This window comes from Dipodomys spectabilis, unplaced genomic scaffold (assembly GCF_019054845.1).
Source record: "Dipodomys spectabilis isolate Male_0828 unplaced genomic scaffold, ASM1905484v1 ptg000001l, whole genome shotgun sequence".
Classification (NCBI taxonomy): domain Eukaryota; kingdom Metazoa; phylum Chordata; class Mammalia; order Rodentia; family Heteromyidae; genus Dipodomys; species Dipodomys spectabilis.
Genome location: NW_024870678.1, coordinates 23713565 through 23785653, shown reverse-complemented (window position 1 = coordinate 23785653; position 72089 = coordinate 23713565). Strand labels below are relative to the sequence as shown.

General features: G+C 41.5%; 1 non-coding gene and 1 pseudogene across 1 annotated transcript; one reads left to right on the top strand and one right to left on the bottom strand.

Moving 5' to 3' along the window:
* Window positions 1-30980: 30980 nt before the first annotated feature.
* LOC122094916 lies at window positions 30981-63370 on the bottom strand (annotated as a pseudogene).
* Window positions 33595-33680, top strand: LOC122103502. Its single transcript, XR_006146768.1, has one exon. It is a non-coding gene; the product is annotated as a small nucleolar RNA SNORD35 (small nucleolar RNA).
* Window positions 63371-72089: the final 8719 nt, after the last annotated feature.

The window sequence follows — 72089 nt, the reverse complement described above, 5'->3', positions numbered from 1 at the left end:
ACTGTCTTCTTTTTCACCACCAGTCTCAGTATCCTTTTCCACATCACACAGATTCTTCCAGCTGCAGCACATGGCCACAGGAAACCCAGAGTGGTGCCTCAGATACAGCTATGTGTCCCCTTCCTGAGGTACCACTCATTGTCTCCTTGAGTTATAGTGACTGGATGGCTCTTGGGGAACATGATCTATAGAGATGGAAAATGAAAATCGCTTTAAAGTAAAAGTTGTGATACATTATTACTATTATCTGAAATTTCAGTGGCCTTGAAACTAGAAATGATCAAGCCAGACACTGCTGGTTCACGCCTGTAATCCTAGCTACTCAGGAGGCTGAGATCTAAGGATTGCCATTTGAAGCCAGCCTGGACAGGAAAGTCTGTGAGAATCTTATCTCCATTAAACATCAGTAAATTGGAAGTGGTGCTGTGGCTCAGTAGTAGAGTGCTAGCCTTGAGTGAAAGAGCTCAGGGACAGGTCCTGAGTTCAAGCCCCATGACTGACAAAAGCAAAACATAACAAAACAAAAAACAGAATGATCACTCAGAGACTTAGAGCCAGTGGAAGAGAAAGAAGCTGGAAACCAGATGAAAAAAATAGATTGAGAAAGTTGCTTGGTAAAGAACAACAGAGAACCCCTGAAGATACCCTTTTGTGAGTCTGAATGGGACAGAAACTTTATGAATACATCTCTTGCAAAAAAAAAAGACAACCAGTTTTGGAAAAAAAAAAGCCTATTATGTTATTTTGGGATTTTTGTATTTCTAAAATTCCATGCTGGCCCCTAGGGATAACTGCAGTTTTAAAGATTTGTTTCCCAAGTCATATGATTAATAATAAATTAAGGAGTTTGCCAAGAATAAACATTAGCTCACTATTCTGTAAAACTTAGTCTCGAGATTTTTCCTTCATTTAAAAAAAAACGTATTTAAAAAGACAAAAAGATATTTTACTATTTTTTCTTTAGCTTCTGTTACCAAAATGAGAGAGAGAGAGAAGAAAAATATGATGACATCATATAGATTCTCAAAAGTCAGACAATATTCTCAGAAGATATGGGGTTCCATCAAATTTAGGCTGTTTGGATAAAGTATGGTTTTGAAGGAATTGTGTTGGGAAAGCTTTCTTTGGTATCTGGAATTTTTTTTTCCTTTTTTAATCTCAAAGAAGATTGGCAATGTGCCTCCCTGTTAGGTTCTTTTGGATCTGATGACAAGCTAGAACAATGTTTCATTAGCCAACTTTGTCATAAGGTGGAGTTTAAACAGCTCCTTATAGAATTTTACAGTAAGAAATTCTGATGAAAATGACATTGTATAATCAGAACAATAAAAGATTCTTCAAAGTCATTTAATCACTACTGACTCAGATGTGATTTCTTACCAAGTACCTGACATTATAAAATCAACTTTTACACACACACACACACACACACACACACACACACACACACACACACACACACACACAAAGTTGCTGAGTCATCCTGGAAATAAATGCTTGGCTTCTTCATGTTTAATATAGGTTTTGGACTCAGTGTTAAAGGAAGTCAGTAGCTAATGATTTTGAATATTAATGGTAAAACAAAAAAAGATCCAAGAGTAATAACCAGATCTCAGTAATTTCTGCTGAGCCAAGAAGTTCAGTTCTTGTTCTGTGAAGTAAATGTAAATTTCTACCTTATTGACTACAGCCATACATACACAGAGACATCCCCCCTCTGGTTGTCCATAGACACAGATCTCCATATAACACTGATTCTGAAATCTTTTTTATTTCAAATCATGGAATACCCATCACCATCACTGAATAGTTCTAAGAGCCGATTCTGAGCTAAACACTAAAACCATAAAGATGGAAAAGAGAGGGTCTGCATTCCAGAGAATGGGTTCCAGGTAGAAATGGTCTATTCGTCCCACTAGTACAGTACAGTGCTTCTGCTCCTCATTCTGAGAAGCCATTACTCTTCAAGTTGCTATTTCACTCTGCCAGAAAAATCCCATCTCAGCTTGGATGGAGTCTGCCTTTTGGAAGCTCTGATGGGATTTTGTTTTACAGACATCGCAAAATTGTCTTTCTTTCAACATATGCTAGGTTTTGTTGAGCTTTTGTCCTTATAGCTTACTGCTTGGTGAAGTTAAGGGAGCTGCCCTGGTTATTGGCTGCTTGCGCAATGACTTGAATAGACCTTAAAGATATAAAGAAGTCAGAAGATCCACTCATATGAAGACTCTAAAACCCGCTTTCCTTGTTTTCATAAACACTAAGCTTGCGTAAAGATCACCTTTACCACCACAGAACCACGGTGACTCTGGGAATGAGTGCTGGTGCTGCTGGTGACAATTATTCATCATGTGGGTGTTGGTGAGCCTCTCTTGTGAAGTAAATGTAACCCTCTCCACATACAAACCTAAATTCCTATGTTGAATCATCAATGGGATATAATTGGAAGTATTTAGAGGTGAGGGCCTTTGGAAGGAAATTAGGTCATGAGGGTGGAGATTGATGTGGCCTTATAACAGAGCCACAAGAGGACACAGCAGGTGGAAGGACTATGCAGCTCCCCGTCATTGCTCAAAGCTATAGGTAATCCAGATGACCAGTCATCCCAGGGAAAGCAAACACAGTGAGACGTGTGTCTAGTATCCTATGTTGCCCACCAGGAGCTTGAACTCTAGTTTGAAAAGGGGGCCAAAAGTTTCTATAAAGAACTTCGCTATCATGATGAGGAGTCACATGGGCTAGTAGACAGGGGGCTGGTTCAGGAATTCATCTCAATTACTGCTTGCTGGGGGCCAAGGCCTGTACTGAGGACATACATTAGGCTATTTACACTCCTAGTATCCCATAATGGAGGCACTGAACACAATCATTTTTATAGATGAGACTCTTGGAGAGCAAGCAGATGCACGGGTCTGCAGTGCAGAGTTGGTACACAGTGTTGGGACTAGCACCCAGGCAGTCATGCTTACAACCTCCATTCTTTCACTAATTGAAACTCACACACTTAGTCCTCAAGGAAGCATCATGCAATAGGATGACTACTGCCCACCTTTTACATTCCAGGAAATGTGAGAAAAGATGCTTCATATTCCAAGAAAACACAGAGACCATGGGGGAGCCTTTGCATGGGGATACATCGACTGTTCTCTATCGGTGCTCCCTTGTTTCCAGCTTCCATCCTGCACACAGTCCTTAGCCTCCCATTCCAGGCTCCTAGCAGGGCTAGGCCCAAAGTATGTACTTGGTACACAATTGTGTTATAATAAGGAATGATAAAGGGCCACTTGTGATATAATAAGGATGTATTGCTAGCACAGATACTTTGGATCAACAGTAGATAAAGGCAATGATCTTGAAGAGAAGTTGAAGGGGAGACTTCCAGGCACAACTTTGGACCCGGGGGTATCAGGATCCTTCCTTACCTTAGTGAATGGCTCTGAAGGTCAGGAACCCTTACAAGGACATCCAAGAAAAATGTGCCTGTGCAGACAGAGGTGACCTAATAGATGTACGAAGTCCTCAAGGTGACTCACTAGGCAGAGCTGTTGGCTGCATTCTCCTGCTCTCTGTGTTCCCCAGCACACTTCTAGCTTTTGTGAAGTCAGATCATAGGATTAGAAGTTAAGAGAGCAAAGTCTGCCCCTTCCTCCACTCACTGGCTGGGTGACTTTGCTTCTCTAAGCATTCATTTTGTCACCTGTAAAACAAAACTGACAATAATGGACCTGATTACCTCATAGAGTTCTGTAGATCACAAAAGATTGAAAAATAAAAATCAAGGTTCTTTGTGATCCAAAGCGCATTGCTTGTCCATAGTATTATCTTCATCCACACTCAGACTTCCCTGCGTTATAGACCTCATTGATGTGTCTCAGGGGATTGCTGGGTCTTCTAACACTTAGATAATTTATTCTGGGGCTGAGAGATTCTTCTTATATGATTTTCTGTCTTTCTGTGGCTCCATTTTTTTCAGTATCTGTAAAGTAAATGAATAATGTTCCTTACGGCCAGTAAGTAAAAACCACATCCCTTTATCTCTTTGTTCTGAGAAGAAGGTCAAATTGTAGGTTCATTGAGAAAGGAACATCTTGGTTCCTTTTCTTGCTGAGGCTAAACTGAGAATGCTAAATCATTCCCAGAGAGGTACAGTGGGGCTAACCTAGGGGTCACTTCAGTAGTTAAGTGCAAAGATGAGTAAGTCCATTGCCGTTCAGTGGCTTATGAGTAGAAACAGAGTTCCTTCATGAAAATAAGAGGAGAAGGATTGAAAGAGGAAAAGGCTAGAATATCCCAGAGACCAAAAAAGAGGGCAAGGAGAATTTGATGGAATAAAGAAGGAATTTTGGCCATGGCTGTGACCTTATGACCACTAAATGGTTGAGAAACAAGGTCAGCAGTTTGAGTCTTGCTCTTACTTCTCCTTTTTCCCCTTAGTTAAAAGGTATTTTGTTTGCGACAGTTAGTGAAAGCAAGAAGCACATTCAGTGCTTGAGATCTGCAAATTAAACTGATAAAAAAAAATAGGAGAAAATGTTTATTTTATATGTATGCTGTCATTTCACAGGAAAGAAATGGTAAGGTCTAAAGGAATTATATACCATTGTAACAAAGAATAATAGTTTGTGGAGAAGTAATCAGACAAGGAAAACATATCTGGGCTTCCAGGGGTGGTAAATTGTGGGAAGATAAATATATGGGGGAAAAAATTGCAGATAAGAATAATTCCAGAAAGTGTATTAATGCAGACTTGTGTTGGTCTCCAGTAAGAGGAGTTGTTCTCCATGATTCAGTCATTTCTACTTTTCCTAGTACTAGAGTGAAAGACCTTCCCCTATAGACTTGTGTTTGCTTTTAGAAAAATGTGTATGCCCTGCTTTTTCTTGGTCCCCTCCACAAGCAAAGGAATCTAGTTTTAATTCACATCTCTGTGATTCCCTTGAGCACAGGGGACAATCATAGGAAAGATCCATGCCATTCCTGTTAGCTATGAGGTCTGTGTGTGGAAAGGCAGTGAGGCGAGTACTAACTTGGCCCTAAAATCTGAGCCAGCCTCACCAGAGGTATGCTTGAAATCTGCCCTAGCCCCCAGACACATGAGATTATACTGTGCTCTGAGAGCCCTAGAGTAAGGATGAAGTGTTGCTCCCTGAAGGTAATCTAAACACCTAAAAGAAAAAAAAAGTCACAAAATCACACACACACACACACACACACACACACACACATACACACACACACCTGCCATATCCCTCCTTCTAGCCCATGCAAAGACACTGAGTTCCAGGGACAGGACCACCATGTAAGGCTGAAAGCTTGGAAAACAGCTGCACTGTTGTCATAGAGACTTTTTTCCACTAAGGGTGACAAATGTCTTGGCCATGGTACCTTTTCTTAGTGCACATAAGGGTACTGTATAGATTAGGAAGTGATAGTGTGGGATGGGTTGAAAAGAGATAATGACTCATGCAAGAGTCCCAAGAAGGGAAAACTTCTGATCCACTGCCATTGTTCCTGTCAGATTGAGGTCAAACTAGGATTTGATAACATTTACAGAGCACTGTACACTTATCATCTCTAGCTCACGTGGAGGGAAAAAGAGACACAAAGAAGTCAAGCAATTTCCTAGAGAGTATGCAGTTAGTATGAGACAATCCAGAATGTAAACTCAGATAAACTGGCTCAGATGGCCATGGTTATTCAAGATTGTATGCAGTTAGTATGAGACAATCCAGAATGTAAACTCAGATAAACTGGCTCAGATGGCCATGGTTATTCAAGATTGTACTTCATTTAGTAAGGATATTACTAAGCCAGGGAAATGTGTGAGGGAAGGTGGATAATGAGTTATGACCATTGCCTTATTTTAGGTTATTCCACAAAGAATAATGAGATATATTGTAGTGGAGTCCCTAATCAAAACTTTAGCCCCTACTTGGAGCTTTACTTTCATCTCTAACCATTAGCCTCACACTTTGACTTGATTCACATGTATCTCTCTCTCTCTCTCTCTGTCTCTCTCTCTCTCTCTTGTCTTTTCTTTTTTTGGTACTGGGTTTGAACCCAGGACGTTGTACTTGCTAGGCAAGCACTTTGCCACTGAGCTACATCCCAGCCCTACATGTATCTCTTGAGGGTGGATAGAACATCAAGCACTGTAGACTGTGCTTATTAATGATTGATATAATCATCTTGCATTTGATTTATAATTTTTAAATAAATTTATAAAATTTATTCACATTTATTTCTCCATTTGAGGTTGATAACATCTTAGTTAAGGAGAGCATTATGACCCTATTTTACAAGCAAGAAACTGGAGCTCAGAGAATTCATTAAGGGAGAAAGGTTGAGATAGTTCGACCCAAATGTTCTGGTTATTAATTCTATGTCCTTCTATATGGATATCATTAGAAATTTATGCATGTATGTCAAATGGTTTTCACTTATTTTTGATGAAAAATATTATTTGGAAACCTTGCCGGGCACTGTGGCTTTCTACCTTCTTTTGACATGCTTTGTAGAGTAAAATAGATGGTCTCTGGGAATTTGTTGATGGCATGGGTTTTGGAGAGCCAGCATTGCTCTGTGGGAAATAAATTTTCCCATCTGTTTATGTGCTTTTATGATCAGTTCCCTAAACTTTAAGGCTCATTTTTTTCACCTCTGCTGGGGCCTTTGTGAAATTTCCCTATTGAGGAATTTCAAGTTAGTCAGTACCCTTTGCTCAGGCTTTGGAGTTGTTCTCAATGGCACACAAAGAAATTCCCACAGAGAAAACCCATGGTCCTAGAGCAAACCCTGGTAATTCCCAGCCCTGCAGTGACCAAACCCCTCAAGGTATGTTCAAAGTATAAGCCTTGGACAGAATCTTGGAATTTCCTGTAGACTTCCATGGCTCTCACTTTCTGCCATTTTCATAATGAAGCTGGAGGACTCAATGCCAGAAAGCACACAGATTAGATATGGAAAAGCAAATGTGTTGCTTCTCTGAATCATCTGGGCCACCAATCTATCTCTTTGCTCATTCCCCTGGCTTTTTTTTTTTTTTTTTTTTTTGTCAGTCATGGGGCTTGAACTCTGGGCCTGGGTGCTGTCCCTCAGTTCTTCAGCTCAAGGCGAGCACTCTACCACTAAAGCCACAGTGCTACTTCCAGTTTTCTGGTGGTTTATTGGAGATAAGAGTTGCATGGACTTTCCTGCCTGGGCTAGCTTTGAACCACGATCTTCAGCTCTCAGCTTTCTGAGTAGCTAGGATTACAAGTGTGAGCCACCAGCGCTCAGCTTCCCCTCAATCTTATGGAATGCTCTCATTTACTTTTCCCCTTATGTCCACTGATATATCACTATAGAAAAAAATATTCCAAAGGCCATGAAATTCTCTATCTTAATTACTTCTCAAAGGCAGAACTGAGATGGGGTCTTTTCAATTCTAGTAGAAAGTATCCAAGGAAATCCCCAAAGCAAATATAGGAGAAGCTTTTTTTAGTGACTCAGATTAGCCTCATGTTATTCAAGTGTTTCTGATTTAAAGTGATATATGCCTTATCTAGTTATCATAAAGAGCATATTTCTCTGACACGTGGGCCTCTATGTGACCCCGTGTAAGTTACTTATGTTCTCTTCTTCCAGTTTCCCCAGTTACAAAAAAGGAGGCCAGGCACGTTGAACTGATTCCCTGTGAAGAAGGTAACTGAGTTCTTATTTAGAACATATCTTGACGATCAAAGCCACAGATGTATAGCATAATTAGTAATATTCTGAAGAGCTTGCTGTAAACTATGTTAATGGCCATGAATGATGGTTATTCATCCTGGACATTGTATTCAATAGTCATTCTCAAAAAGGAAAGCAGCAAAATATACAGGGTTAATCCAACACTGTGACCACATAGCAAATTGATAAAAAGGCCAAAGGAAAAATCTTATTTGGTGGTGGATGTGGTTTTGGTAGACAGAAAATAACCAAAAAGGCCACATACTGGGGAGACGGAAGCATCCTCAGTACCTCTGAGACTCCTTGTTCCAGCACTGCTGTTTTCTGCATAGAGCAATCCATGAAAATCCTATGAGGTCAGCTATCTTTGATGGGATAAAGTAACAATGGTCAGAAAAGGAATTACCTTAGGAAAGAAAAATGCTGAGAGGAAGCGTAGATGGCTTTGGGAAAAATTTGTTTTGTGAACTTTCTTGTTCTACTGAACACTGATGAGAAATCCCTGCATTCAGTCTTGTGCCTCATTTATTGAAAAAAAATCATCTTTGCCAATGTCCCTCTTCAAAGAATAGTTTTGAAACCTCAGGCACAGGGTCAGGGAAAATAAACAAAGCATTCTGCCACAGTCCTATGACCTATTACTGAAGGAATCAACATCCATAAGCACGAGATACAAGAGTCTCTGTGAGCAGAAAAGTTAGCTGGTGAGCTCTGAAAGTCCCTGAAGGGCTCTTCTCTCATGGCTACAGTGAGACTGTAGATGCTGAGCATGCTGAGTGTCTGCTTGAATAGTTCTCACCCTTGCTTCTACCTGTACTTGGCTATGTAGGTAAGATACTCAGCTAAGTTTTCTTTTTACAGGGTCCAAGCCCCTCCTTACTTAAAAAATATTGTTATTATAAAGGTGATAGACAGATGGGTTAGAGTTACGTAAGTCAGGTCATGAGTACAATATCACCTCTTTGGACAATATTACACCTTCCCTTACTCTCTCCCAGGTTTTCCCTCCCAACACCACCCACAAGTTGTACAGTTCATTTTCAACAGATATATCTAGTGAGTACCATACCTGCATTTGTTCACCATTTGTCTCTCTATTTCTGTGCCACCTCACCCTCCCAAAGTCAGACAGACAAACAATACAAGAAGAAAAGAAAACAAAAACAACAACAAAGAAAAAAATCTCATTTCCATTTCCCAGAGTTCACTTCAACAAATATTATTTTATATGATCAGAGGCACATAGGCATTGATTCTTTGTGTTGTTCCTCTCCTAAGAATATCCTCCTTTACTTTCACTGTATGTGAATGCATAGACCTCCTTACTTTGTAAGGTAAGAATGAGAACCATTATACTTCGGCTCACTAAAATGCACACAGATACACACACACACACACACACACACACACACAAATGAAAAAAATTAAGTGAAAACTACTAAAGGTTTGTATAAGTTTGAGATATTTTATGAGGTTTTTTCAATGCCTTTTCCACTGACCTCTTGTTTTTCAGATGGTGTCATTAAGTTCATTTGACCTACAACTGCACTATAGTGCCATAGTCAATAGGATACTTATAGACAACATGCAGGGACTATATCACAATATGTAATGGAATCTAGAAGATTCATTTTCTTGAGTGAGCAATTCACTTTTTCCTTGTCCCAAAGTACCCCTGATGAGATTGTGTGTGAACTATTTATCATTGAGTCCATCAGAAGGGAAGGGTCTACCAACTATTTACACAACTCCACAATGCCCTGTGCTTAGCCAGTTTTGTGCTCATGGTTCTGATGACACAGAATTTTAGGAAACATTTCTTAAAGTCACTAAAGGTCTAAACATGTTCTACTATGAACATGCCACACGCAAAGGTGTGGCACTTTATCCTTGTCTGACCTTTGTTCCCCCTCTGCATCCTCAGTGTGGTGACTCTACTTCTTGCTTTGTGCATTAAAGATGACTGTGGAAGCTCCAAGAAGGGAAAGTGAGTAGCTCTCCCTCTATCGACCATTTCATCAGCAGAAAAAAAGCTTTCCCAATATGCCCTCTCCAAACAAAGCGAATGTCTCATACCTCTCATTGACCAAATATATTCTTATGAACTCCTGACATTAGGGACCCTGGTGAAGGTACTTAGAGCTTTTAATCTCTGCTCTAGTGAGGCAATCAAAGGAGAATGGCTGAGAAAGGATGATTGATTAACCTATCTCCTTCTGCCAGACAACTTTTTTCTGAGAGTTTGCCTTGGACCTCTGTCTCTAGGACTCTTGCTTCCCCATTCATATGAAAAATGATAATCTTAGCTTGGAAGCTTCACGGTGCAGAGAATGGTTTGCAATTTGTAATTTGGCCTTTTTTTGTTTGGATTAGATAAGATATTGAGTCTTTGACTTCAAAACCTGCTGTACTAGACACATGTGAAGATCAAAGATCTTTCAGCTCCAGTCTTGAAGATATGGTGATGTAGCTTAGGAATTTCAACTTGACAATCTAGAACTGGAGGGCCTAGGTCTCAATTCTAAATTTCCAGGAAAGGGCAGCTGAAGGGATTGTCTTGATCTTGTATGCAGGACATTCTCAGTCCATTTGAGTGAAGGTGATGATGGTGGTTTGGGGTCCCAGGATGTATACTTCAGGAGTCTATTCTCTAAGGAGAATCTGCAGGTCAGGGCAGGACATGTGCATTTACTTTTCTGTTATGTGCTTCTAATTCCCAGCAGGTTAATTCATAATTCCCAGCTACACTCTGAGGGTTTTTCCCTGTGGGTTTCTACTCGTACAAAATAGTCACTGCTCCTAGACCAGACCCTATCCCTCCGTCTGGGGCCCAACCTGCCTGGGAGGCTCCTCCTTCTACTCCTTCCCAAGCCAGTTATTACTCACCTCACTCTCATTGGAATTCCCTTCCTATAATGTCATTCCCTACAGTGTAATGGTATTAGGAAGTAAAGTCTTTGAGAGATAAGTAGGACTGTATAAGGTCATAAGCATAGAGTCCTCATGGATAGGATCAGTATCCATGAAAGAATCCTAAGAGAGTTCTCTTCATGTCTCTACCCAGTGAGAGCATAGAAGTTATCATCTCTGACTCAGAGAAAGCTCCCCATATTCACTGGCCTTGAGAGTGCTTGATCTGGACATTGTAGCCTTGATAATGATGAAAAATAAAATCTTTGTTATGACATTATAGTAGCCTGAGCTTTCCTCTTGAGGTTTACCCTCAAAACACTGAGTTTACAGTGGTGGGAGTGGTGGGTCTTTCCTGCAAGCCTAGCTCCTTGGAGATTGAGATCAGGAGGATTTCTATTTAAAGCTATCCCAGGCCAAAAAGTACATGAGAACCCATTTCAACCAGTAGCTAAACATGGTAGTTAATGCCTGTCATCTCAGCTACCTGTGCAGCTGAGATCAATAAAATTGTGGTTCTAAGAGGCACCAAGACAAGTTCACAAGACCTCATCTCAATGGAAGAAGCTAGACATGGTGACATGTACCTGTCAATCCAGCTATGATAAGAAGCTAAAAATAAGAGACTTCAAGTCCAGACATGGTCCCAGGCAAAAATCAAAACCCTATGTTAAAGTAACCAGTACATAATAAGGCTGGAGACAATACAGTGCTTGCCTAATAAGCACAAGGCCCAGAGTTCAAACCCCAGCACACACACACACACACACACACACACACACACACACACACACACACACACACACACACACACACACACACACACACACACACACACACACACACACACACACACACACACCCTAAATAAGAGTTACAGAATATATTTGAGTATATTTCCCATGTTCCACCTAAATTTTCATCACAGAAAGGATCACACATCTACCAACTGTCCTTTTCCTAAGCACTCATCTAAATTATCTCCTATGAAAATTATGAGGACCAAAATGGAGTCATTTTTATTAAGTCCTAAGGAAAATACAAGATAACACAAAGCTGAAAGATTATAAAGGAGACAATCTCATGCACATAAGCTTGATAACAAGACTTAGCCAGAGCCAAGTCCTACACAAAGATCTCACCTTACACAATAATACTTCTACAAGATCACCTGACCAATTACCATATGTTCAACCTAAGACTGGTGCCATCCTTATTACTACTCCTTCAACATTGTTGTTATTAATCCTTGTGGGCAAAGATTCTTGTTTCAAAATACCTTTAATAGTTTCCCTCTACCACATTTTTTTCAGGTATGCTCATGAGTTATGGGACATGCACATTCTACATTGCAATGTTGTAAGCTCATTTCTAAGTAAATGTTCTTTTTTAAATTAATTTACTTTATCGTTGTTATAAAGGTGATGTACAGAGGGATTACAATTACGTAAGTCAGGTAATGAGTACATTTCATCCAATATCTTCTGTTCCTCATTCTCTCCCATTTCCTCCCTCCCATCTCTGCCTGCAAGTTTTATAGTTTACTTTCATCAGTGTCCAGTGAGCTCCATTGCTGCACATTTTTTACCCTTTTCCCCCTCAAGTTCTAAGTAAATGTTCTTTTGCATACACTCCTAGCTATTCTAGGGGCTAGATCTGAAGAATCATGTTGTTAATTCAGCAAACAAGCCTGGCAAGTATGAAACACTGAGTACTGTAAACTCTTGTACTGGCAAGCAAAAGTAATGTTCTTTGTCTCTTCTGCCTAGTTTTAGTTTAAAAACTATTATCAGATATAAGTATAACTACTCCTGCATGCTTCCAGAGTCCATTTGCTTAGAATTTTTCCACCCTTTAATTCTAAGCCTATAATTTGTCTTTATTAGTGAGATGTGTTTGTGTAGACAATAAGTGGTTGGGTTCTTTCTTAAGTCCAATTTTCCATTTTATGTCTTATGATTATAGAGTTGAGACTATTAATATTCAATGCTATTGAAAGATATGTCACATTGCCTGTAAATTTTTTTGTGATGTGTACTTCTTACCTTTTCCTTCTTGCTACTTATTTTTCTCATCTAGTAGAGCATGTTCTTTCCTGTCATTTTCTTTCTCATGTGTAAGAACTCCTTTAACCCTTTTCTTCAGTGCTGGTTTGTGGTTATAAATTCCTTTAGCTTTTGTTTATCATGGAAAGTTATTACTTTTTCCTCAGTAATGGAGGATAGCTTTGCTGGGAATACTAAACTAGATTGACAATAGTTATATTTCAAGGTGATGATATCCTCTCCTTTTTTGCAGACTCTGTCTTGAGAAATTTGATGTTTTTCTTTTTTTGGAGGGGGAGGAGATCCGGTCATGGGGTCTGAACTCTGGGCCTGGGCGCTGTCCCTCAGCTCTTCAGCTCAAGGCTAGCGCTCTACCACTTGAGCCACAGCGCCACTTCCGGCTTTTTTCTTTTTGCTTATGTGGTGCTGAGGAATCGAACCCAGGGCCACAGGCATGCAAGGCAAGCGCTCTACCACTGAGCCACCTTCCCAGCCCATGAGAAATTTGATGTTTTTCTAATGGTTCTTCTAACCAGTACATAACAAAGCTGGAGGCATAGCTCTGCAATACAGTGCCTGCTTAGTAAGCGTAAGGCCCAGAGTTCAAACTTCAGTACTACAACACACACACACACACACACACACACACTAGCCAAGGGTTTACAGAATATATCTGAGTATACTTCCCACCTAAGTTTTCATCACAGAAAGGAATACACTTCCACCAACTGTCCTTTACTTAAGCATTTGTATGTTGCATATTGGTTTTCTTTTGCAGACTTTTATATTTTTGATTGTCTGTATATTTATTGTTTTAACTGAAATATGTGTAGAGATACTTCTTCTCTAGTCTGTTTCATATTCTCTAAGCTATCTTCTTTTGGATGATCCTTTCTTGAGGTTTATTGAATAGGTTTTCTTTGTCTTTAGTTTATATCTCTTGCCCCACTGATATTTCTATGATTTGTAGGTTTTGTCTTTTGATAATGTTCATAATTCTTGTAAATTTCATTCATATATTTTTTAGTGGTATTCTTTTTCTATGTCTTTTACCTGTTGCCTTGCTTATTCATGAATTTTGTGATTTTCCCTCACTGGGATTTATGTATCTAGGGCCTTGTTTTTGGGTGGAGAGTCTAATCTCCTGTGTCCTTTTAGTGAATTTTCAGATTACTTGAGGCTGGGTATTTCTCTATTACTGGATTGGAGAGTTGTGGGTCAGTAGTCAATCAGTTCCAGGACTGGAGACACTGTGGGTTGACCTCTTCTCCACTCAAAAAAGTGGAAATGAAGCTTGGGTGAAAAAGCTATTGCACTTTGTGTGTGTGTGGGTGGGGGGCTGTGGGGCCTGAACTCTGGGCCTGGGCACTGTCCCTCAGCTCTTCAGCTCAAGGCTAGCACTCTACCACTTGAGCCACAGTGCCATTTGCAGCTTTTTCTGCTTATGTGGTGCTGAGGGACTTATGCATGCAAGGCAAGCACTCTACCACTGAGCCACCTTCCCAGCCCAAAAAGCAATATTGCACTTGATAAATCATGACCATATATTTTCAGAAATCCCTAGACTTTTCCTGAAGCTAGAATTGTCAGTCTGAAGATAGGCCATCTACCATGTAATGGAGTCTTCGCTTTTCCTCCCATCCATCTGAAAAGTGATCTGGAAACTTCTTATTGTTTTCCGTCTGTTGGGTTGATTTGTCTGTGTTTTTTGTTGTTGTTGTTGTTGTTTTTTGGGTTTTTTTGCCTTCCTGTCACCTCTTTCAGTTGCTGATTCTCTTCCTCTATTTCTCTCATCTGAATTCAGTCTCTTTTTTATGATCACAATCAACTCCTTCACCAATATTATTCTTTTAAGAACTGGTCTCCCTATTTGTTATTTGGTAGTTGATTTTAAATCACCTCTACTATGTTGACTGGGTAGGAAGAGAGAGAGAGAGAGAGAGAGAGAGAGAGAGAGAGATCCACTTCTTTACTGTACTTTGCAGGTTGATGCAAATAGTGCTCCACCCACCAAACTTACTGCTTTATCTCTGAAGCACAGATTTTAGAATTCCATGGAACCCACTTAGTTCACTGATCAAAAGCTGATTCTTATAAATTAAAAGTTTTGAATTATAGCTTTAAAGTTAGCAACAAATAGTTTTTAAATTGTAGCTTCTCAGTTTTCAAGAATTCCTGTCATAATTTTAATGGACTTCTTTGTTTCAGGCCAGTCTGTTCTCCTCTTGAAAGAAGTTCAGATATTATTAATGCTTGGAAATTCAGAATTATGGTAGGACACAAGCAATGGAGAACAGATAGTTCAGTAGGCAATTTTGTTCTCACCCATTCACCAACTTAATTCCATCATTGTGTGGTTTCGTTGTGTTTATTGTCTCTCCTAATAGACTAGAAACTCTGATGGATGGAATCATTCATTTTGTATCTTCCCACCAACTCACATCTAATTCAATAATGCCCTTTTCACGGGTTATTGGATGTCAGGTTTTTTGAAATATCTTTTCTGTTGGCGATTTCACTGAAGTGTTGTCCTCTGCTGTTATACCCAAGAAGGCATTGATGTGCCTAACAGAAAAAAGGATATATTGTGGTAACTTTTATTTAGATATACATTATGATGGTGTTGGGCCTAAGTTCATTATTAATGAATTAAATATATTAAGGAGTTTCCCAACAGAAACATATATAAAGCAAGAATATCTTTTGATTGTGTAACAGAAATGCCATGACTAAAGGCCTATATATTTCTCCTAGGACAAAGGAGTGGCTCAGTATTTGTTAATTTAGTGTTAATGGAGACTTCACTGAATGTACCTACCACTAATAAGAATTAACCATATAGGTTTGTAGTGAAAGTAAGCTGCAGTCATTGTGGCCATTCATTCCTACATCTTCAGCTCTCTGGATCATCATTTTCAATTCTCCATGATGTTTATCTTACATGGGCACACAGTAATAAACTGGAAAAAGAGCTACCTCTTTATAACTGTATAACTATGTACCTCTGTATGGCTATGGATCTCTGTATAGCTGTGTACAAACCCACATTCCACCTCTGGCCTTTTGAGTGTCAGTTTTCTTATTGCTAACATAGAAAGCATATAAATTTGTTGTAACAATTAAAGTGAGACCATGCATAAGCCTGGCACAGAGCAGACATTTAATGAACAGGGATTTCTGTAATTGGTCCCCAAATAAATCCTTGACTTCTTGAGATGCATTAGACCAGAGCCACCAAAAACTTGAGGTTTCAATGTATCTTTGTAATGGCTGCAGCCAGTGACATTTAATTTTATGCACAAAGTACTTGCACAAGGCCTTTCTAATACAAAACATGAGATTATGAGTGTTTGCCTGCTTCATGGTTCCAAAGACACACACACACACACACACACACACACACACACACACACACACAAACACTTACAATAGTAGGGTTTGAATTTAAGGACTCGCATTCTCACTTGACTCTCTTGCTTACAGCTGGTACTCTACCACTTGAGCCATACTTCAGGTTCACTATTTTGCTAGTTAGTTGGAAATAGAATCTTGGAGACTTTTCTGCCTGGTCTGGTTTCAAACCAGGGTCCCAGTCTCCTAAATAGCTAGCATTACAGGTGTATAATTCCAACAACTGAAAGAAAAATTAGTAACTTTAAAATTACCTGTACTAAGGGAAACTTTGACTACTTAGAACTATGTAAAACACATTATGCTCAAGGATGTACTTCTTTTTTCCTCTTGTCATTACTTAGATAAAAGCCTAACAAAAATAATTAACTACCTTTGCTCATAGCAATTAGAAATAAAGATCCATATGTGTTAACTTGTTATGTGAAAATTTTACATGAATAATTTGTTTCTTTGTGGTAATTTTAAATTTTATGATTTTTACTCAGTTCCAAAAGAAGAATAAACGAAGTTACTAAAATGCCAATGAAAACTAATAATAATAAAAAATAACAATTAATAATAATGTAAAAGTTACCATTATTGCTGGGTGCTGGTTGCTCATTCCTGTAATCAGGAGGATGAGATTTGAGGATTGAGCTTTGAAGCCAGCCTGAGCAGGAAAGTCCATGAGACTTTTAGCTCCAATTAACTACCAGGAAACCAAAATTGGAGCTGTGGCTCAAAATGATAGAGTGTTAGCCTTAAACAAAAGAGCTCAGGGACAGAACCCAGGCCCTGAGTTTAAGCTTCACAACTGACACATCTACATACAAAAGTTACCATGGTCATGATTAAGTCATTTTCCAGATTTTTATTCATATGAAAATCAAGCTTTAAAAAAATACCTGGCAAATATTATGAACTTGTAGTTCATGAATCCTGTCTGTTCTTAGTTTATAAGTATCCTAAATATTGTATTAATAGAGGCAATGAATTCATTATGTAAAATAAGACTACATTTTTGGGTATAATTTCTTTATTGTATTAAGACACAATTTCCTTCAGAAAATCCAGAAGACATCCTGGCATGTTAGCCTGCTTCTTGTCATATCCTTAGATTATGTGCATTTCCTTATGTGTATAAATATAACTTGGGGGAGGGGCATAGCCCAGCAGTAGACTGAGTGTCTAAAACGTATGTACAAAGCCCTGGGTTCCATCTGTAATATTACAAAACAAACACACACACACACACACACACACACATACACACACACACACAAATAGCAAGAACAACCAACAAATAAGTATTCACTGAAAAATGTAATTCATGATGACTATGAAATTTTGGTTATTTCTCTAAAAAATTAAGCATTAATATTTCTTGAGCTTAACTGTTTTCCCCTATCCTAAAGGAACAGTGACCAGTGCCAAGTTAAGACCAAACTTCTATGCTGGTATTAATTGTTTGAGTCCTGCTCACATTTGTCATGTTGATGGGCTGGGGAGTTTTTAGGTTTCCTGTAATCTATGGCCAGTGTGTCTTCCCTTCCTGGCCTATACTTGGGTCATCTGACCATGGCTGGGCCAGCCGAGTATTAACAGTACAGTTGGAATCCAATTGCAGAGCCAGACTGGAGATGAGATTTGACTTGTGTCCTTGGCTATTCTTCCATTTTTGCCTCCTATTTTCATAGTAAACTGGTCTCCGCTTTCCTCTACACCAGTTCTCATCTCATAATATAGATTGGATGGCTCCATTTCTTTTGGTTCTAGTTCCCAATTCTCCTGGGAGCTGCTCATGAAATCCAGGCTTGTTTCAGACTAAGGGCTGAGGCAGGAACGCACAGAGCATTGACCTTGCTGCACAACTCCAGAAAGTCACTTCTATACACACTCCCCTTCACCGTGGTCAGCTCTTTTCTTCTGAGCTCCATACGTCCAGGCTGTCCTCTTCATCTAGGGCTGTATCTGTCTCTATTCTCTACGTACCTGTCCCAAGCAGGTCACTGTCACAGTAGTTGCTGGTGAGAGTCCTCGATGCTCTCAGCATTTCTTTATTTGGTTGCCACATCACCCTGCATCTCTGTGCCTCAGTTTCTGTGTCTCTAAGATGGGATAAGAATAGTGTTTGCCTACACGAAGTAAGCCTGTGTAAAGGGCTTAAATGACTGTGTAGTGTGTGAACACAGTGTAGCTTAGCTTTATTATTATCACAGGCCATTTCTCCCCAGGCATTAGTGTTACTGGTGGCTCCAACTTTGACACTTGCACCCAAGATGACAAAGTCAGGCAGGCAGGAAGGCATTTGGGTTCATCTGCTTCTCAGCAGCATCTTTTTGCTATCTTTGTGGATGCCAGTTGCATCATGTGGTAAGCCCCAGATGAGCATAACAAATTCTATTTAAAATGAAATAAAGGCACCTTGCCTTCCTGCCAGTTTTCAGAGCCAGAGGTGCTTATTTCCTTCTTACCTGTGTGAGTCAAGGCACTAGAAGGGATTCTTCAGTGGGAACTCCACCTGTCCAGAGTCCGTGCTTACAGATTTTGCCCTCTCAGTCAGGAGTTGACATGACCAGAAGGCTGCAGAGCAAATGGAATTTCAGTACGTTGTGTAACTGTCAGGAGGTGAGCCACAGCCAAAGGTGGCCTGAGAAGCCTTCCCAGTGGACCTCTAAACTATCTTCCATGTTCCAAATTCGTTGGTTCCAAGGACCACTTATTTTTGTAATTTCCACTTATTAGAACACAGAACCAAGCTCATTAGAAGATGGTTAGCCAGTAGAGTAGATTAATGACCCTAAACAGTACAAGTCACAGTTGAATGTTAATTTGGTGCCATCAAATATTCTGAAGCTTGTTAAACTAAAATATGCAAAAATTGTGCCTGGTGGCTTTGGAAGAGGGATAGCGTTACCCGTCTGAACAGGGCTGGGATGCAGGCTGACAGGAAGGAGGTAAGGCAATGTTTGGCAATGTGGATAGGAGCTGATCATTTCTGACGTGTGTAGTTTAATTTAGATCCTGTCACTCATTTCCCAGGTGTGCTAAATTCTTGTGCTGAGCTTGCCAACAGCAAGCCGTTGACTTGCAATACTTGCAAATGGGAAGGAAGAGAGCTCTGGCAAGTACACCCTGAGCACAGTCAGAAGCCACACAGTGCAGGTGACGGTAGTTGGTAGTGACAAAGGAACCCTGTCAACTGGAAAAATGACAGTTCAGTTCCAACTTTCCCATTGTTCCATGGATGGTATCACCAGAAATAGCACCCTGGACCGGGAAGTGGAGGTCAGTCTAAACACTGCGTGGAAATGGGAGGAAGCAGGGATGAGGAGGCCGGTTATGTCTCATCCTTTTCAGCCTCCCTTATGTCCACAGGAAGTAACAGTCAGGATTGTCTGTCATCTGAACAAAAAGCCAGTGATGCAAGCAGAGTCGGAAATGTAAAGATGGAAAACCTCGCCCGGAATCCTGTAGCTGGCCGGGGTGTCAGCCCCTGGGCACTGCGGCCCTCCCGCACTGTGTCACTTCCTTGCCTCTCCGTCCCCTTTGTTCCCTGAGAAGGAGACACCCTTTCGTCTTCTCCAGGCAGGAGCTCGCCAGACGAGGAGCTGAGACTCTTTCTCTCCAGGGACCCAGCAGTGGTTGTTGCAAAGCCTCTTTTTTTTGACGTGGCTCAATGACAACATTCTGGATTGTTCTAAATTCAGTTGCGGCATGGGAAAAAGGATGTCTCAGAGAAGAGGGTTTTTCCTTTTCCATGAAAACACAGCACCTTGAGGCATGCTAATGACAGGCTTAAATCTCTTTTTGCATCATGTTCATTCTGATACTATAACAGCTGACTGATACATGTATACACATGTATACACTATATGCACACATATAAACACATGTGTGTCTATATATGTTTGGGTATGTATGTGCATACACATGTATAGACATACACATATACATATATACATGTGTGTCTATATATGTGTGTATGTATATATGTATACAAACATACACACACACACACATTTTTTTTTTGTCTTTTGTGGGGGTGGTAAGCCTAAGGTTTGAACTCAGGGCCTTGGGGCTTGCAAGGCTGGAGTTCTATTGAGTCATGGGCTTTAGTTTATTTTTCAGATGCTTTTTGCCCAGATTGGCCTCAGACCATGACCCTTCTTCCACTTCTATTGGTGGAATTAAGGTGTTTGCTACCACTTCTGGCCTACATATCCTTACATTGATGCTACTGTTTGTGAATATCATAAAACTGAGGAAAAGGTTAGATGACATTGATGTTTTGAAGTGGCACAGAACCATCAATACTATTCATTCCTAAGATTATTTGTGTATTATTTTTTATCAGAAATATGCAGGCAGAAACTCTGAGTTCAACACTGTGAGTTGGATGACTTGTGAACTATCCCTAACTCTTTTCTTTTTAAGTTCCTTCTAGTTATAAATCTGTCTTTCCCTGATGTGGCTAGTTCTTACTGATGAGATGGAAGAAAAACTTATTGGGTATTGTTTTATAAAGCTTTGAATTTATTACTCAAGTGGACAAACATTTTCCTTTTTTAGACATGAACTTGAGAGCTGGAGTTTCAGCAGCTATTTTGTAATCATGAGGGAAAGGTCAAGTCTACATCATCATGGGGACTTGTCTTGCCATTACTGGGTAAATGCAGCAACCATAACAATCACCCAAACAACTTCTTGATATGTGAACATTAGTAAGTTTATATTTGTTCTTGATGCTATATTTAGCTCCTTACAGCTGAACAAATTTAACAGCACGTCAGAAATTACCTAGCCATAAATGCTTCTGCTCTCAGAGACCATATCTAGGTGTAGCAATATCAGGAATAAGTATTGTGTTCCCAGCACCTGTATCTCACAACTATAATACTAGCTATGCAGGAGAGTGACATCTGAGAAACACAGTTCAAAGCCAGCCTTGGCAGATACATTTGAAAGACTCTTATATTCAGTCAATTGCCAAAAAGCTGAAAATGAAGGCATAGCTCAAGTGAGGGAATATTTAGTTAAAAAAAACTATGAGGCTTAGAGTACTAGCGCACACACAAAGAATGAAAAAGAAAGAAAGAGAGAAAGGAAAGAAAGAAAGAGGAAGAAAGGAAAGAAAGAGGAAGGGAGAGGGGGAAGGAGGGAGGGAGGGAGGAAGGAAGGAGGGAGGGAGGGAGGGAGGAAGGAAAGAAGGAAGATTGATTGCCAACATTTTAATAATGATTTTATTATTTGAAAATAACCTTTAGAAGTATTCATGGAAAACAAAACCCCACTTGGGTCAAAGCAATAACTTAAAAGGACCAGAATTTAATTATTGACTAATGAAGGCTGGCCTATAAAACTTTGCCAAGTATTTTTGTTTTTGAAAAAAATAATCTCCTACTTTCTCGTGTTTTAACCCAAACTCCCTGCTTGCCCTTAAAAAATCTTATTTCTGTAACAGAGGCATTTTTCTGCCTGTTGCCACTAACCTTGGTTTACTTTTCTCCCCATCTGTTTTTCTTGGGTTATTGAATTTTGTTCAGTTCTAAAGATTTCAAGGTTCTCTTATCACTGCAGAAACCAAAATGTTTGTTTTTAAAAATCTAAGCTGCTTCTCTGGAGCGGGGCTTTCCAGAAAGACTGAATGGTTCACACAGGGGTGCAAGTGACAGAGAACCCCTGAACTCCTCCTACTTTCCAAACAGGGAGCTCTGACTGCAGGCTCTGACCTGGGCTCTGCATAGCTTCCCACCTCGGAGGATTCCAACATTCCAACAGGCCCAAGGGCTCAGCAGCATTGACCAGGACCATTTACGGTGTGACATACTCATGAGAGACCCAGGGACAGAGGAGAGAGAGGGAGGAGACAGATCTCTTCATCCATTCATCTTCCTACAAACTCTGACCATCACAGAAAAGTGAACAGTCCTACCTAAAACATACTCTTTGCTGGGTGCTGGTGGCTCACGCTTGTAATGTTAGCTACTCAGAAAGCTGAGATCTGAGGGTTTGTAGTTTGGAGTCAGCCTGGGCAAGAAAGTCTGTGAGACTCTTACCTCCAATAAACCACTCAAAAGAGCTGGAAGTGGCACTGTGGCCTTGAGCACGAAGAGGCTCAGAGGCAGTGCCCAGGCCTTGAGTTCAAGCCCCAGGACTAGAAAAGAAAAACAATAAATAAACTAAAAATAACACATACTCTTTAAATTTCAAGAACTGTTCCCAATGCCTGCCTGCCTCCCTCCCTCCTTCCCTCCTTCAAATCTCCCCCTCCCTCCTTCCCTTCCTTCCTTCCCTTCCCCTTTCTTCCCTCCCTTCTTTCCTCCTTTCTTTCTCCTTCTCTCCCTCCATCCTCCCTGCCTTTTTCCCTCCCTCATTCCTTCCTTCCTTCTCCTTTTCTTCTTGACTAGGGATTGAACTCAGGGCCTCAAGTTTGCTGACAGGTACTCTACCACTTGAGCCACACCTCCACTTCACAATTTCTTTCTTTTTTTCCACCCACAATACCTTTTTTATAGTATCAAAAATTGTTTGTAACTTCAAAACTTCATCCTCATTTGCAGTGTGGACACATCAGAAATCCTCAATCTTTTTCTTTTAATTTCAAGATGCCAGACTTCCCAAAGCACCATCCATCAATTTAAAAACAGTTCTGTTGGATGCAAGGAGAAAGACACATTACATACAAACATTGCTTTTTATACAGAATGATTTCAGAAAAATAAAAAGGTAAAAAATGAAAATTCTAGTCCCGAGAGAAAATGACAGCTCTTATTGCTTTACTTGAAACATCTAAGTCCAGATCTTCATTTTTTTTTATTTTTTTTTATTTTATGGTGGTAGATGGTTTGAACTCAGGACTTGACACTCTCACTTAGGTTTTTTGCTCTTAGCTGACACTCTACCACTGAGCCATACCTTTACTTCTGGCTTTTTGGTGGTTAATTAAAGATAAGAGTCTCAGATTTGTTTGCCAGTTGTTAGTTTGAATCACAATTCTCAGATCTCAGACTTCTGCTTTGCTGAGATTACAGGTGTGACCCACTGGCACCTGATAGAGCCTCATTTTGAATGTGAGGAAAGATGCTTATGGGGTTAGGGATGGGCTAGTACCCCAAGTCAGGTGAAAAGAAAAGTTAAGATATAAAACTTGTACAATGTTGTGTTGTTTGCTATACAATACCTGCCAGGTGGCAGTTGGACTGAATTTCTCTGATTTTTAAAAAGTTATTCACATCACTGTAAAACTGAAAGCTTACTAGAATTTTCATTTGATGTAGTTGAAAGGAAATCAATGCTTTGATGAGAGAAGATGTTGGTCAACCAAAGCCAGGAGAAAAAGCCAAATAGGAGTTTATTTTCAATGAACACTTGAAACCTTTTAATGCTGCTCATAAAGAGACCATTGATATTAACATACAACGACACAGATGGCAATTTTGTCAATATTTGCAACAAATTTGAGACTTGGGTATTCTCACAGAAACTTAAATGTTCCCTGAATAGATTAGTCCCTGTGGAGGTGAAGATCATGGGTCTTGCCCTTGGCCAAGTTGTGAAATTGATGAAGAGCCAGGATAGCTTATGGGAACCCCCTGGAAAATCAGGAACCTGAGTTTGCCACTAATTTAAGATATGTCAGGAACACATTATATAAACTTGCTAGGTGCAATCCTTTTTTTTTCTTTTCTTTTTTTGGTGTGAAATTGGCAGAAATCACAACCAAATAGAGAGCAGCTGGGCACATAGGCCCTGTGTTTCTTTAGGGCTACCAGTTTGTCAGGAGCATGAGTAAGATAGGAGGAACTGATCACATTTCAGCACTGACCTTGAGTCACTGGCATAATCCAACCTCTGGGGCCAGAGAGCAGAGTAAGACTGGAGATGTGAGCTGGCACCTGCCACCCCACCTGCTCCTTAGTAACAACCCTGCAGGCCACGGGCTGCAAGAGAAGTTTGTTAGTCCCATTGCAATATTGTGACAGAATAGCTAACGTGAACAGCCGAAAGGAGGTAAGATTTATTTTGGCTCATGATTTTAGTCCATGATCTGGCTCCATTGATTTTAGGCCTGTGCCATGGCAGAAGTGAATGGTGACGGCAAACTGCTTACCTTGTGGCCCCAGGAAGCTGAGACAGACAGGAAGGGTCCAGGGTCAAGATATACCCGTCAAAGGTGTGGTTTCCTCCTGTTTCCTTCCTGGTGGTGGTGTAGTGATATGTGTGTTAGGAGGCCCATTTCCCAATAGTCCATCCATTCACCTCTGAGCTCCTCAATGGATTAATCCATCGATGAAGTCAGAGCCCTTGTGTTCTAATTCCCTCCCCAAACCCATCAGCTGATAATGTTTTTTGTTTGTTTAGCACAGGAGCCTTTTTGAAAGACACTTCTTATCCAAACCAAAACTAGGAATGAGGCCCAAAGACCATTCAGAGGCTGAAAATACTAAAGCACTTCCAGATTGATATCTGCAGGACCACAGAAGGTAATAGCAATCATTCTTTCAGCCTCTGCCTGTAGGCAGAACTTCTTGACCATTCTCACTTTCCAGGTATAGCCTGAAGCATGAATAGGCACTATTAGCCAGAATAAGATTGCCAAATGATAGGTAGTGAATAAAATGTGTGTGTGTGTGTGTGTGTGTGTGTGTGTGTATGCGCGCACCGGTGTGTTTATTGAAGCTGGACCTCAGCTTTATACTTCCTCCTTTGCTTTTTTTCACTCAAAACTGACTCTCTACCACTTGAGCCACACCACCACGTCTGACATTTTGCTGGTAAATTGGATATAAGACACTCTTGGATTTGAACTGGGATTCTTGGAGTATCTAGGATTATGGGCATGAGCTACTGGCACCCAGCAGTTTTTTTTTTCTTTAAGATGTCAAAATGACCAAAAGATAAGATAATGCAACACATTGGACATAAAACAAAAACACTTGATGTAAATGCCAACAAATCTTAAATTAGGAACAAGAATTCAGAGGAACACGCCTATCATACAGTAGATAAGCAAAGGCCCTGTGTAGAGCTCTAAGGTAGAGCTACTAGAAAAATGACCGCATTGTTTTTACTTATAAGTAAATGGATTCAGGAGCAATCTTTTTAGAACCTAGAACCTACGCATAAACCCACTCACTGGGTAATTCCAGAGAAATATAGCTCTAGGCACCTGACTACTCAAAAATTTTGTGGAGCTCAACAGCCCTACCCATGCCAGTTTCACAAAAGAAAATGTGGCAATCTAGCAAGCTTAGCAGGAAATGTCCTTACTCGAGAGCAGTGATTTTCAAAATGTAGGTCAGACCTCCTCAGTGGGTCAGAAAAACAGTTAGTGGGTCATGACTCGCCTCTTATTAGTGAAATAGTCAGATAGAAATATCACACTAGGTCACGCTCATCTGAAACTTTTGTTTCAGTTATGCATGTTTATGTATTATGTGTGTCATGGTGGTGGTGGTGGTGGTATTGGTGGGGTGTGTGTGTGTGTGTGTGTGTACTAGAATGTGATATGGAAAATTTTACTGTGAGTAGTTACCAATAAAGGGTTAAAAATGATGTTGGGGAGATATTATGTAGCACTGGTAAACATTTGGGTTTTACTTTTGACTAACATGTTAAATTGTGCTCTTGCAAAACATATTCTGAGGTCTTCACCCCTCATTGCCTATGCATGTGAATGTGATCTTATCTGGGGATAAGATATTTGGAGACTCAATTTGCGTTGATATATTGGAGAACAAACAATTTAGACATAACACAAACCTCAAATTTGCTTATATGCTATATTTATTTAGAAAGAAGCACTAAATGAATGCATAGAACTGTACCTCGCTGAACCAAAATGTAAGAAAACAAAATACTCCTGTGGACATCTTAAATATCTGCCAGCAACCTCAGTTTACCTTGTGATCAGAGGCACAGCTGTTCATTGACCTTTCAACTTCCAGCTAGCTGCAGAAACCTTTCTGCACCTCTTCATGCTGAGTGACATACTGCAACCCAGCCACAGGCAAACTCCTGGTGTTTGTAGTGGAGAGTGTGGTGTTTACTACAATCTTACACAGCTTCACCTCCTACTATGTATGGAACTATACTCTTCTCTTTATTGAGCTCCTATCCTTTTTGTAATGTGACACAGTTTGGGGTGTTAAATTCCAGACATGTCTATTTGTTTATAATTTGTCTTTTTGTCTTAGAGCTCCAAACCATCTAGCAACCTCAGCCTTTCTAGTATCTGGGCCTATCAGGTACCTGCTCACTGCTACATCCATTATTCTCATTTTTATTGCAGAGTGTGATTGTGTTTGTGTATATTTCATAGAGCACAGAGATTTTAGGAGTATTACAATATGTCACAGCAGAATAGACTGTATGATACTTGAAACTATGACCCTCCGTGAGCTCATCAACAGTAAGTATAGACATGGAAGAGACCAGGGGTTAAGTTAGAGGTCATTTAAACCACAACAGGATGAGCTAACAATAGAGCTGTTAGATGAGATAGGAAGAGTCCCCAACACCATGGTGTTCTAGAAACCAAATGAGAAATAGTTACAAGATCTGACCGACCATGCTGTTCTACAGAGGGGTGAGAATATAGAGGGCTGGCTGGGAAGTGATGACTGGTCTTAGTTATGTGGAGATTTCCATAGAATAGAAATAGTTACAAGATCTGACCGACCATGCTGCTCTACAGAGGGGTGAGAATATAGAGGGCTGGCTGAGAAGTGATGACTGGTCTTAGTTATGTGGAGATTTCCATAGAATAGTAGGGACAAATGTGCTACATACTGCATCTTACATGGTATTGTACGGCTATATAGTTCAAGGCTAGCCTTGGGTTCACTGTGGGGCCTAGTCTTGAACTTGTACACTTGTAGGCTGGTCTTGAACTCCCCCTTTTCCTGCCTTAACCTCCTAGGTATAGGATTGTAGGTATGAGTCACCATACCTGGTTTACTCTTTAGATTTCTGAAATGTGAGACTCTTAACTGCAACGAACCAGCAAAAGAAGCCAAAAGTGGAACTGTGGCTCAAGTGATGGAGTACTAGCCTTGAGCAAAAAAGATCAGGGACAGCACCCAGGCCCTGAGTTCAAGCCCCACAATGGGGAAAAATGTGGGAAGAAGTAACATGCTCAGACTTTATGCACCACGTTTGGAGTGCCCATTGTGATGAAGCACTGAGGGAAAGACCCACATGTCTGTGCTGTGGTGACTTTTTACTGAAGTCCTAATCCGGTCCATTGACAAGAATGGACTTCTCGTAGGGATTGTCCTTGGCTCCGTTCAGTATTTTATGAGACTCTGACTCACCATGTGTTCATGGGAGAGTGCTCTGTCTGGGAGGCAGTCCATGTCTCCTGTTCAAAGATTTATAAGTTTGTGAAGAGGAGCATGTTTAGTTCTTCTCTTTTGAGAATGGATTAATGGTACTAAATATCGGATTAGGACCCTTTTTTGCTGTGTCATTTGGATATTTGTGACATCATTTGAGAGCCATACAGAATTATTGATCAAGCAGATGAATACACCAGTCAAGAAGAAGCATACTTCTCTGTCCTGTCTTATACCAATGATTCCACAGGCCTTGTATGGCCGTTGGACCCTACAATCCTCTCCCCCACCCCCCTGCCTGGCCCCCACCAGACAATAGCAAGTCTTATCTGCAATGAAATTGTTAATACCGGTCAGCTCCCTGGCAGGTGTAAGGATGCAGGTCCTGCAGGAGGCAGTTTAGCCCATGGTGGACTCCTGAGTGTAGTGTCTTTTAATAGTTTGCATCCTAGTTGCCTCTCCTACCTCCCTGTAGAACTGACTGAGCACCCTACATTGTCTGAGAGGGCTGAGATTTAGACAAAGCAACAATTTAGGTATCTCGAAGCTTATGCCAGGTTGGGAGAGCCCAGGAACCGTGGCAGCATCAGGAAAGGGAAAATACTCAGGGCCATGTCTGGACCTCAACTGCATAAAGTAACAGTTTACAGGGTGACCAAAATGCATCGAGAACACCCAGGTGCAAATGTAGCAGATTAGTTCTCCCAGTCAGCCCCAGCTGATCCAACTGCCTGTTCTAGTATAGCTAAGAATGTCGCCATGGCTATCTTGAGACCTTCTCAAGAGACTAACAGATGGCTGTTGGGGTATTCAAGTAGATTTTCTCTGACCCATTCTCTCTGTTTAACCAATCCAGTGGTTCTGAGGTACATTCTTGGGACACACTAGTAATGGAGCTTCATGTTTCTGCAATCAGTAAAGCCAGGTACTGGCAAGCCTGGTGGCATATACCTATAACCACAGAATTTGGGAAGTAGAGAAGAAATTCATGAGAGTGAGAGAGAGCGAGAGAGTGAGTGAGAGAGCGAGCAAGTGAGAGAGAGAGAGAGAGAGACAGACAGACAGACAGACACACAGACACACAGACACATAGACAGACAGAGGGGGGGAAAGAGAGAGAGAGAGAGAGAACCAAGCCAGGTACTGGTTCTCAGTGGGGTTATATACATACTTCATCCAGAAAATGAGATTGTTTTGAAGGAGTTCAAGTACTAATATGTTCTCACTTTTCAGATTTTGTATGTTAAGACAACACATTTCCTAATCATCGCCAGATACAGTTCCTTTCTCCTTATTCCTCAAGCACCTCCATTTCATATTTCTGCTGCTTCCTATACTTACAATGTGTGGTTATAAGCCTAGCCTAGTCCACCAAATTACAGGCTCTTCCCAGTCAAAGGATAGGATCTTACTCAGCTCAGATCTCTACAGCATCTGATGCAGGCTCTTTAAGTGGGTGAATGAGTGGACCACTGAGTTCACAGCATTCAAGGAGAAGATATAGAGGTGGAACTCTGATTCCTTGATAAGCAGGAAAATGACATGAAAGTATTCTTGGGGCTCATACACTTTTTTTTTTTTTTTTGCCAATTGTGGACCTTTATTGGAATTTCCAATGCCTGAGGCCTTTCCAGAAGCAATGTGAACACAGGTTCATGCAAGAGATAGCTCCATGAGTCAAATGTGAGCTGTGTTGGATAATAAGAGTAGCACCAGAGTTAGTAATGAGGTAGACTAGTCAAAAAAGTACAAAATGAAGAAACCATTGTTGGTTGGGAACATGACGCTTTAGGATATAAGAAAAGTGTGGGTATATTGAATTTATCTTAGATAAGAGCTTTAGCCTCTATTACCCCAAATTATATATATATATATATATATATATATATATACATATATATATATATGTATATATATATATTTTTTTTCTTTTTGGTCCAGTCGTGGGGCCTGAACTCTGGGCCTGGGCGCTGTCCCTTAGCTCTTCAGCTCAAGGCTAGTGCTGTACCACTTGAGCTACAGCGCCACTTCCGGCTTTTTTCTTTTTGCTTATGTGGTGCTGAGGAATCGAACCCAGGGCCTCAGGCATGCAAGGCAAGCACTCTACCATGGAGCCACCTTCCCAGCCCCGCCAAATATATTTTAAATGTTTATTATTCAGCATGGTATAACCCATATGGTTGAGTGGGGGAGCATCATTATGCTCCAAAGTGTGCCTAAACCATTATTTGTCTCAGTGGTTGCTGAACAAAGCATCAACGTGCTTTCAGCTTACTCTTCGATATAGAAAACAAATGGAGGAAGCCAAATGATTCCTAAAAGCTTTCCAGTCTCTAAAATATAACTGTTTTAGACTTTCAAGCGATTTGGAAATGCACATGATTATTTACAGTGTTTTTTTAAGGCCTGGAAATAAGTCCCAAATCATTATTCTGAACTACAGGGGAAGAGTCAATTTCCACACATAGAAGACTGAAACTAGATTTCTGTCTCTCTGCCTATTCAAAACTCAATTGAAAACCATGGTGGGAAAAGTAGCATGATGTGATGTAGACAACAAGGAGGAAAAGAGGTAGGGGAAGAAGCAGCTGAGTTTGATCCCTTCCCTTGTGAGTTTTCCTCTGCCCTCACCAGCTCCACAGAGCCAGGAGGAAGTGTGGTGAAGACGATGAGTTACTGATGAGTCATGGACAGATGGAAGCCCACCAATTCCTGATCCTTTGTCTTTCTTTATTTTCCCTAGCTCCTGACTATGAAACAGGGTGACCTTATTTCAGTCACAAAATGACGGAGTTTAACAGTGGCTTCTGGAAAGTTCTTGATGAAAAAATTCTGTTTTTGCTTTATGAAAAAATGTAGCCATTACATGCAAAAAATATTTTTATGGTCTAAGAGGAGTGTTGAATTCCATTGACACACACCATATGCCACCAAATTCTGTTGAGATTTTTCAAAGCTTGTTTAATAATGAGGAAGCTGTTAACTCCTGCCTTATTCCTAGTTTAATTCTAAAATAGGCTTTGATTTAAAAAAACACACACACACACACAAACCAAGTCTTTCTTATTTCTGTTTCTCCTCTTTCAGAGCTTTGGACCTTTTTTGATTATCTACCATTTCAGAATCCAGTGGGATGCTTCTGAGTTATACCCACACACACAAAATTGATCCTTTGATGATTTTTGCATCTCAGGAACTATGCTGTGGTTTTTGCATTCATGAACCCATGATGTCCATGCAAAGATATTTACATAGGGTGAGACTTCCTTGATTGGAAACATTGTCATATTTTTGTCTGTATCATACCTTCATGAGCAAATATGTCAAAAACACAGATAGGCACATTTGTGTCTATCCACAATGTCAAAATGTATTAAACAACAATAAATTCACAAGTGCCATCCATTTCACTAGTATTAATTCACTAAGCGATAGTCATGCTTATTGACAATCATGTGTTGTTTTATTCCAATCTTAACTACAAATGTTAACTCTTTTATTTATCTATTTATTTTACAAAAAGGTCTTTATTTGTAAAAAGCCAAAGGGGCCCTTTGGGTGTCTGGACAAGCAGGCTGGCTTCTCAGGGGTTCGGGGCATATGGGCAGATGCACTTGAATGTGTGTGTGTGGGGGGGGGGGGTGCCCTCTGAGTCTTCTGTGTCACCGGGGGCTGCCTTAGAGACAGGTAGCATTGGCTCAAAGACTGGGTAAGCTTCAGGGGCCTCTGCTTCCTGCAGTTCTGGAACAGGCCCCTCCTTGGTGAGCACAGAGGGGTCATCAGTGCTGCCTGTAGGTGGGCCCCCAGGGTCTCTCTCTTAACCCAGCTGTGTAGGCTGGGCCTCCTCTGTAGTGACCCCTTCTGGAGGTCTGGCAGAGGACACAGGGAGGTTGGGCTGGGGAGTGCCCCCAGGGCTCAGCTCTGTGCCTTTCTACAGGGAACCTTCTGAATGGAAACTCTGGTTGCCGTTCTCATCGTTGAGGTCCAGCAGAGTAAGAGGGCCACCTCCTCTTGGACTGGCGCCCCTGCCCCGCCTCTTCCAGCCAGCGATCTGTCTGTCCCACCACCTGCCCTCCACATTCCTCTTCTAGGGGATCCACCACTGGTACCCACTTGAAGATACGAAGTGAAGTGTCCCCCACAGTCCCATCTTCAGACCGTCTCAATGGTCGCCATCACCTTCTTGAGTGTCAGAAGTGTGCCAGAGGCAGGAGAAGCTGAGATGTACAGAAAGGATAGAAGGGACCAAAGCAGAGACAGAGACAGAGGAAATCTTTTGCTAGACAAAGCTGATGACAAGTGGACAGTTAGCGGGCCCACCACATCTCAGTCATGGGTGCTCCTTTCCTAGGCCCAGGCTTATATCTGGTGTGCTTGGTGTGCCTACAAGCCTGGTTTTTCTGATATTGTTTTGATATACCTATGTATCTATGTGTCCCTGACTTAATTTGATGAATTCATAGGTAGTAATCTTTCATTTGCATAAATACATCGTCTTTCCCTGTCTCATTGTTTGTGCCGGACAGATGGTGATTGTTTACTTGAGCAAACAAGATGTACAGTTTCTCTTCCTCAGCATTTGCACTCAAAATCAAGCAAATTGGTATTCTATAAAATGGAGTCACTCAGGGCAAGACGCAGCCTGACAACTGCTATCCTAGATCACAGTGCGCTCTCCAAACGAATCATACTTATTGCCTAGGAAATTAGGAAAATAATCTAGGATTTCATTTCAGAAGGAACCAGAAATATACATGTATTCATGTGGGAAAATCCTTGCTGAAATTCCAGAAAGTCCAAAGATAAAATCATCTAGCATGTAGGTGCCTTGTATATCATCAGTCATTAAGCTGGTGTTATCTGGTGTGTGGTTCAGAGTTTAAATGAGGGTGTGTAGTAGGTGGCAGAAGTAGGAAGATGGCACTTTGGCGAGTGATAGTTGTAAAATGAAACAAGGAAGAGACAGCACTCATTTGTTTCTAGCAACTTCTGCCATGTGAGAAGGGCCCCTCCCTACTTGTTCAGTGATGAGCTGATCGGGTCAAAGAAATGGATTGCTCACTTTGTAAGTCTCAAAGTTGGCCAGAGGTCTCTGAATAGTGAAGGCTTTCCTGTACCAGCGACACTAGAGATGGAAAAGAGATAGAACTGGATGAGTGCCCAGAGAAAAATCAACTTGATTTTGTACATACTTGACCATCTAACTTAGGGCATCCCTAGCAAAACCTCTTCTGTTGAGAAAAATCACACATCTTTGCCCCTCCCCCCATATCCCAGACTGACTTGAGTTTCTGTCAATTTCATGACAAATATGGTTTCTTTATTCTTTGTTACAATGAATTATTCCCTTCATTTCTCTTGGAAAGTACTATATGGGGAATTGGAAAGAGATCTTCTCAACCTTAAGTTTTTCCTTAAGTTTTATGTTCTGTTTGGGGGCTTTTATTTTGAAAAAGGTAATTTATCAACTCCATAAAAACCAAAATTACCAAACCTGTGTTGTTGTTGTTGTTTTTTCCATTTTATTTTGTTTGTGTGCGTGAATCATAATAATGAGGTAGGTTCTTCATAGGAGCTTGCGGACTCACAGCAGGCAGGAGGCCATTGAACCATTCTTTCACAGGCTCTCTCCTGACTAGCTGAGGTAGGACGCCCAGTCCACAGCTCGGTGAACAAAAGCTAGAGAAGACACCTGCATGCTGCCACCACGCTCACCAGTGGTTCCTTCAGCTCTTACTGACTCCCAAGACTTTGCTCAGGCATTGCTTTCTTAAGAAACCTGCCCTGGAAACGGTCAGATAAGTTGATGTTAGTCGAAATGAACCCCAAATGTTTTTTCTTTCTTGCTATTGTTTCTAACATATTTATAAGATATTTCTTCGTTGCTTTGTATGTCCCTCCCCCATGGTATAAACCCTGTTTTCACTGTAATTTGATGTTGGTATAATTTGTGGAGGGGAAGGGAAAACACAAGTTGTTTAAATAGGGATACAGGTGGACCCATTGCAACAATGAGATGTACAAGACGTTATGTGTCAAAAAACAAACTTTACAACTTTGATGCAGATGGGAAGGGAAGGGGAAACAGAGGAGGAGGCAACAATGCTTGATGAGAAATGTACTCATTACCTTGCTCATGTAATTGTCACCCCTCTGTGTGGTATTTTCACAATTTTTTTAAAAAAGCATAAAACAAAGGCAAGTGATGTCTTTTCTCACGATGGTCTGCAGATGCCACTGTGGGCAATGCCGATAACGCCAAAGGCTCAGCTGATGCCAAGAGGAAAAAAAAAAAAAAGAAACCTGCTCTGACAAACACCTCTTATTCTCTTCCTTCTCCCAGAGGATCCTTTTCCTGTACTACTTCTACACTCTGTGCCTATCTCAATATATAGAAACCATCAGTCTGTATGTTTATCCATGTCTGGCTCTCCTACTCTCGTGGGAACCCTACAGAAAATAATGCTATTTTTCCAGTAGCTCCACATACCTTCAAGTGAATGGCAATGACTAGGAGTGTTTAAATGACCTGGCCTTGGTCATTTTGATGTGGTAGGCACAGAACTTCTGGAAACGTTTGGACTGCTTCATGCAGGATCTACCTCAGCAATGTGCTGTTTATTTTCTGACTCAATAAGGCCTCTTTTGGGGTGGGGGTTGGTCATGGGGTTTGAACTCTGGGCCTGCCTGGGCGCTGTCCTTTAGCTCTTCAGTTCAAGGCTAGCGCTCTTCCATTTGAGCCACAGCACCACTTCTGGTTTTCTGGTAGTTAATTGGTGATAAGAGTTTCACAGACTTTCCTGCCTGGGCTGATTTTGAACTGCTATTGTCAAATCTCAGTCTCCTGAGTAGCTAGGATTATAGATGTGAGCCTTAATAGAAGATGGAAAGGAGATAGAGTTGGATGAGTATCTTTTAAGCATGTGATCTCCCTGAGTTCTTGGGCAACATTTTTTTTCTGAACTTTGAGAGATTGTACAGGGGATTACAATTTAATATGTCCAACTAAATGTCCAATGCTTCTTCAACAGTCATTTCTCGTTTCCCACTTTCTTTCTCACTTAGGTACATTGGGTATTCTTGCTGTATTTGTCCCTTGCACCCTTTTTCACTCATCCATACACTCCTCTACTATGAAGACATTTTTTTTGGGGGGGGGGCAGTTGTGGGGCCTGAACTCTGGGCCTGGGCGCTGTCCTCGAGCTCTTCAGCTCAAGGCTAGCGCTCTACCACTTGAGCCACAGTGCCACTTCTGGCAATTTTCTTTTTGCTTATGTGGTGCTGAGGAATCGAACCCAAGGCCTCATGCATGCAAGGCAAGCATTCTACCACTGAGCCACCTTCCCAGCCCCTACAAAGACTTTTTGAGTAGGTTCAGTAATGATCTCTATTTTCAGATGGGTGAAGGCAAGCTGAGACTAGACACGGGACTTGCTCTAAGAAGCTGCAGATTGTAGACGGCCAACCTGTGCTAGCTGCTGGATCCATTTGGCTTTAGATACCATATTCCTGTGCCCTCTACAAAGCTTTCACCCCAGTGGATCAGAATTGTGAACATGTGTTAGTTCTACTTCCATATGTATTACTGAGGTTTGAACTCAGGGTCTTGTGCTTCCTAAGCAGAAGATCTCTCAAGTCTAGCTCTTTTTATTTTTCAGATTAGGTCTTAACTTTTTTCCCCCAGACCCTGTACTGTGATATTTTTTTTCTCATAGACTTTTTTCTTTGCCTAGATATCTCTAATTACAATCCTCTAGATCTGAGCCTCCTAAGAAGTATAACAGGCATGAGCCACCAGTGTTATGATATTCCAGTTCTCTATTCTTTTTTTTTTTTTTTGTCGGATGTGGGGCTTGAAATCTGGGCTTGAACACTGCCCCTGTACTCTTCAGCTCAAGGTGAGCGCTCTACCACTTGAGCCACAGCACCACTTCTGGTTTTCTAGTGGTTTATTCACAGACTTTCCTGCATGGGCTGGCTTTGAATGGCCATCCTCAGATCTCAGCCTCCTGAGTAGCTAGGATTACAGGCGTGAGCCACCGGCACCAGGCTCAGTTCTCTACTCTTGTCTTAATTTTTCTGCACATTCAAAATTGTTCTCAAAAAGAAATTCTACTTTTTAAATCCATTTAAGCTCATTTTAGACTAAACGATATGACAATATTTTGAATTAATCTAAATTATGAATTTGATCTCACTTTACCTTGAGTATATAGGTTATATTTAAAGAGCTTACATGATTTGGAAAATAATGTATGCAGAACAAGAGAAAGCATTTGGAAGGATATATTCCAAGAGAACAACTAAGCCCATGTAGCTCTAGGCTACAGGGTGGTTTTAGTTTCCATGCTTTGATTTTTTTGGTAGGGTTGGAGATAGAACCCAGGAACTGTGCGTCCTAGGCAAGCACTCGACCACGGAGCTATTCCACCAGCTCTGACTTTTTTTGTCTGAAGTTGGTATTTGATGCTTTTACTCATTGGTTGATGTTCTACCATTTGAACCATGCCTCCAACCCCTCTAATCTGACTCTTTAAAACTAGAAGAACTGTTACTATTCAAAGTAGGAAATCAAGATGTTCTCAATTTTAAAATGACCATAAAGGGGCTTGTATAAATGAACACTTGAGTAGATCTTCTAGAGAGGACCCAAGGGAAGTGGCTAAAGGCATCCACAAAAATAACTTAATGTCAGCCTTTCACTTGTTTTAAGCTTCTGCTAAGTCGAGTGGTTCCTGGCAATAGTATTATTACTTAATATTTAAATAGCGATCTAATCTGTTTGTGTGTTTTCTGAACTTAGAAGCCCTTCTCTTTTGTAGAATTTTACCACCAAGGTTCAATTAGCTAATACCTAATGGACTATGAACTTTCTATCTATGCTTCCCATATAGCTGGGATTATAGGTATCTGCTACCTCTGTCCAGCTTGTTTATTGATGTAGGATCTTATTAATTTTTTAACCAAGGATGACCTTCAACCATGATCGTCCAGCTCTCTGCCTCCTTGGCATGAGGTGCCAAGCCTGGCTCCACTGATTTTTGATGGCCATTAGCTTTGTCCTAATCACTTTTTTTTTTGAAGGTTGTGGGGCTTGAACTCAGGGTCTGGGCGCTGTCCCTCTGCTCTTTTGTTTAGGGCTAGCACACTATCACTTTTGAGCCACAGTTCCACTTTGAGTTTTTTGAGTGGTTAATTAGAAATAAGATTCTGACAGGGACTTTTTTGCCTCGTCTGGCTTTGAACTGTAATCCTCAGATCTTAGCCTCCTGTGTAGCTAGGAGTATAGGCATGAGCCACTGGTACCCAGCTCTAAACACTTTGGGGAGGCGGGGCTTCATTGACTCCACTGATTACTAAGTCACTGTCTGATATTTATTATTCAGATGAATATTTGTAATAAACAGTCCATTGGAAACATATTTAATAATTAAGGCAAAATCATACTAGAAATAAAAGTCTCCAAATAGCCACTTGTGATTGTGATGGTGTTATATTCACAAAATGTGATACTATGGGGTAAAGTAAAAATTTCCAGAAGCAGAAAAAAAACATAATTTCTATTTTGTCAGATTGTTTCCTTTATGTTCCCTGAGAGATAATAAACTCAGTTCGATGGGCTTGACTTACCTCCATGGGGCCAAGATTTTTTTTTTTAAACAGAATCTTAAGGAGTTGTTGGAGAATTTCGCTTCAGGTACAAAAGATCCTGTTGGACTAGCTTACCTTTTCTCCTTTTACTCATTATGAAGAAGTAGAACTAGAGGTGGGAGAATGGATGCCATGTTAACAGAGAGGATACACTGGCCTAGACAAAACTCAAACATGTTCCTTGTTACCCTAAAGGCCCATTCAAATACACCCACAGAGCTTCTCATTCATTCAGCCTGGAATAGGCCTGAGAACTTACTCATAAAACAAATTCCTAGATGCGGCTGGTCCAGGGGCCACATTCTGAGACCTTCAAGCCTCCATGTTAGCAGACCTGGATTTGAATATGGAGAGCATATACACACACTTTTCTAACTGAGATTTATCTGAGTCTTAGATCTTTCTTTAATAAACGGAACTGGCAACTACTTGTTCTAGGTGTGTTATAAGACTTTTGTGTGAAGGAAATTAAATAAAATGTGAACATTATTTAAAAACCTATTAGTACTACTAGTAATACTACAAGTAGTTTTACTGTGAATGAAGCTGTAGGCTTCTGTCAAGTTAGACAGGAACTGGGAGTAGCTTTGAGTTGCACAGGCAAGCCTGTGAGAGCAATCAGAGAACCCAAAATGAAAGTTACATGGTGGAGGGTGTAACACAAGAGCCTCAGAACCCAATGGGGAACATAGATGGAAAGAACAGATGAGTTCTTTTGTCCATCCAACCTGCATATGTCATTCAAATCTCAAAAACTGTAGTGCCTACTTTCTTAATTTTGTGCGAGGGTTCTTTGAGTTTCACATCAAAAGAACTGGCACAGGGCCTGGCATACAATAGATACTAGATCCTAATGTAGTTATGAGGACGAAAGCCACAGGGAAAGAAATCCAAGCTGTTTTGGTAATAGGGCTATGACTTGTGAAGTAGCTAGCCTCCTGATCCCTAAACACTTTGTTTCAGTGAGGCTGCATTACGTGAGCAAATTGGACGTACTGTTCTCAAGTGTATTTCCAAAGGAGATGGCAAAGTCAGCACAAAGCAAGGTCATCTAATCTCTTCGCCGCAGCTGGAGCTCTCTTCCCTAGTCATTCTCCACCATTGACCTACACCTCTCATTTTTTTTTTTTTTGCTGTGACCTACCACATAGTCATTAAGCAACACTTTGTGGAATTCCCTAGCAGGCAAAACACTGACAGGAGAAAAATTGAAATTACATGGAGATTAGTGCATAGAGCTCTTCATTTTCCTTTGGATTATGTGACACTTGAATCAAGCCTAAGCCAGACACGACAAGACAGTACTGTGAGCTCTGTACTCATAAACACCAGATAAGCCTCAACAATCTGCTCTCGGTGTGTGGAAGTTCCAGACTTGCAAAACCCTGGAGTTAATGGAAGCAACAACTATAGCACACTTGCTGACCTAGTCACCCAACTTGACGCCATGTCATAAGGCTGGAATGTAGCTCATGATGTCAGGCTGCACAACTTTCCTCTTCCACCTCATGCTGATTAGATGTGACCTGCTCAGCTGCGTGCCTTCACACAGTACATGGACCAGAACTTTGCCCATTCAACCTGACATCACACGTGATACACACATGCAGGTTGTGTGCTAGACCAGGAAAGCCTATTCCCATGCTAGGCAGTGATTGACTCAATAAAAAATGGGAAAATTTGTCTAGCGTCTACCCTTCTCTTCTTCACTGGATTAAAGAGATTGAATGGGCCTCACAGGCTACGTGAGAAAGGTAAGAGTGAGGTATTTTAATGTTATGAGCTAGCATCAGTTTCCTCTCTAGCCATTGTTGGCCAGAAAACATGGAAAATAAATCTCTCTGTAAATATCTAGTACATTTTCCCCAATTTTTAAATTAAGACTGAAATAATCTTTATTTTTTTCTACTGCAAATACTTCCCATGATTGCAGGATAATGCACTACTCAGTTTTTAGATTCCCTGACTCAATAAAACTTGGCTTTTCTACCCTTTGCTTAGAAGCATCTTAGTGGTTTCTGATTTTTCAGGACTTTGTGCTTTTCAATAGTTTCAGCCCTTGAAGCGTTGACTCCCATTTCATGTACAGATGTACAGTCTTTTCACTGTACAGATATACAGTCTTCTGATCTCTTGTTTGGGATGAGTTCTGTTTATACTCTTGGTCTCAGCCACCCACAAGGAAACCATGCCATGTGCTTGGCACAACTCAGATCTGCTCTACTTCCAGGATGGCAAATTCCAAAGTCTTCTTCTGCTATCAATTAATTCTCTGTTGCTAGTAACATAATGCCATGGGTTGATTAAGACTGAAGGGAAAGAGGTTTATCTGGGATTATGGTTCTAGTTCAACATTGAGAGGCCACATCTGATAATAATCTTCTCATGGGTAGAATCTGGGGGTGACATAGGACATTTCATGCCAGGACAGGGAGGACATGTGTGTATGTCTATCTTCTGGACACTCCTTCCTTTTAGAAAGCCACAGTCCCCTTAACCTGGGAATCTTAAAAGTTCCCAAAGGTATAATTATGAAAAGTTTAGTCTTCAACTAAACCTTCTATTGGAGGTAATGGAATCTTTAAGCAGGGGAAGAAATTATGTCACTGGGGATGTGTCCTTTAAGGAGATATTGGAACTCTAGACTTTGTATGTGTGTGTGTGTGTGTGTGTGTGTGTGTGTGTGTGTGTGTACGCGCGCGCATGTGCGCGCGCGTGCCACTTCTGGGCCTTGAACTCAGGGCCTGGGTATTGTCCCTGAGCTCTTTTTCTCAAGGCTAGTGCTCTACAACTTTGAGCCACAACCCCACTTCCAGTTTTCTGGTGGTTAATTGCAGATAAGAGTCTCACAGACTTTCCATCCATGGCTGGCTTGGAACCACAATCCTTGGAGCTCAATGTCCTAAGTAGCTAGAATTATAGGCATGAACCATCAGTGCTGAGCTCTTATTTTTCTTCTATTTTTGCTTCTCATACACCGTGAAGTGAACAACCCTCCACCAGACTCTCTTCATGAGGTACACTTCCACAATGCCTTCAATCCAGTTGGACCAAGTGATCATAAACATGAGCTAAAATAGAACTTTCCCCTTATTAGGTTGATTGTTTCTGGTATTTTTGGAAAGTTGACTATGGAGCTTTATGATGGTGACCTCTAGTCCTAATTACTTCCAAACAACTCCACCTCTAAACACCACAGTTGGATTAAATTCTCATCCTTTCAATAGCTTGCAACGGATATTAATCTCCAATATGAATCTCAGGGGTAGGAGACAGCTGCATACAGAACTCTAGCACTCTTCTTTCCCAGATCTTTCTTTCTGTTTTGCCTGACATTTTTATTGTGACCTCTACCCCTTTTGCCTTACGAGATAGCCTGCTTTATGGCTTGGGCTTGATTTCTTGCTTCTGCATGGATCTAAATCACCATTTTCAGTCCCACCCTTTACTGCCTTTCTCCGATGCTTCTCATTCTGTCTCCCCTTCCCTCCCCTTTCTGTGTTTCCCAGAGCACTTATAAGAGTCTTCTACCTAGCATCCATCTTCAGATCTGTTTAATCTAATCCATATTAATTACAGCTTTCTGAATATCATCCTAATTTGGGAATTCCATGAGAAATTGTCCCACTTTTATCCCCTAAATCCCTCTTTGATCCCCTAAATCCACACTTTGATTGTGTTCTTTCCTTTCCACTGAAATGGCCTTTCTCATATTTATCTGATACATACTATCTATTCTCCTAAAACTCCATCTCAAACGACATCTCCAGATTCTTCCAACTTGACTTGATGGCTTCTCAGTGCAGTATTTCCATGCTAGCTACCATGGTTTACACACTTGTTTTAGCTTCCCTGTAACTGTGATCTGGTAGAAGGCACATGAACTTTGGATTTAGAAAAAGATCTGGGTTAACTCTCTTGTATTTACCAGTTTTGTGATCTTGGACAAGTCACTTCCTTTTGCAAGGACTGAGTCTCCTCCTGTGCATAAAGGGAATGATGCTATCTACCTCCTGGGATTGTAGGAAACTGAAATCCAATGACTGCCATACAATAGTCCCTCAATACATAGTGCTTCTTTCTTCTTCATCCCTGTGTCCTTGTGGTAGAATATGAAGTGCTACTCATTTTGCACCTCTGGAAATACCAGTAGTGTTTGTCAGTGAATACTGAACTAAATATACATACAATGCATCATTTTTTTTTTATTGTTGAAAGTTGGAGCCCCAAAATGCAGTTTCCTTTTTCTTTTCTTGTTCTATTTTTCTTTTCTCTTGAGGGTGGTGGTGGTACTAATGTTTGAATTTCCAGCCTCATACTTGCTGGGCTACTGTTCGACCAATCTAGTTCTATCTGGCCTTGATTTTTGCTGGTTATTTTAGAGATAGAGCCTACAAAACTTTTCTGCCTGGACTGACCTTGAACTGTGATTCTCCATATCTCAAGTCTCTCAAGTACAAGTATGAATCATCAGCACTGGCAACAATGCAGTTTTTTCATTTACAGTCTATTCCTACTTAATTTATGTAAATTTAAAGTAGATTATTCATTATTTACTGTGCAACACCAACTATTTCTGTTTTACCTATTGAGAAAGACAATACTCTGCGTCTGGAGATAATTTTTTTTTGACAAAAACTCAGTCATATTAATTGCATCTGCGAAGCTTTCCCTTCAAGTCATTGGCTCAGGATAACACAATATGACCCATTAGGGCTCTAACTACAGAGCCAAACATGAAGTGGGCTAAAAGTATTGACTCACATCCTGTGTATGTAAGTGTGGGAGAAGGGTCCTTATTACAAAAATATAATTGTCTTAGTCCGTTTCTTTTTTCTATTAAAAAAATACCAAGACAAAGAAAAGGGGGTTTGCTTGGTTCACAATTCAGGAGGGGGACAGGCCAAGAAGCATTGTGTCAGTATCTGGTAAGCTGGATCACAGAAGATGGCAGAAGTTTATATAAGGAAGAGAAGCCACACAGTGAGTGAGGGAACAAGAGACTGGGGCAGGTCCAGGCTAACTTTTTCATAACAACTCATTCTATCAGGAACTAAGCCAGTGCTAGAAGACCTAACCCATTCTGGGAGACCAGCTTTAGTCCCCTCACAAAGATAGTTGTGGCCCAATCACTTCCCATTAAGCTCCACCTCTTACAGGTGCTGCCATCTTTCAATACCACTGCATTTGCATGAGTGACCACATTTTCAGCACATGAAATAATATCTAACCCATAGTAATAATGATACTACCAAATGCTGGTTAAATAAGTGCTTGTTATTTTTACTTTTAAGGAACAGCAAAGCTTCAAACTAGATGTGTTTCTTAAAGGTATCATGGTGTAATAGAAAGGAAGTTGGAGTAATGTGGAGGCCTGGACTCAAATCTTAGTTCCACTACATATTAGTGGTGGTACTTCATGCAAGTTATTTGGGTCTTTCTGCTTTCAAAAGGTAATGACAATACCTTCATCACAGATTGTCCAGACATTGAAAGACATGCGTATCAAATGTCATGACATGACATTCAGTGGAATGCATGGCATACATATAAAGAGCTGTTAGCCCATGTTAGATTATCAGAGTATCAGATTATCAGAGTATAGAGGAATTTCTCATGAAAGACCTCGCTCACTTTGTCGATATACAGTAGTATCCATAGTGTTGTCATCTGCCTAATAGGTCTATGTGACAAGCATCTGAAGCAGTGAACTTTGAGTAAAGCAGATTACTGTCCTTAATAAAGTGAGCTGGTCTAATCAGTTGAAGGCTTTAGGAGGTAAAAACTGAGGTCCCAGAGGAAGGAGAATCCTGTCTTCAAACTAGAGCAGCAACATTGGTTCCTTTCAAGGTCTCTGAACAATGTTCCTGCTCTGCAGATTTTGACTTGCCAGGCTTCATTAGTTGTATATGTCTGTTTCTTTCTCTCTCTTTTTTTTTTTTTTGCCAGTCCTAGGGCTTGAACTCAGGGCCTAGGCACTGTCCCTGAGCTTCTTTTGCTCAAGGCTAGCACTCTACCACTTGAGCCGTAGCACCACTTCTGGCTTTTTCTGCGTATGTGGTATTGAGGAATTGAGCCCGGGCTTCATGCATGCTAGGCAAATACTCTATCACTAAGCTACATTCCCAGTCCCTATATGTCTGTTTCTTAAAATGAAGCTCTTTTCTTTGACTCTATGTCCATGTTTTGAGAAAGATGAGATGAGATGAAATGAGAGAGAGATTTTCTATTGATCCACTTTGCCCATTAGGTGGTAACTAAACACCAAAGGCTATATTTAGTTAATTCCACAACCTCAATATTTAGCACAGTACCAGTCCCTTCATAAAACCTTAATGAATTGAATAGTAGCTCGCATTCATGCACTGTCTTGCAAAAAAAAAAAAACACAAAAGGTACTTCATGCAATGTTGGATTAATTCCTTCCCCTATTTGTGGGACATTTCATACTTCTTTGCTTGGCGTGGCAATGCAGTGAGAGAAAAGATAGAAGGCCTTCTCGAAAATTAATGGTGGGTGATGGACAACTAGCAGTGGATGGGGGCAGATGCAGAAACAGAAGTTAAAAATGGACAGTGGGAACCAATGCACACATCCAGGCAAGATAGCATGAGAGCCTGGAGTGAAAGAATGAATTCAAAAGAGACTTAGGGGGTGGAAAGAGTAGATGAGAAACAGAGAGCGAGGTGTCTCCCATGCTTCTCTGGCTTGTGGCTGAAGTGTCTGGGAATGCTACATGGGGAAGGAGTAGAGTGTTCTCATGCTCTTATCTGATCCCAACATTCCTCAATATCATAACACAAAACTTCTCATGCCAACACTGAGTGGAGGGTAAGAAGATCTTTGCCCCAATATCTGAAATCAGGAGAAGACAAGAATTCCTGTTAGAGCCATTTTGCCCCCGTACCCCTACTCAAGCCCCACTATACAGACTGTCAGATTCCCCTGGATTGAGGAGGAGGCAGAGAAGCAGGCCCAAAGAGCCTCTCTCATTTCTTTTTCTTTTTTTTTTTTTTTTTGGTCGGTCGTGGGGCTTGAACTCTGGCCTGGGCTCTGTCCCTCAGCTCTTCAGCTCAAGGTGAGCGCTCTACTGCTTGAGCTACAGCGCCACTTCCGGTTTTCTAGTGGTTTATTGGAAATAAGAGTCTCACGGACTTTCCTGCCCAGGCTGGCTTTGAACTGTGATCCTCAGATCTCAGCCTCCTGAGTAGCTAGGATTACAGGCGTGAGCCACCAGCGCCCGGCTTCCTCTCTCATTTCTTGATGATATGGTTTTGTGCTGTCTGGCTGACCAGCCCCACCAGCCTCTCTGAACATCCAGTTGTGTTTTATGAGTGACCTCGGAGGAACCCACTTCCTGCTCTACTGACTTCAAAGAGCTGGCCGACTAGTGTGTTGTCAGGGTTCCTGTTAATTGGTGAAAATGAAAGTACACTTTCTCCAGAAGCCTGAAGAAATCCTATTACTTTTTTCCTCAGAAATGCCTTATTAGTCTTGCTTGGGAATGTATTCCCTTTCAGTAAATTTTAGCCCTTGACTTGTTGACATCTGTAACCTGCCTGCCCATTCCATCTTCCTCCTCTTCTGCTCTCTTGGTTGCTAAATCAAATAATGAATCAAGTACCCCATAAGCAGCCAGACCTCTTCTTATTCGTAGCATAGTGGCTATTCAGAACACAGTAGACAGAGGTTACATTCTCTCTCTCTCTCTCTCTCTCTCTCTCTCTCTCTGTGTGTCTCTGTCTCTGTCTGTCTGTATGTCTGTCTGTCTCTCTCTCTCTCTCTCTCTCCCTCTCCCTCTCTAGCTAGAAAGCTAAGCTGGAACCCAAAGCTCATCCCTGGCCTCCCATACCTCTGCAAATCTCTGCTTGCCCTCCTCTTATCTCTATTTGTCTAGATTCTATCAGTAGGACCTCAAGATTGGGATGGACTATAGACTGCTAACCTCTGTTCAAGGATACTAGCTTATATAGCTGCATGTTTGTCTTGGTCTCAGAATCGGAATTCTTCATGACCCTGAGGCCTTCAGAGTACAGAGATCTAGCCTTATTTTCCAAACACTTTTCCACTCCCTGGTCTGCAGGACTGCCAGGTAATTCAGGGGACAATTAGAATTCTTTGAGACAGAGTAAACGCGCAACATATGTGCTTTTTATTAGTGCTTGAAGTTCTCAGCCTTGCTCACCCTGGAATGTCTGGAGTTTTTGGGACACTTCCAAGTGTGATTAGGGGTGGCCTCTGCAATGCAGGGTGAGGTAGGTTCAGCTAGGACTTGACCCAGCACCTGGTTCATTCAACTTGGAGAATGGGTCTAATACCAGACCTCAACTCCCTTCTCCTACTACCACCTCATAATCAGCTGTGAGACGACAATCATGACTTCCTGAATCTCAAGGGACAGCAATCAGGTCCTGGCCAGATGGCTAGACAGCTGGATGCTATTTTTATTTCAAATCACTGAAGAGGCTATGACCAATAGAATGCCCATTTTTATGGAGACCGCTAAGCCCTGCTAACTTTGTACATTCAGAATACCTCCAGCTGGTAGAGCTGGTGGCTCTCTGACTGTGTCACATTATTTTGAGTCCACCATCTTCATAGTTTACCCTTTATTGTCATATTGGGAATCAGGATAGGACACAGGAAAAAACAGTCATCTTCCTCATTGTTTGATTGTTTTTATGTGCTGACATTCCTGGCTAGAAATAGTTCAGAGATAAGTAAAACTGATACCACCTAGGGCTCTTGGGTCATTTCTGTTCTCCACTAAATAAAGAACTACAAGGCAGGAAAAGTGGGAGCCGAGCTGAAGTTTATTTGAAAGTCAGAGTAAGGTGTCAGGGAAAACTAAGGAAAGGCTCTTAGCTACTAGTGGGTTGGTATGAGTTTCCAACCAAGACTCCCAGCTTAGAAGGCCTCCTTATGCCATATGAGATCCTGTTCACTTGTTCCCTGGGTGAGGAGGAGGAGAAAGACAAGGAGGAGGAAGTAGAGGAAGAGTAGGAGGAAGAGGGGAAGGAGGAAGAAGAGTAGAAAAGGAAGAGGAAAAGCTTCCTCAGTATAAAAGAGTAAGAAATGGGGCCTCGAAAGCTTACTGCGAGTTCATGGGCTCCATCTTTTACAGCCCTTTGGACTAGTCTCGGCTGCTTGGCATGTATTGGGTCACTGTCGCCCTTAACCCTGTCCCCTGCATGGTTTTCCAGGGTTGTTGGGGGTGTTGCTTCCATCAAGGCTTACCTCAATTTTCCAAGGCCTTCAAGAAAAAGATGAGGTTACCGTCTCTTCTTAATCTTCCCAGTTTTCTCCTTTGTGCCTCTCCCTCAAAATCATCTCTTAACTCATTCTTTTCACTAAAGCCAAGTGTATATTTTTTACTTAAATGTTTTATACCTTAATCCTTTCTTTACCTTTGAAATATTTCAGTTATTTATTTCATCTTGGTTTCCAATACAGGCAACTAAAAATTGTCACCACACCTATAAGCTACACATTTTGGTAGAAGGTCATGGTGCTAAGTGACAGTCTAGGCAAGACCCAACCTGTTTCCAGAGTTCTCTGCTTCCTCTTGGCCATATGTCTGCCATCTGCTGGCCTGTGTATTACATGAGGTCAGAGGCTGTGGCTGCCTTGCCTACCACTCTGTCCCCAGCCCTGACTCAGAGACTGGCATCCAGACTCTGCAGAACAAACATTTATGGAGTGAATGCCTTGAGACTGAGTGAGCAGGGGCTGTACGATTGTGTTCTTTGTCCTCTATGATAATAAGAGATCATCAGAGGTCAGGTATGAGATTTAATAAAAGTGGGACGCTACTGCCCACTGTCCCTGTGCATCTGCAATCCCTTAGCTCCTCATCTATCTTCCCTCTGCCTTAAAAAAATGAAAAACAGTGAGAGTCTTGTGTAGTCACCAAGATAGCACTGATTAAAAAATGAAGGGGGGGAAGTGGTACTGTGGCTCAGGTCGTAGAGCGCTAGCCTTGAGCTGAAGAGCTGAGGGACAGCACCCAGGCCCAGAGTTCAAGCCCCACGACCGACAAAAAAATAAAAAATAAAATAAATAAAATTAAAAATGAAGGGAATAGTTAAAAAGAAAAAAGTCTAAACTCTTGCCTGTGGAAATAATAAAGCAAAAATACTAAGGTTAATTGTATTCAACATCTTATCGGGCTTGTACTTTCTTTTTCTTTTTTTCAAACAGAATCTCACTCTGAAAGTCCTGGAACTTGGAATGTAGACAAGAACTTATGATCTTCCTGCCTTGGCCTCCTGAGTACTGGAATTGTAGGTATGTACCGCAATGCCTCATCAGGCTTATATTTTATTTGTTGTCTCATTAATCCTCACAATAAACATATGCAGTAGATATTTTGATCATGTTTATTTATGGAGGAAAGTATTGGAACTTTGTAGAGCTTAAATAACCAGCCCAAGCTGGTAGGTGAAAGAGCTACAGGTCTGTCTGAGTCTAGATCTCAATCACCAGCTTCAAACACCAGTTGGCTGCACATATAGAATAAGGTTCAAGTCTCATTCAGCTTTGTTTACCCATAGCACTTAGTCCAAGGTTATGTGTGCCATGGTGCCATGTGGAAATAGTAACTATCTGTTGATTCATGTGGAGAGGATCAAAAGCACCAGGACAGAGTCATTTTACTAGCAAACAAGGCTGCCTGAGGGAAATTCCAAAGCCAACTGAGATAAACGAGTCCAGTGGCACAGGTGATCACAAATCCTACCAAAGGGAGAATTTCTTGTTCAATATGTTTGGGATTCATAGCATTAAGTTAAAAGAGGGTTTTTAAGTGATTATAAAAATGACAGATCATAAGAAACAGCTGGAAGGATCCTGAAGGTCTTTTGTTCTAAACTAAAGAAAGCCAGTTGAGGTGAATTTTGACCAGGGTAAAAGAGTAGACGGTCTTCACAAGTAAAACAAATAGAAGGCCTAATTATTGTAGCTCTGGAAAGAGTCATCACTCCTGTCTTCCATCTTGCTGTTTGAGGGAGGAAGCTGCTTCCTCCCGGGCAGGGCCATCCCTTTAACCACCAGAGGTGTTACCCCATGGTTCCCTGCTATCCTCATCCCCCAGAGCTTTTGTGTGGTATATTTAGATTATTCTCTGAATGCTGTCTTGCTTTTACCCCTGACATTGAAAGAAACAGAAAGAAATGAAAGCTACAAAGAAAAAAAAATGAATAAGTACTTTGTATATATTTACTGCCTACATGCATGTATGAATGACCGTAGAACTCATATTTCTGTGGAGGCTACCGTGTAGACTTGACGTGATCAAGAATCATCCCACTGCTCAGTATAAAGGAAGCTGGTCTAAATCCTAATAGACATAGGTGGGCTTACATAATGAAGAACTTGATGACTCACTCTGACCACTGATTAAAAGAGTGTCAAGAGGATGTTGTAATTATTTTCAAAACAATTAAGCATTAATACTAAAGGGAAAGTATTTGATACTGAAGGGAAAAGGAACGAATTGTCCTCCAGTTACACCTGGAGAACCTCAGTGTCTCAGGCAAAATTGATCCCAAGTCATCGCACATCCAAAGATCTTCACTCTACATCTTTACATTTCTATTAATTGGCCCCACTCCCTAATTACCCAGCTTTTGAAACACAGCAATCAGAGAAAGTGGACCTTGGATTCGTTTAATTTAGCTACCAAGACCGACTGGGTTTTTTTCTTTATAACTTTCTCTTGCCTATGGCTTCCTTTCCATCCCTGTAACCCTAAGCTCTAGCCAAGGCTCTTGCATTCTCAGCCTCTGATGTCTTGTTAGTCCAACTTGTCTCCCTGCCTAAATCACATCTTCCATCAGCAGTTAGATGCAACATGTCTCCCTACATGCTACCTGGAAGCTCTAACTCCCAATGTGACTTTATTTGGAGATAGCTCCTTTGTGAAGGCAATTAAGAGTCCATGAGATCATCAGGTAGAACTCTACTCTGAAAGGATTGTTGTTAGAAGAGAAAGACAGGAGAGACTATTCTTTCTCTCTGCTCACACACAGAGAAGAGGCCATGTGAGCGCACAGAGAAGTGGCTATCTACAAGCTAGAGGAGAGACCTCACCAGGAACTGAATTTTTCAGCATCTTCAGTTCTGGACTTCTAGCTTTAGTATTGTAATAAGTTAAATTTTTACTGATTAAGCTATCCAGTTTGTGGTATTTTATGTCAGTCATAACAGACTAATAAATTGGCCATTCTGTGCAGTATTAGCAGAGTTAGATGCATGAAACACTAGACTGTCCCATATTGTAAAATACCCTAAGTCCCTCAGTGACTTGTAAGTTCCAACCCTTCGGCTTGGAGCCTGAGGCCATCCTCAATGCCACACTCACAGCTACGCAGCTACGTGCTCAGTGCATAGGTCTTTTACGTTGTTATAAGCAGACATTCTGCTCCAATGCTCTTGTCTTCAAAACACATTTGACATGTTCTAAAGCCACAATGAAGCATGAAGCCTTTGGGAAACTGCCCAAAGTTGCCAAAGCTAAAAGATGAGTCATATCCCAAGGGATGGAAGGGTGTGAAGTCGAACAGGTTACAGATGTGGTTACTTGCCCTCTTTCTTCCTTGTTAATAGAGTCCTCTCTGGGTTTGGGGGAGCAGACAGGCCCAGATTCAGAGTGATTGTGATACCTAAGTCAGATGTTAGCAAACCTTCTTCATAAAGGACCAGCTTAACTAAATGTCTACCCTGTTACATCTCTACCCTCATAGCATAAAAGTAGCCATGGGCTATCCATAAATAAATGAGCATAGCTATGTATCAATAAAACTTTATTTACAAGGGCTGGGAAGGTGACTCAGTGGTAGAGTGCTTGCCTCGCATGCATGAGGCCCTGAGTTCAATTCCTCAGCACCACATAAGCAGAAAAAAAATCTGGAAGTGGCACTGTGGCTCAAGTGGTAGAGTGCTAGCCTTGAGCTGAAGAGCTCAGGGACAGCACCCAGGCCCAGAGTTCAGGCCCCACGACCAACAAACAAACAAACAAACAAACAAAAAAGTCTTTATTTACAAAAACATCATTGGCTAGATATGGCCTGTGGGGCATAAATTGACAAGTTTCTGAAATTCAGCTTCCAGAACACTGAGATTGTTGATCACCTGAATGAGGTCAGGAATAACTTGGACATTTCTTGTTATAGAAAGGCAAGCATACTATACCTTTTAAAGTTTTGGTAATTCAAAATATAGACCTTAGACCCATAGAATCATCCTCATCTTAGAGCTTGCTAGACATGCAGAATCTCAGGTCTTACCCCAGCCGTCCATAGCAGAATGTGCCATAATCAGAAGCCCCAGTGATTGAAAGGTACCCAGAGCTTGAAAGCCCCTGGTGATAGAACATTCTATGACCTGCAGCTGCAAGCCTCTCTAACTTATGCTGACAGGAAGGGGAGTCATGAACATCCTATCTGCTTAGCTAACGATTTTGTTTGGTCCTGAAAAACACACAAATGCTCTAAATGGGAAGTAATGATCAGATTTTCAGGAGAGGGGTGGTGTCATGTGTATTACTTCTCTTGTAAAATAAGCTCTTGAAAGTCAATGACTAGCCAGGCACTAGTGGCTCTCGCCTGTAATCCCAGCTACTCAGGAGGCTGAGATCTGAGGATCGTGGTTCAAAGCCAGCCCAAGCAGGAAAGTCCATGAGACTCTTATCTCTGATTAACCACCAGAAAAATGGAAGTGGCACTGTGGCTCATGTTGTAGAGCACTCACCTTGAGCTGAAGAGCTCAGGGACAGTGCCCAGGCCCAGAGATCAAACCCCATGAGTGACAAATTTTTTAAAAAAAAGTCAGTGACTACTAAAGAAATACTCATGCTACTTTCCAAGGCCAGCCAGGTAGATTCTCCACAACTGCCACATTCCCAACAGAGTTCTAGAGAGGCTTGCTCTGTGAGACCTACTTTCTCATCTAGGCCCTAGGAGGTTTCTCAAATTCTGGAATATTCTCAGGCCTTAAAAGTGGTAGATAAGCTATAATGCCAGCATTACAAGTTGGACTCTGAAACTAGAAAGTTTTCATTTTAGCAACACTTAAAACTACCATGGCCTCACGGCTTACTTCACCATTTTCTGCACCTCTTTCCTAAGACTATAAGCCACTATATTTGGAGATTTTTTTCCCCATCCTTTTCACAAGTCTTATAAGGTGCTTTGCATATGGTAGGTTCCCCAAAAATACTGGATAGAACTTAATATGTAAACTATCATTTATTTTGTTTCCAAGGTCCTCAAATACTACTTACCTGTGATATGCTTCTTAAACAAGAGTATTATTCACAAGAGAGTTAAAAATGATAGTCAAAGATTTTTTGAAGAAACAAAAAATGATAGGGTCCAAAGGAGCCAAATAATACTAACTTCTTTGCAAAGTAGGTTTTTTTCATATTCTTTGTGTTGAGTTCTAACCAGGAATGGTTTTGTGAAGAATAAGATATAAACATTTGCTCATAGGATGCCCCATTTATCAAGTTACCACATCCTCCTGTGGTTTGTATATGAAGAGCTAAAACCCAAACAAGCACCACCTCTCTCCGTCATCCAGAATGTTTGTGTTCACACTTACAGAGAACAGGTGAACCCCATTGTAAATATTAACTCATTCAGCCATACAAGACCTGAGGAATGGGTTGATTATTAGCTTCACATTCTAGATGAAGAAACAATGGCTCACTGGTCTTTGCTTGTTTCAGATTCACACACAATTAGAAGTTCTGCAGCAGTAGGAAGGCTGTTGGAATTCAGCTGGGTTGCAACTCTACTTAGCAGTGTTGGCATTAACAGAGCATTGATACCTCCAATGCCAAGCCCTTGGTGCCTCCTATTTTCATTGCAGGCATCATTAGCTAAGATTTTGATGAGGTGAGTAATTTAGTTTATCCCTAGATATTGGAAATATAGTGTTAAAAGCATTTAAAATGCTTTCTCATTAGAAGTTACTGGTTTGACCTACTATTTAATAATACTACGCAAATGCCTTTGAAATCAAGTTAGGGTTTGCTTTCTTTTTCTTGGTAATTAAAATTTTCTTGGTAGTCTAATTTGCCATTAGACAATTCTTATCTTTTTCAGTTAATGTACAAATTCAATTCTCATTTTAATCCATGCTCTCACTTTCTAGCCCAGTTATGGACTCAGGAAAAAAAATCACAGATTGTATAATGAAAGCTCTTTCTTCTCTTTCTTTCACTCCTGACATACTTCTTGGCCTCTCCTCCTTTTGTTCCAAGTCCCTTTTCTCCCAAAACCTTTTTCCAGGAATCCCTCCTACTTCCATCGATTTAACTGCTCAAGTTAGGAACCCAAGATCATCCTTCTCTAAATCCCATCAACAATCAAGTCTTAAGGATGAGCCCTACCAAATAGATCTCAACTCTACTTCACTTAATGTTCACCATTCTTGCCCCCCATCCAAGCCGTCATATTTCCTCTGTTTCTGTAAATGTCCACCCTTGCAGATCTGGACATTAAGCCTCTCCTGTACTTCAGCCACACTGACTGGCCAATGTGCCAACTTCTTTTCCATTTTGCAGACTATTAAAGCCCTATGCATAAAATTAGTCCATTCCTACCTAGACTCTGGTGGCTTCTGCCTATAATCCTAGCTACTCAAGAGGCTGGGATCTGAGGAGTATGGTTCAAAGCCAGTCCCCATGAGACTCTTATCTCCAATTAACCACTGAAAAACTGGAAGAAAACTTTGGCTCAAAGTGGTAGAGTGCTAGCCTTGAGCAAAGGAGCTCAGGGAGAGCACCCAGGCCCTGAGTTCATGCCCCACAACACACACACACACACACACACACACACACACACACACACACACACACACACACACACACACACACACACACACACATGAGACTGAGATAGGAGGATCATAGTTTGAAGGTAGCCTGGGCATGAAAGTCTATGAGACTCTTATCTCCAATTAACCACCAAAAAGCTAAAAGTAGAGCTGTGTCTCAAGTGTAGAGTGCTAGTCTGGAGTATGAAGGCTCAGAGACAGTGCCTAAGTCCTGAGTTCAAACCCTAGGGCCAACGCACACACATACACACAAAACACCCTTTCCTAAAAGCCCAGATAAAATTCTCTATGGTCCTGCAGCACTACTAATTTTCAATGCAGAGCATATGTTGTAAGGGTGCTTCCATATCTAATCTAATCTGACTTTCAAGGCAGATTTTTTTTATTATCTCTATTGTACTGAATCTAATGGTTAATACACTGTTGGCTTTCTAGCTCCAAATCCCTCTCTTCATGCATGCTCTGTTTTGTGATGCTGGGATGACACTCTGAAAAGCCTATTTCCCTGTGTTGACTTCTGGTGAGTTCTGCCCAAGAGGACCCTGCAAAGACTAGAAGGCAGGAGAGGAGAGAAGGGACTTGATCCCTGTCATTCCAATATGGTAGTGGCAGCAACTCCTCCCTAGGCATCCAGTCAGGGCTCAGGGCTCTTCCCACTTTCTTCAACCAACCTCACTGTGTGGCTCAGGTCTGTTAGCAATAACTAGGTCAGGCCTCCTCTGCTGGTGTCTAACATGTCACTTTATAATTCTGTAACACTGTCTTATTCACTTGAAGAAAGGGTCTTCAGTTGTTCAATGTTCCTTAAGTGGGTATCTAAGCTACTTATGGCTAGAAATGGGAATCAAAGGTTTTCTCGACGTGTTGATCAATATGTAAATAAGGACTTCCTATGCACAGATGGGCCCTGCTTTCCCTGTCTGCTTGAGGTGTGACAGTGGACCTGCGTGCTAGCAGATCCACGTGGCAGAACTCAGCCTCTTCTGCTGTGGGCTGAGGGGCGCAGGTGTGCTCCCAATCTCCAACTTCCCTCTAGCCAGACCATAGAAACCTTACGGCATGGCACATGAGAATGCTGAAATCGTGCGGCTTTGCTCAATGACAACAGGAGGATCTCTGCAACCCAGGATACACTTGGATAGAGTTAACCTGAAGATTTACAAAACACACCCATAAGCCTCGAGGGGCCACAGAGCCCCAAGTTTATTTATTAGATGTGTTCTAGGACTTAGGTAGCATTTTTCTAGGTACCTTACAGATCTTTGCTTAGTCTTCATAACAATAATTTCACATAGGTACCACTAGTAGACACCCTTTCAGAGATGGAGAAATTGAGGCACAAGAGGATAAGTAACCTGGGGCAGGGAAGGTGGCTCAGTGGTAGAGAGCTAGCCTTGCATGCATGAGGCCCTGGGTTTGATTCCTCAGCACCACATAAGCAGAAAAAGCTGGAAGTGGTGCTGTGGCTCAAGTGGTAGAGCACTAGCCTTGAGCTGAAGAGCTGAGGGACAGCGCCCAGGCCCAGAGGTCAGGCCCATAACCCACAAAAAAAAAAAAAAAAGAGGGTAAGTAACCCATCCAAGGTCGCAGAGCTGCCATAGTGCTACCACAGTGCTACCACAGGGTAGAGACTCAAGCCCTAAAACCTAACTCCCAAGGCTAGGTCTATAAACACTGGACTATCTTGAGAATTGCTCACAATTTTTGTATGATGATGACTTTGAAATGCAATTTAGGGACCCTAAATGTTTGGGTAACCTATGGCATGAACTACATAACTGAATTTCCTTCCGTATGGAGAACAGAAGAGAAGACAGGTGAGGTAACAGAGACCTTCCATCATTGAATTGCAGATGCTGATGACTAACCAAATTTGCACTGGGCTCAAGACCTTACTGGCATGGTTCTCTGTAACTAAATCACCCTAGTGATCTCACCTTTTGTCTGTTTACAACACTCCCCAAACACCTAGGGGAACTTTTGTCAAAGACAGCTCAGCTAGAAAATCAATTTCTCCACTTCTGAATGAATGCTCACTTTGTTTTCCTGGAGTTTTTCCTTTCAGAGGGGCGCCCGTCACTGAGGGCACTGTATTAAGTCAGGCTGCCCACTGCTCTGTAGGGTCAAACTCCAAGTGGATTCTTGTCCTTCCTGGTCCAGCGGTGGCAGGAAGGCACCATTTCTTCCTCTTCCTTCCCTTGTCTTTGTCACTTCTACATCCTGGTGACTTGAAGATGATATTCGCTTTCTCTTAACTTAAATTTTAGTTCTACTAACTAAACTGGATTCCTTTCCCCTCCCAAATATGAAGTTAACTTCTGACCAATGCTATTTAGCTAACATCTAGGCTAGAATTCAAGTCTGATCTCTCGTGGTCAAGCACTTGTTCCGTTGGTTTAATTATGACTGGTACTCTCCCACTTGTGTGATGCTTCTAACCCTATTACTTCTAACTTGAGCTCTTGCTCCTCTTCTCTCCACAGACATCCTAGCCACCTTCCTGTTTGCAATGCTGGCCAAGACATTGCTGAGGCTTTTTGTACTTGTAGTTCCTTGTGTGTGGAATGATCTTCTCCCCTACCTGCTTTAAGTCTTTGTTCAAGTGTTGCCTTGACTAATAGGCCTTCCTTGGCTATTTAAAGAGGAAACCCATCCACAATACTCTTCAAATACCTTCGGTGCTTTATTTTTTAATGCTGCCAAGGTTTTGGTCTTGGCCACATGCAAAGTACAAAGATGATTTCATTACAATGCAGCTTTTGAATCTACACCAGGCAAGCTGTCCCAGAATGGCTCCCAAGTCAAATTAAAAAATGATCCAATCACACAGCTGATTAAATCAATTTAAAAATCACAATGAGAGAGCAGTGGGGATAAGTTCACTGCACAGAAATGACTAAAAGAGGTTCAGTTCCCTGGCCTTGGCTACCACAAGGTTCACATGGCTATTTCTCATCACACCAGCCTGCTAAGATAGTTGGAGAAGAGTTCAATTTAATCAGCTATTCTTAGCCGTCAAAAAAGCATCTGGAACCTGTATATAGCCATGCTCTTGCTTGCCAATTAGCCTGCTGAGCAGCTAGTATTTGTGGGTTTTGAACAAGAGCCACTTGAGGTCAGAATGAATTTTACAAACAAGTGACCAAATCAAAAACCATGAATACTAAGAGACTTCCAAGCATTATAATGTGATGATTATCAGGTATTCTAGCCCTGCCCTTCATCTCTGTCCTGGTTGGTGTGCTGATGCTCTATTCCATCTTTTTGCTGTGTCTCGGGTTACTAATTTACTTACTCCTCCTGCTTGCCAGATTCCTTCTGTAGAAAATTGAATATTCTCAAGCAATACTGCAAGCACAGGACAGCCTTGGCACATACCACATCCTTCCCTTTCTTCTTTATTGTCTGTTGTGATTTGGATTCAAAATGCTCTTTCAGAAACTCATGTGCAGAAGGTTTGGTGCTCAATGTGGCAGTGTTGAGATCCAGCCTTGAAAGATGATTGGATCATGAGGCCTCTGACTTCATGTATAGATTCATGTTAATGGGCTGCTGGAAGGTAGAGCCTAGTTGGATGAAGTAGGTCACAGAGGGTAGGAGTGCCTTGTTGAAAGGCTATTTTATCCTTGGATCCTTCTCATTTCCTCTGCTTCCCAGACATAGTCAGATGAGCTTTGCTTTAACCATATGCTCCCACCATGATCGCTGCCTCACTATAGACCCAGAAATGCTGGAGCCAAATGAGTATACCCTAAAACTTCTGCAACCAGGAGCCCAGATCCATAGTTATTGCTTTGATTTTTTTTCAGACATTTTTGTCTGAAAAAGCAACGTGAGGCTGACATATACACTTATACATTCACCTAATGAGACCAGGAGTGCAATGGACACAAAATTATGTTTTGAGGTGTTTCTGTTTTTGTTTTTACTGATGGAACTTAGCACCTAGATAGGTGCTTGGTATAATGCCACTACTTTAAATGTAAAGTTTGAAATTAAAATGAATGGAACTCAGGAAACCAAAGATTAAGCCAAAATATGAAATGTCAGGGAACAGGAGGGACAATGACTTGGATCAGAAAAGGAAGAAGAAAGTGAAAGCCAGTTCTGGGCCATGACCCTTGCCCAGATGGTCGGTAATTCTCGACAGGCCCAAGGGTGTGGCAGTGATTAGAATCTTCGCTCTGAAACCCTGGAGATCACCTCTCTTTTCGAGAAATGTTCACAATGTTTTCTATGCTCCCCAACTAGTTTTTCTTTTGCCCATGCCATTCACAAATCATTTTAAATTACATACCATCAAATATTTGTTCAATGAACAAATAGGCTATTATAGTTATACACCGTTATAAAGAGTGAAGCTAACATGACTTTCATTATTCATTCCATGACATTGTATTTATTCAACCCAAAGGAGAACTGGATAGAAGTTGAAACCTGGTGGATGCACTAGTTCAGTCTTTAGGTCTTGTGTTAGTTAAGGCTGTTATGACAAATGCTCCAGGCTGAATGGCCTCAATCCCAGAATTTACTGCCCCAGGTCCAGAAACTAACATCTCAAAGTTCAAGTTCCTAAACTATTTATCTCCTGATGATGGCTTTCTTCCCGGCTTGAAGACATCTATTTTCACAAAAGGTGCTCACATGGCCTTTCTGGTTCTTGTGAGAAGACTAGATATGGAGAAGGAAAAAGGAAGAGAGACTTAGAAGAAGTAAAGAGAGGAAGAGTGAGAAGGAAAAGAAGAGGGAAGGAAGAAGGAAGGAAATGGGGGAGTGGGGAGAGAATTTCCTTTTGTAAGGCTAGGGTTCTATGGGGCTAAAGCCCTTCCCTTATGTCCTAACAAACTTAATTACCTCCTGAGGACCATGCTCACAAATCCAGTCATGCTTGCTGTTGGGTTTCAACGTAAGAATTAGAGAAGGGGAGAGTAAAGAGATTTGGTCCTTAGCAGGCCTGATTTCTAACCAGTGCACTATTTTTTACATTTCTCCTTCTTCCATGTTATTTATCAACTTAAAAAATTATACATTTTCTATAAAAATCCACAATTTAATCCTTTGCTACTCTTGGCCTGTTTCACTCATTTATCTGTTCAGCATCTTTAGACAGTTAAATTTTCTTTCCAAGTCTATTGGTTTAATCAGAGACTAGATTTTTCTAAACCAAAATTTAGGACATAAGACCTATACATATCAATATATATATCAATATATATGTTTATGGAAGAATAGATAGGAAGTCAGAAATTGGAGCCACCTTGGAAAATCTTGGGTGTCTGAGAATGATGCATTAGCATCTATTCTCCATGCTTGTCTGCCAGTAGTTGATGAGACCTTAACACCACTAATGTTCACAGGTTCAGTCTGATAAACTAGACTTTTGGATAGTGTTGGTGCTAGACTGCAGAAAAGATAGAAGTAGAGGGCTGGGAAGGTGGCTCAGTGGTAGAACGCTTGCCTTGCATGCATGAGGCCCTGGGTTCGATTCCTCAGCACCATATAAGCAGAAAAAAAAAAAGCCGGAAGTGGTGCCATGGCTCAAGTGTTAGCGTGCTAGCCTTGAGCTGAAGAGCTGAGGGACAGTGCCCAGGCCCAGAGTTCAGGCCCCACAACCAGACTCCCCGCCCCCCCCCCCCAAAAAAAAAGATAGAAGTAGAAAGCAGACACAGTTTTCTTTGGTCATGAGCCACAGCAAGTCATTCTACTGGCAACCCTGTATATAGTAATATACTCTGATTGAGTCTACCCTATTCCTTTCCATTCTGTAACGCAATGCTCATTATGACATAGTTGACTTCCCAAATCCAAACTGACCATGACTTGTAGTTTTGGTTTCCTTTCTGTTAAATATTTTTGAAGCCAGGTGGCAGTGGCTCATACCTATAATCCTAGCCAGTCAGGAGGCTGAGATCTGAGGACGGAGATCTGAAGCCAGCCTGGTCAGGAAAGTATGGGTGACTCTGATCCCTAATTAACCACTAAAAAGTTGAATGTAGGTGTGACTCAAATTGTAGAGTGGGAGCCTTGAGGAAAAAATTTAAAAGCTCAGGGACAGTGCCTAGGTCCTGAGTTTCATTCTCTTGGAAGTTTATCTGCTGAAACTGCTTCCAGCCATGATCAGAGATGCTCGGAGCTGGAGGGGGCTGTGGAGGTCAACTCAGAAGCCACCACTCATGGAGTGTGCAGGTGAAAGCTTCTCAGTGTTTAAATATAGTGATCCCAATAAAGCAATTCACAATTGCTCCCTTTGGGTTTCAGTCTTCTAAAAATTTCTGGTCTCCAGCATAGTAACATGGTTTAGGGTTGTAGTCTTACTCTAGAGAAGTAGAAGGGGAAAACAAAAACAAAAGCAACCAGACCAGGATCTGATTGCACACCTCAAATTGCTGTCTGATGGCTAAAGAGCTGCAAAAGAACCAAAGAAACAAACCTTGTTTTTCACTCCTCAGCAGAAAAAGTAGACTTGAAGCTGCTAATTGGTGAAGATGAGTTCTGTGCTGCCATCTATTGGTCTGGCTGTGAAACCGCAGGCTTTAGGTTTGGACAATTTTTTAAAGGCCGCTTGTCTGTTTTTAAATATATTGTTTTGGAAGAACTAAAGTTCCTTTTACCTATCCTCCAAGCTTCTATTTCCAAAGCAGTTTGAATCAAGTGAAGGAATCATGATGGAAGTGACCCATCTTTAACCCTGATGAAGCTGTTCTGCGTGGAGACCACAGGGAAGGGGGAATTCCCACCCCAGCTCATTACTGCCCTAGCCGACATGCTTCCCTTTAGGATGGTTTAAGGGAAGGAGGGACTGTCTGCCTCAGAAGACTTCAAAGGACATGCTGTTCTAGTCCTTTAGATCTGTGATTTCTTCATGGGCCTTGTGAGATTACCATATGTTATGAGCAAATGGCAGCATTCAAACAAAACAACATAGTTTCTCCCTGTTTTGAAACCTGTTGATTCTAAATGATCTACCCTCTGGGTCATTTGTTAGTAAGAGAAAGCGGACATCAAATTCCAACCACTTCCATTTGTGACCCTAATGATTTGGGAGGCTGAGATGGAGATGTTGACTCTCCATGGTCAGGGTAGGCCGAAAAGAAATTTTGGAAATCCACATCTCAATTACCAAAAAAAAACCCCACAATGCCTGTTCCTAGCTACACAGGATTGCAGTCCAGGCAGGCTGGAGCAAAACTGTGAAATCTATTTGAAAAATAACAACAGCAATAACAACATCAACAACAACAAAAAAAAACAGGGATATAAGTATGGCTCAAATGGTAGAATACTTGGTGCAAGGCCCTGAGATCAAACCCCCGTAATGCCACACACACAAAAAAGAGGTTGCTGTTTCAATAGACTAACAAAAACATTCTATTTACAAAACTTCCCAACAAAGGTATGGTTCTATTTATGGACAAATATAATTTATTATGACTGACCCCCAGCCCTAAGGATGGGGGTTAGGGAGCCTAGAGGAAGGAGTAGGTAATTAATTTTTGAGTCAAGTGGTTAGGGTATGCCATAGGAGAGCTGTATCTGAGCAGAGACTCGAAGTATGGGGAGCAATCAGCCGTGTATGTGTATGAGGAAGAGGAGCACTCTAGGCCTGGTGGTTTGCAAATAGCCTGTACAAAGGACTTGAGGAAGTATATGCCTAGAAAGATAGTCTTCAGAGGTAAGGTGAGAGGCAATGCAGACTGTAACTCCTTATGGGTTCCAGTGAGAACTTTGCCTCTCTGCTCTGTAGCTGACTCTATGGTGGGTGCTGGGGATAAACCTAGGGCCCTATGCAGGATAGGTGAGGGCAAGCTCCTGAGCCACACCCCAGCCTCACCCTTCAATGTGCCCCTGCTCTTGCTTTCATTCTTACTCCTCAGTTTACTCTAGCACAGTATTGCTCCACTTCAATACAATTGATTGACTGGACTGGGGAATTCTTAATTGCTGGGAGGAGGGGCTGCCCTGTGCTTCTGAGGAGGGTTGATTTTTGTAGGAAACACCCCAAGTCAGTAAGCCAAATGTGTTATGAAACATTATATTATGAGATGGGTGGTGATACAGAGATAGAAACAGTTTAGTTGCCCTATTACAATCGGAGAAATCAGAGCTCAAAGGAAGTTTACCAGCCTTCTTGGCCTCTACTCTCTGTCTGTTTATAGCTCTCTCCTTTAGGGCATGGCAACTAAAGTTTCCAAACATTGCTGTCGCTGGAGTAGACCACTCTCCACTCTTTAAGGCGTGAGTCTAATGGCTACATTTTGTGACATGTCCTTGGACCTCCTGCTTTATGAGGTCTTCTGTCTACTCTCTACCTAATCTAGTTCCTTAAGTAACCCTGTTTCTCTATTGTGTTTTAGGGGCTGTTCCCCGCACCTAACCCCTTAATACATATCCTCAGAGCTGCGCCATAATCACCAGCATTCTGCTTCCAGATCTTCCGTGTTTATGGTAGGAGGAAAACAGCTTTTATAGACCATCTGTTTGCCCATTATAAGATGGCATCCTGATTATCTTTTCTGAGTATTTTCCTTGTTAAGACATAGGGTTTTTTGTTGTTGTTGATGGTAATGCTGATGACGGAAAACTAGAAAAAGAAAAAAAAAAGACGTTAGATGCCAAATAATCTTTGGCAAAAACTTCTGGGAAACTCCCGGCCTAGTGGGAAAATTACTGGGTTTTGTATGATAGTACAAGCATTCACTAATCCTATGAGGACAGCTGTTAACCAGGTTGCATAGGGAGAGACCAGCAAAACAAAATTTGTTATGAAATAGTATCTGGAAATGTGTGGTTATGTGGAGATAGAATCAGAGCTCAGCGTTCCACATTAGACAAAGAAAGTTAGGGCTTCTCAAGAGATAACCAATGCAATTTGATGTTTGGTAGTGGGGATCAAAGCCAGGCTTTCTGCATGTTGTGTTCTTGACCACTGAGCCACATCCCCAGCCTGTCATTCTTTCACTTAGGAAATAACAAGACAGATCATTTCTTTGCCCAGCAGATATAAATAGCATCTGAATCAGGGTTTAAACTCATATCTCTCAATTCTTTGTTTTGATTTGTGATGAAGTTTTCTCAGTCCATTGCAAAATTAAAGGAAAAAAAGACAATTTGAGATCTCTTGCTAAAGATGAACTAAATTTGTAGAACTGTGCTTTATCCTGAGATCTATGCCCTTCTAGCCTGTCTACCTTTTCTTGGTGATGAAATATTTTCTCTGTTAGGCAATAATGATTCTAGATTCATTTGGAGTTTTGGGGAGTTTTCTTAATGCCCTTATTTTTTTCAACCCCAAAGCAGCTCATTACCTCTGCCCTTTTTCTAAAATGAACAAAATTCTGAGAACTACTGAAATACAGTACCTATGTTCAAAAGAGCAAGAGAGGTTTGTTTGTTCTCAAGGAGCAAGGCAGGATTCACAGGCCTGCTGGATGAAAGAAGATGGAGAGCCATCAATTAGCTATTTTCACGAAGAATGGTAGCCCACCGCTCAGACCTCCTGTACTTCACTGGATTCTCCCTCCTCTCTCCCCTTCACACCTTTGTCTCTCAGTGATCCAGAAGCTTCTTGAGCTCTTCAGCATGACTTCTGACTTGAAGTCTCTGGGGTCACCCAGCTCACCCAGGTCAGGTCTGGTTGAGGGAGGGAGGAGAGGACCCTGAGCCCCTCAATTTTCTTTCTGGCTATCCTAGAATGCACAAGCCTGACGATAGCAGTTCTCCACTACCAGGAAGCCTACTGCCTGAGAAAAGAATACCAACATCCAAGGAAATAGAGCATCGGAGGAGCTGGGCTTGGATCTGGCTTCTTTCATTGGCTCCTTCAGTCACTGTTGCTCTAGGAAGTGAAAGACTCAAGTTACTAGAAAAATTTCATCGGGTTCGAGTCTCTACCAAAATGTCCCAGAGAACCAGCTAGCCCAACTATGTGGATTCCCCATTTCCATTTTACCAAGGCTTCTGAGTTGTCTACAGATGAACCTGGTGGTTTCCCCATGGCCTACATGGCCTGGGATTGCTTTCAGCCTGTGAGCCTCAGCAGCTGCAATCAGCCCTCAAGGAAAGAGTAGGAGGGTTTGGAAGAGGAATGTGACAGTGGTCCGTCATCTCTGAGATTTGAATGTGTTTTCAAGGGAAAAGGAAACCCAAAAAGAGAAAACATTTGTGGTCAATGTTTACTTGTATTTCCTCATCTTCTAGTGGGATTTCTTCTCATCCTCTTTCCAGTCTTATAGATGTGCGTGGGTCAGATGTTTCTGCATCAGTTTGGACTACCAAGGTTATGTCTGGCCAAGGACAATGCTGCACTTACATCTGGATGACTACTACTACTTCCATGGGCTTACCTGGAAACACTGCCAAATACCCTGCAGAGAGGAGAGCAGGGATCTCACAGGCACTGAACATCTTCATAAGACCCAAGAGGTCTCCGGTTACAAAGCCTTCCCTGTGTATTCTCATTTCATTGTCACAGCAGGCCCACATGGTGAGTGTATTATCCTTACTTTATAGAGGACGAAACAGCTGTTTACTGGAGTTAGGTATCCTGACCCAGGTCACTGGGCTTAAAGAAGACAGAACATCCTCTATTTAGGCCAGGATCAACCCAGGATTTGACCTCAGATTCCCTGCTCCCCCTCCCCCATGTCCTAGAAGTGATCTTTTCTCAAGACCCGATTCTAGTGGACACAATTGGCCACCAGATGCATTGTGAAAATGAGGGTGAGGAGTGTAGCTTTGAGCCATGATGTGGCAGAGAAGAAATCTATGGGACAGAGACAGAGAAGCCTTACTTAGACCCACCACCCATCAATACTCAAGATATAAGTCACCTGTGAGTGCCAGCTACCCCCCATACCCCCCAGCCCCACTTGTGGCCCTCCGTCTTTGAAGTCTTTCACCTGAGAGCCTTGCTGGACAACAGAGACACTTTGGCACAAGATGAAGAGAGATGTTTATTCTGTCAAAAATAAAATCCCAAATACTTGGATTTCAGATTTTAATTTTCCATCCAAGGCCATGATTATCATCTTGGGTTGCGTGTTCCATTTCAGATGACTAATCTAGAATAGCAGGTATACCACATGTTTAGATGCAGGAAAAAGAACTATGCCTAATGAAGTGGATATGTGTGTGTGTATCACAACATGTGTGCATATAATATTATATATAAAAATATATAATACACATAAATATTATATATATGGGGGGGAAGCATGAAATTTTAGGGATCCAATGTGACTTTGCACACCCCAGGAAATCCTCTGGCTTCGGTCTGGAGAGCTGAAGACTGTTTACATTCCAGTGGAATTCCGGGGAAAGTCCAGAGCTCTCTGTGCTTTGCAAACAATGGCTTATGGAGACAAACGTCCCAACTTTGCAACCTGAGAAAGAGAAGGTCTGGGATCCCCTTGGGCACGGTATGGCTTCCTCAGTCCTCCTCAGTGCCTTTGCCTGCTAGCTCCCTCCAGTTGACACAGACTACAAAGAGAGAAGACACATGGATGGACTCAGGACTGCTTGACCCAACCAGAAAGGAGATTCCTCCAGTATTTCTTATTCTCAGCAGCAATCACTACCGACTGTATCTACAGGTTTTCAGGTTGATACTCATAGGTGCTAGTGTCCTCTTCTTCAGTAGAAAATTATGAAGTCAAACCCTCCAGATTTAACAAATCCTGTTTGTAGATGAAGAAACAGAGAACCTACACGTTTCAATCAATATTTTATTTTATGTATTTCGGGGGGGGGGGTGGTATGTGTACTAGTACTGGGAGTTGAACTCAGGGCCTTACACTCTCATTTGGCTTTCTCACTCAAGACTAGAGCTCTACCACTTAAAGCCAAAGCACTACTTCTGGCTTCTTTGCTGGTTATTTGGAGATGAGAGTCTCACAGACTTTTCTATCCAGACTGGCTTCAGACCACCATCCTCAGATCTTCAACCTCTACAAGCATGAGCTACTAGCACCCAGCTAAATCAACATTTTAAGGAGGGTTAGTAGGTAGGCCAAAGCAAAAAGCCAACTTTCATTTATCTGTTAAATCAATTTATATACTATGATCTGGAGTCAACCTAAAACAACACAGAAAATTTGAACCTATACAAAAATGAATGACAGGGGGTTTTACTGTAGCATGTGCACATGAGGACAAGCCACAGATATATCCAAAGAGGTTGAGGTTGAGGTGAGGGAGAACTTTGTTAAGGACAAAAAGGAGGAGTCTACATAAACCACTGCAACAGGGCCCACTGGTTATAGAAGTACACAGCAGGGAGTCAGAGGAGATTGTGCTCATTAGGCCAGTGTCTTATCTAAACTACTGTAGCTTGGAGAATTATTAACCCTGATAGGGAAATCTGTGCAGAATGAGCAAGGCGTGGGGGACAAATAAGACATCAGATACGTATGAGACATGAAGGGATGTCTTGTGGGTTTTAGAAAGTTCTAGTGATAGTTCATGACTCCTGGTTCTAATTTTTCCTTAGTCCGACAGGAATGGCTTTCTCTAGGCACTGACAATTTTCATATTCAACTTCCAGAAAGGAAGGATAGTGAGTGAAAGGAAGGATGGATTGGGGAGCGAGTTCATCCTCCAGGTCTGTTCAGTTGTCAAGCCTATTCGGAAAGAAAACTCAAAACTTCTCGATTCAATCAAGAAGACAGCAATTATGAAAGTCTCACTCCTTTGGTCAGGACTGAGTTTGAACCATTTGATTGGTTAATCAAATGTGAAGGGAATTGGCTACAGGGCTTACAAATGTTTGTGGGGACCATTTTTAGGCACAGAATGTGGTCACATATAATGGGCTACCTGGAGCTAAGGGACCGCGCCTGTTAACAGACTGAGGCTGCTGCTCAGTGGCGCTGGGAAATCACCTGGGTCTGTGACATCATTGGGCCTCTGAGAAACCACACTGGGAGGCCTTTGTTTATATGTGATCTGATAAAAATGATCTGATGATGAAGTCAGCTCAGTTAGGTTTTGTAATGCTTGCAACTGAAAACATCCTTTCAGAGTCTCAAAATTTCACTGGCGATCATTATGAGCGTTTCTGTCCAGAATCCATTATGTGGATTCTGTGTACTCTCTGCAAAGTAGTTTGGTGGGAAATCTGAGGGAAGTGGATACAGGAGTACTGCTGATATCTGAAATGAGGAGAATATAGTAGGGGCTATCTGTCCACCAGATGGCTTCTCTCCAGCTGTGCTCAGCAAGCCAAGGAGAGGAACTCAAAAGGTAGGTCATTGCATTCCACAAGGTATGGGGATTTTCCAGGCTAGTGCTTTCTTGTCTTTGCTCCATCACATCATTGTCTTCCAGATGAGTTCAGTTCAGTATTAATAGGTGTCTACCACATATAAGACATTCATGTAAGCATTCACACATGAATATAGAAAAATATTCTGTGTTTCCTGTGAAGATAGAAAAATACTCTTCCAGATCGGCCAGGATAAATTCAAACAATTTCCTGGAGAGTACATGGCTGCATAGCATTACAGGATCTTTTGTTATAAGAGTAAAAGTGTTATGGTTGCTGGGCACTGGTGGCTCATGGCTGTTAGGCCATCTACTCAGGAGGTTAAGACCTGAGGATTGAGGTTTGAAGCTAGCTAAGACAGGAAAATCCTCTGAGACTTTTGTCTTCAATTAAGTAGCCAAAAGTTAGAAATGGAGGTTTAGCTCAAATGGTAGAGTACCAGCCTTGAGTAAAAAAGCTAAGCAAGAATGCCCAAACCCAGAGTTCAAGTCCTCTTACCAGCTACAAATAGCTAACAAGAACATGAAAATAACCATAAGGAAAAACAGGATTATTTCCCATTAGCTACTTTTGAATGGTTTAAAGCAATAGCAACTTGGCGAGGCAGCATTATGAACTAAGAGAGGCTAGAAATTCACCAGTAGCAGAGGCTAGAAGTTCAACAATAGCAGAATGAGATTGTGCGTGTGACTTTCAGCATTTCCAGTCTTCTGGCTACAGTGGATAAGGCTGTTTCTTTTTTTTTTTTCTCTTTTTCTTTCTTTCTTTCTCTTTTCTTTGTCGGTCATGGGGCTTGAACTCTGGGCTTGGCGCTGTCCTTTAGCTCTTCAACTCAAGGCGAGCGCTCTACCGCTTGAGCCACAGCGCCACTTCCAGTTTTCTAGTGGTTTATTAGGAATAAGAGTGTCACGGACTTTCCTGCCCAGGCTGGCTTTGAGCCATGATCCTTAGATCTCAGCCTCCTAAGTAGCTAGGATTACAGGCGTGAGCCACTGGTGCCCGGCAAGGCTGTTTCTTTGAGGTATACCCAGATGTCCAGAGGCCATGCACGCAGTGCCTGAACTGAGAATTCGAATCCTTGATGTCATCGTTTTCTTTCTCCATTTTTGTCCAGCAACAGTGGCAGCAAACAAGCAAAATTTTTATATTCCTTACTTTTGTCAGAATATTCACAAGTATCATACACCTATTACTTAGCTCCTTGGTTCACATAAATGATTGACTAGAGGCATCCAATGAGGATTACTTATGTTTCTCTGAACACTCCTGCCATAGACTATCAGGGTTCCTTTCTTTTATTAGCATCTTTTTATTTTTATTTTTTCTGGTCATGGCACTTGAACTCAGGGCCTGGTCATTGTCTCTGAGCTTTTATGCTCTACCACTTTGAGCCACAACTCCACTTCTGGTTTTCAGGTGTCTAATTAGAGACAATATTCTCTTGGACTTTCTTGCCTGGGCTGGCTTTGAACCATGATCTTCAGATCTAAGCCTCCTAAGTAGCTGGGACTACATGGAGCTATCAGGGTCTAGCCTCATTAGCAATTTTAAATACAGTCTGATTAGACATCCAATTACAAAAAGTTCAGAAAAATATTAAAAACTCTTAAAATTTAACTCTCCTGTAACTATTTTTGGTGCCAAAATATATGTTACTTGTGATTCTTCATAGAGACCCATATTCTGCTGGGAAACTAAGAAAGCCAGTGGCATAATTTAATCTAAGAGCTAAAGGACCAGGAGAACTAGTGGTATGTCCTGGCCCAAGCCTGAAAATCTGAGGGCTTAGATGCTCCAGTGTCTGGGGATAGGAGAAGATGAGCAATTCAGCCAACACAGAGGACAATAGGAATATGGTTCAAAACAATATATTGTTTTAAACCTTTTGGTTCCTAGCCGGGCGCTGGTGGCTCACGCCTGTAATCCTAGCTACTAAGGAGGCTGAGATCTGAGGATCCCAGTTCAAAGCCAGCCCGGGCAGGAAAGACCGTGAGACTCCTATCTCCAATAAACCACCAGAAAACTGAAAGTGGCGCTGTAGCTCAAGTGGTAGAGCGCTCGGCTTGAGCTGAAGAGCTGAGGGACAGTGCCCAGGCCCAGAGTTCAAGCCCCATGACTGACAAAAAAAAAAAACCTTTTGGTTCCTTCACTGGACCAGATGATACCTGTTCAGACTGGTGAGGCCTTCTTTATTTACTAATGCAAATGCTAATCTCCTCTGGAAACTCTCAGCCACAAATACAAGTTTGTTGTTTTTGTTTTTCCTAGCTATCTGGGCATCCGTTAGTCAAATTGACACACACAAATTGATCATACACCCTTGATAAGCTTACGCACTAAGCTTACGCACTAAGTATTTATTTCTCTCTAGGCTATGCTCACTTGGAAAGGTTTGGGAAAGTTGAGAACAGGATACTGAGATTAAGTCATGAAATGGGGTGTAAGAGCCTTGGAGTTCTAGATGGAAGGTACATCTTATAAATCACATCGTTTAAATTACTTATTGATTAACTGCTTAAAGCTTCTTAGCCCAAAAAGAGCTGAGGAGTTTGGGCCTGTTTCCCATGTAGACAAAAATATAAAACTGGGAGCAGTACTGCCAGCGGCATCATAGTGATGCCAGTGTTAAAACACCCAAAAATTCCTAAGAAAACAGATCAAGTCATAGCATGGCCATCCCTTTAGTGTTATTTTTTTTTTAATTTGATGCACAGGGCTGGGAAGATGGCTCAGTGGTAGAATGCTTGCCTTCCATGCATGAGGCCCTGGGTTCGATTCCTCAGTACCACATAAGCAGAAAAAACCGGAAGTGGTGCTGTGGCTCAAGTGGTAGAGTGCTAGCCTTGAGCTGAAGAGTTGAGGGACAATACCCAGGTTGAGAGTTCAGGTCCAGGACCAACAAAAAAAGAAATTTATGCATTATATCACGATTAGAGAAGGTGGCCTTTTCTTTCTGGTTGAAACTGTAAGGAGTCTTATAGAGAGAGAACCAAGTCTACATATGCTAAGTTACATGATTTTCCATCTACTTTTTATGATACACTTCTGTCAGAGGTAATATCTGTACTGATTCCAGCCATCCCTGGTTCCATAAATTCCTAAACTCCCCAGCTTAGTGACCCCTTGGTCTTGAAAGATTAATCTAAATTTCCCATGGACCAGGCCCAAGGCAAATACCTAGTCAATATTTGGGAATGCATGAGCAACATCAAATTAAATGAGGAGGAAAAAATCAACATCCGACAATCAACCGAAGAATAAATGACTTTCCCGAAGTTTTTCTAAGTATCCTTACAAAATAACTGAGAAAGGAAAATTGTTTCCTGTCTTTTTTTTTCACTGCCAAAGGACTTTCTCCCTTAACTAGCTTATTAGCAAGTAGTAGCATTTCCAACTTCCTGAGACAAAATAGCAACAAGAATGAACCTAAGAGCAGTGACTAAGGGTAAGGGACAACTTTTATTGCACTTAGGGTGCCTTAGAGGGTGCTCATTACCCTGGGGCACTGGAAACAGTCTCATGTGGATTCCTAGGCATTCCCCTTAACCTTCTTATTTCCCAGAGTGGAGTTTCTCAGACTTATTTTCACCCCTACAGGGATGCTGTTATGCTTTTTTCCCCCTCTGACCTTTCTCCTTCAGTAATTTCCAAATTGGTTTCCAGGGCTGTGGGATGCTATGCTTATCACCCCGATCACATCTGCTCTGGCCACTCCTTGGCATGGGACGGTGGGGAGTTCCACACCATTTCCTACAGGCCTCTGATGTGTTTCCATGTCAGCTCAACCCATGAAACCCCAGGAACAAAACAATCCCACCCAGATCTGACCTCTGTCCGTCTACTGATGCAACCTGCCTACTGCTACCTTCCAAATTGTGCGCATAGAAATATTTCCTTGTTTGTCAGAATTCTGACCACCACCCATGAAAAGCCAATCTCAGGGCTTTCGTTGCCAAATAGAACTAGGAATGTGCTGGGTTATAGTATTCTGTTGCTGATACACCCAAACAACACATGAGGTTTGGCAGCCTGTTGTGAGGGAATAAAGCTGTAAGTCAACTCAGAAAGGAGAGGAAAAAGGGAATAAAAATGGGGAAGGCACTGTGGCCCATGAGTCAGGCAATCTAATAGGAATGGAATCCAAATTGTTAAAATAAACCAGACCCCAATATTGTGGGGGTCAGAGAATGTATTGTCTATGGGATTTAGATGGGCAAGTTTAAAGACTTACTTCTGAACTCTTCATACTGGAGTGGGCATTGTTCTTCTTCAGAATAATATTATAGTTGCCGAAGTATAGTGTAGTAGCCAATAGAAATATCTAGAAAGTTTGCTTTGAGTAAATTAAGTGGAAGAGGAGAGGAACTAGCCTTAAAGATTTTCAATAGAGAACTCGCAAACAATAACAAAAAAAAAATAAAAATGACAGCCTTCATCAAAACCTACTTTCAGTTGACATTTAAATACATTATTCCAGACATAATTCCTTTTGGAAGGATGAGGATGTTTAGCTTAGAAGTATATTTTATTTCTGGATATTGGATAAAGCCTGAGCCCTAAAAGAAAAGACTGTCATAGCAAATTAGGGTCAGTAGATGAGACCTAGAGACACCTTATATAAGTCTAAAGAAGTACATGAGACATAGCTTAGGCAAGGAAACTAATGGTCCTTCCTGTATTTCCTGCTTCTTGACCTATCACTTAGAAGATGTACACTTGAGCCAAGAACCAATAAGTACATTTTGCCCAACAGTGAGGTTCAGCTTCAGACTTCTTAGCATGGGTGTTCTATACTGACTGGATCAAGTTCACCTTGAAGAAGCTACAGCAGCGGGTAGAAAATGAACCAGGAAAGGATGAGGGAAGGGAATGTGGAATCAGTACTAATGAATAGTTAATAAACATGACTTTCTCTATTCAATCCTTGAAAAGTAGGTCGCATGTATGAGAGACGAGGAGGGGGGGAAACAGCGAGAGGGGGGGGAGGGGGAGAGGGAGAGAGGGCGAGAGCAAGCGCATCCCAGTACAGGGGCTTGAACTCAGGTCCTTGTGCTCTTGCTTGGCTTTTCACTCAAGGCTAATGCTCCACCCCTTGATCCACAGCTCCACTTGATCCACAGCTCCACTTCTGGCTTTTGCCTGCCTAATTGGAGATAAGAATCTCACAGACTTGGGCTGGGAAGGTGGCTCAGTGGTAGAGCACTTGCCTTGTATGCATGAGGCCCTGAGTTCGATTCCTTAGCACCACATAAGCAAAAAGAAAAAAGCCAGAAGTGGCACTGTGGCTCAAGTGGTAGAGCACTAGCCTTGAGCTGAAGGACAGTGCCCAGGCCCAGAGTTTAGGCCCCACGACCAGACCCCCCCCAAAAAAAAAATCTCACAGACTTTTCTGCTCAAGGTATCTTTGAATCTTCACCCTTGTCTTCAGATCTTAGCTTCCTGAGTGGCTAGGATTATAGGTGTGAGTGGCCAGTACTGGACTCAAGCACAGGCATTTTTAAGCGATGAAAGTAAAGAAGCAAGAATCACTTCTTGACGCAAAACATTTCAGCTCGGCCCTATGTCTGGATTATAAGGAAGAGTAGTAATTAAGAGGAACTCAATTCAAAAATGCGAAGTTCAGCTGTAATCCTAGCTACTCAGGAAGCTGAGATCTGAGGATCACAGTTCCAAGCCAGCCCAGGCAGGAAAGTCCATCAACTCTTAACTACAATAAACTACTCAAAAAAAAAAAAAAGCCAAAAGTGGTGCTATGTTTCAAGTTATAGAGCACTAGCCTTGAGCAAAAGCAGCTCAGGAATAGGGCACAGGCCCTGAGTTCAAGCCTCAGGACCAGCACAAAAACAAAATCGCAACAATGAAAAAAATGCCAAGTTCAGCTCTATTTGTTCACATTTGAAGTGTTGCTGAAGAAACTTTCAACTGTCCCTTGGGAGACGG